This window comes from Arachis ipaensis, chromosome B9 (assembly GCF_059453495.1).
Source record: "Arachis ipaensis isolate K30076 ecotype BB chromosome B9, ASM5945349v1, whole genome shotgun sequence".
Taxonomy (NCBI): Eukaryota; Viridiplantae; Streptophyta; class Magnoliopsida; order Fabales; family Fabaceae; genus Arachis; species Arachis ipaensis.
The window spans coordinates 40,209,411-40,281,499 of record NC_142444.1 but is presented as its reverse complement, the minus strand read 5'-3'; the positions used below and the strand labels follow the sequence as shown (position 1 = coordinate 40,281,499).

The following is a 72,089-nucleotide window of genomic DNA, read 5'->3' as shown; positions in this document are numbered from 1 at the left end:
AAGGGAGATCTTTTTTAAATTAAACAAAAAACTGTTGTACGCTTTTTTTCGTAGATAAAGAGTACTGTACTTTTAAATAAGAATTTAATTTTGAATAATAATTTTATATGTATATTTAATTATGTAGTATTATATTAATAAAAAAAATTATTTTTTATATTAATTACATAAATAATTATCTAAAAAAATAAATGTAATTGCGTAATTTATAAAATATTTTACATTGTCAGTATATTAAATTTAAACTTAAGATATATAATTTATAATTAATAAAAACAAAACAAAAATTAACATACATTTAGAGGCTAATTTTTTTTATATTAATAAAAATTTGGTATGTAACATAGTTATTAAATTTATTGGATTTTAACATAATTTCGGACGTAATTTATCAAATTGTAGGAGTTATAATTTTTTTAATTTTTTTTTATAATATGTAAGGGATGTCTTGTATTTTTTATTATTAAAAAAGTAATATGTAAGGAGAAAAGTAGAATTTTTTTTAAAATAATTAATTTAAATATTTAATTTACTGATATATGTTATTTATAGTGTATTTATTCATTTTCATCTTTTTATAATACGTAGGGATGTCTTGTATTTTTAATTATTAAAAAAGCAATATATAGGGAGAAAAGTAAGATTTTTTTAAAATAATTAATTTAAATATTTAATTTACTGATATATGTTATTTGTAGTGTATTTATCCATTTTCATCTTTTTACTTATCTCATTTATACGGTAAATGAATTGAGATTAAGCATATTTTGTTTACAGTGTAAACAAGATAATATACGTTTTGTCATATATGTATCACGTTTACACACGTGTTATTGATACGTGTCTTATTTTATTTACACTATGCTCAATCTCAATTCATTTATAATGTAAATGAGATAAGAATGACACACGCTTATATAAGGAAGTCGTTTACAGCACCTTAAATGTCCCTTTTACTCTATCTTTCACTTCATTTCTCCCTCTTTTGACAGTTTTTCTTGATATTCTTAGAAATTATGGCGTACGCAGATGCACAAGATGATGATATCAACTGCCTGAATGCAACGTAACACATTGCGGGAGCGATCGACTTTTCAGGTTAGTGATGTTGTTTTCCTCTTTTAAATAAATAAGCACGTAGTTATAGTTAAGGTACTTTTATAGAATTAGTATTGTTATACATGACTAGAGTAGCTTATGTGTTGGTAGCATTGTTAAATTTGAAGAATCAACAACATATTATAGATGATGACTAAATATTACTATTGAGTTAAAAACCCAATTAGGAGTGTGATTAGTTTGGTAATTGTGCAAGTCTGGACTGATTTTAATTTTTTCACTTGATGACAAAAGAGAGAATAGTTAAAATATGCATTAATGAATGTGAATTGCAAGTTGAGATAATCACCAAAACATGCAATTCACATTCACCAATGCACATTTCAACTACTTCCCCTTTTGTCATCAAAGAAGAAAACTAAAATCAGTCCAGACCTGCAAAAGATGGATAAGATAATGATAGAATAGCAAAATAAGTAACATATGTCTAATTAGTTAGGTACAGCCATCCAAAAAGTAATAAAACAGTGTTTAAAATCCAAAAATCACATAAAAGTGGATAGTAACAAAAGTGAAGCTCTAGATTAAGAAAAGTGAATCTGAGCAACATGATCCTGAACCAGCTGCTGTAGACAATTCTGTAGGAGACAATCTCATTTTATATCCTGCAACTGGTGAAATTTTTGGAAGCTCCAATACCATTAAATTAAGCATGCCCGAATCTGTTCTTAAATCACCAAGACCCTATGAATGGAGATTTCTAAAGAACTATCCTCAAGAGTTCATTATTGGAATCCCTCACAAGGTGTCACCACAAGATCCACTTAAAGAAGGGCTTTGGAAGAAAATAATTTGACATTTCTTTCTTAAATAGAGCCTCAAAATGTTAAAGAAGTTCTTAGTGACCCCTCTTGGGTCAAAGCCATGGAAAAAGAGCTACAACGGTTTGAGAAAAACCAAGTTAAGACACTTGTTTCGAGTCCAATTAGAAAGAAAGTGACGGGTACTAAGTAGATTTCTAGGAACAAATTGGGTGAAGATGGAAGTATAGCAAAGAACAAAGTAAGATTGGTGGCTGAAGAACTGAAGATTGACGGTTTAGAATTCAGAATAAATTCTCGTTGCAAGTATAGTTTCTAAACCAAGCAATCAACCTTTCTTACAAAAGTTTTGGTTGTCACAAGTAACAAACCCCTTTAAAATTGATAACCGAAGTATTTAAACCTCGGGTCGTCTTCTCAAGGAACTGCAGGGAGGTGTTCTTATTATTGGTTATGAGTTTTGTAAATTGGGGGTTTTGAAAGTAAGGAACAAGTAATTTAAATGACAAATAAAATAAATAAATAACTGTAAAATAAACTCTTGGCAAGGTATGAAAATTCGGAAGTCCTATCCTAGTTACTCCTATGAGAATGGAAGTTAATCCCACTTAGTTAACCCTTATGAAAGCAAGGAAAAGTCAAGTGAACTAATTAGTTAGATTCCCAAGTCCTAGCCAACTCCTAAGGAAAGACTAGAGTTAGTAGAATACCAGTCAATTTAGCCGACATAACAACCAATCACGGATAGTTGATAACTCAAGAGCCTCCAGTTAATCAATTAAAGCCAAGAATATAAAAAGCTAAATAAGAATCATAAACTGAAATACCTCAAATTATATTAAATAGAATATTCAAATCTAACATGGAAAAATTCATAAATTAAGTTGGAAAAATAAACAAAAGGAACATTGAACCTGGGAACTCAGAAGAAATCGTAAATTGAAATAATAAAGTTGAAATAATAAGAAATCCTAATTCCTTTAAGAGGAATCCTAATCCTAAATTCTAAGAGAGAGGAGAGAACCTCTCTCTCTAAAAACTACATCTAATCCTAAAATTATGAATGTATGAGCTGATTGTCTGATGAATGGATGCATTCTCCCACTTTATAGCCTCTAATATGTGTTTTCCGGGCCAAAAACTGGGTCAAAAATAGCCCAAAAATCGCTCCCAGCATATTCTGGTATGTACAAGTCGCGGAAAAGTAACGCGGAGGCATCGTCCACGCGTTTGCGTGGATTGCGTTTCTGCCAAGTCACGCGTCCGCGTGATCCACGTGTTCGCATCATCTGGCGTCGAGGCAGCTTTGGCAAATTATATATCAAATTAAAACCCCAGACGTTAGCTTTCCAACGCAACTGAAACCGCATCATTTGGACCTCTGTAGCTCAAGTTATGGCTGTTTTAGTACGAAGAGGTCAGGCTGGACAGCTTTGCAGTTCCTTCAACTTCTTGTATTCCTTCTACTTTTGCATACTTCCTTTCCATCCTCCAAGCCATTCCTGCCATGTAATCTCTGAAAACACTTAACACACATATCAAGGCATCTAATGGTAATAAGAGAGGATTAATATTAGCAAATATAAGGCCAAGGAAGCATGTTTTCAATCATAGCACAAAATCATAAGGAAAAAAGTAAAACCATGCAAATAGTATGAATAAGTGGGTAAAGAGTTGATAAAATCCACTCAATTGAGCAGAAGATAAACTATAAAATAGTGGTTTATCAACCTCCCCACACTTAAACATTAGTATGTCCCCATGCTAAGCTCAAGAGAAGCTATAAAGGAGTGAAGAGGAATGGTAGAATGTATGAAATGCAACCTATCTATATGAATGCAACTACATGCAAAATGTTTCTACCTACTTGGTTAAAGGTAAATCAAATTCTCCAAGAATATACATAAATCAGATTTCACTAATTCAAATCATACAATAAAAAGTAAGTAAACTTGTAAGAAGATAGCTCATGAAAGCAGGGAACATAAAATTAAGCACTGAACCCTTACTGGTAGTGTATATCACTCTAACTCTCAAGTGTCTAGGGTTAATCACTCTACTCTTCTCTAGTCATGCTTTTTAAACTTTGTTCTTCATCTAACCAATCAACAAATATTTAGTATACCAATGCAAACATCATGAGGTCTTTTCAGGGTTGTAATGGGGCTGAGTTAAAGGTAAGGATATACATATAAGGCTAAGTGAGCTAACAAAGTGAATCCTTGATTAGTCTAAGATCTCACATAACATATACATACTTTATATAATTTAAAATGCTTTACCTAGCTACCCAAATTTTTCCCACTTTTGTATTACGTGCTCATGTATCAACTTTTTTTTTAATTTATCACATGTGCATTGATCTTTCATTATTAAACTTAGCATTGGGGTAATTTTGTCCCCTTATTTATTTACTTATTTATTTAATATATATATTTTTTTTTTGGATTTTTTTTATAGAAGAATAAACATAACTTATCAATGCACATGGATTTTTTAATTTCTCTAGTCTCACATGAGTAGGTACCCAAATTCCTAATATTTTATCAAAGTAGAAAAATATAACACATTTCCTTATTAACCCATGTTCCCATAGTTTCCCCACACTTAATTGTTACACAATCTCTATCTTAAGCTAACCAAAGATTCAATTGGGGTATTTAATTGTTTTTCTGCTTAAGGCTAGTGATGTGGTTATAGAACAGAATAAATGGGGATAAAAGGCTCAAGGTGGCAAACAAAGGTGATTGAAAGGGTAGGCTTATTTGGGATAAGTGAGTAAAAATTCAAATAATGGCCTCAATCATATGCAAGCATGTAAATATACCAAATAATGGACATACAGACTGGAACAAAATATAGATTACAATCATAGAGAAGGAAACACACAAGAATAAAATATTATAGTTAAATAATGTAACCATATAAATAAGCTCAAAATCTCACGGGTTGTGTGTTCTTTGGCTCAAAAACCATGTTCCAAATACAACTTCAAACAAGTTTTAATAGAAAGTTTTTAATTTAAATTAGTGAAATACTATAAAAATTTCTTGAAAAAGAAAATATTACTTCAACCAAGTTGTAACTAAATACATAAAATCAAACAAACATGCAATTAAATATGCAAATGCAACAATGAACAAATAAAGAAAATAAAACAATGGTGTTGGAAAGAAGAAAATAGCTAACCCATGGAGATCGGTATCGACCTCCCTACACTTAAAGATTGCACCATCCTTGGTGCATGCTGAGATGTGCAGGTGGATGGGTTGTTCCAACTGATGCTTTTCTTCAAGTATTGTGCAGATGGACTTGTTTGTCTCCCCTTTTAGAGGTTTCTCCCTTTTTTCGTCTTCGGTGGCCAGCCTGAAAGAAGAGAAAAAGAAGAACAGTAACCCAGAAATAAAGATAAGAAAATAAATAAAATATGGTTGGGTTAATGCCAAATAATGAGGGCCTCAATTACATGGTAGCTACAACATGCAAGTGAGAAAACAGTAGAAGTACATGGCAAATCAAGAGTGCAAAAATTTGCAACAATGGGGAAGAGAGTGCAAGACAATATAAATTAATGTCAATGCAAAATTAATACAAATATCATAAAAGATTGACTTAAATAATATTACCCAATAGTGTAAAACAAGTCACTGAGCACCAACATAATACCAGAAAAGACACAACAGTTGAATATGAACAAGTGACACCAAAAAAATAATAAATTTAGAAAAGAAAAGAAAAATATGCACAAAATTAAAATGCAATGAATGAAATATGCAAATAAATTAAGTAAAATAGAATGAAGGATAAGAAGAATGAGAAGGGAAAGAAGGGAAGAAGACGTAAGTAAGAAAGGAGGGAGGAAAAATTAGGATTGGGGAAGAAAAGATAAGATTTGTGGCGCTGATTTGGATAAGTCGTGCGGCGCGGGCGACGCGAGCACGTGGGTCACGCGTTCGCGTGGTGTGCAATAATTATCAGGTGATGCGGACGCGTGGGTCATGCGATCGCGTGGCCTGATTTGTGTGATTGGTGCGAGTGCAGCTCTACTCCAGCACAACTTTCGGCCATGCACCCTTTCTTACGTCGATTTTCAGGTCACGCGTCCGCGTGGGTGACGCGGACGCGTGGGAGGCATTATTCCCACATGACGCGAACGCGTCAGTGACGCGGTCGCGTGGATCAATTTGTGCCAAAGGCACGTCTCCAGCCACGCTCTCGCGTGACTCTCTGTTCAATTTTCTTTTCTTCCCAATGCACTGGCGACGTTGTCGCGTCGCGTGCAATTATTATTATTATTATTTATTTATTTTATATATATATATATTTAGTAATGCAGTATGCAGAATGTAATGCTAATATGAATGTTATGCAAAACTCCAGGTTCAATACAATAAAATATAATAAAATTTGAAAACAAATAAAACTAAATAAAAATGAAAAAGGAACGATCATACCATGGTGGGTTGTCTCCCACCTAGCACTTTTAGTTAAAGTCCTTAAGTTGGACATTTGGTGAGCTCCTTGTCATGGTGGCTTGTGCTTGAACTCATCCTGAAACTTCCACCAATGCTTGGACTTCCAATAAGCTTTATCAATACCACGTAGATTCTTTAAGCTTTGATGGAGTTCTTCACAAGCTTTGAGCTCCCAAATTTGATCTTCATGTATGTCTGGATTCCAAATCTTGTTTCTGCACCCGTCTTCAAATTGATTATCATGATTCCATCCGGGTGGTTCAGCCTTAGAATTCTCACTGAAGCGTTCAAACAACTTCCCAGACCCATTCAATTGAGCTTTACACCAACCTTTGCGTTTAAACTTAAAGCTTTGAACCATAATGAACCTTGCAGGACAATTCTTACCACTGACCATCTTCCTCTTACTCTTAATGCAACAAAGAGCTCTAAGTTGACCATCTGTTTCAAGCAAAGCATATTCAAGTGAGCTAATTAAGGTTAGAGATGAGAGATTTACCCACTTGAATGAAGGGATGTATGGTGATGGCTTTGGGGGAGAGGTCTCCAACAACTTTGGTAAGGTGATTTCCAGCTCTATTCCCTTGAGCTCTTTCTTGACAACTTCCACCTCTTTGCAAGCTTCTTCAATATCAACCTCTTCCTCTTGGTAGCTTCCTTCCAATTCAATCTCTTCTTCATTGCTTACCAAGGGCATGGGAGGTTGTGCTTTTTCTTCTTTGATCTCCATGTCTAGTCCAATGGGAGAGGATTCAATGGTAGATAAGAATTCATCAATGATCGAATCCATCTCTTGATCATCCTCTTCAAAGTATTCAACCATGATATGCCTTAGAGGTTGTACACCTTCCTCAACATCTGTTTCAAACGTCTTTGAAGGAGCCTCTTTGACTGGATTTTCCCATGGAGGTTCTGCATCTCCTAAGTCTTCAACCAATTCTTCTTCTTCGATAATTACAGCTTCCTCCACTTGTCCCAATACAAAGTCATGCTCCGTACTGTCCACTGGAGTTTCTAGTATCTCATTCATGCTGCGTTTTTTATTAGATTGCCCACATGAAGCCATGGGGGTTCCTTGAGTGTCCGAACGTCGGGAAGGCAGTTGATTTATCGCTTGATTCAATTGGTGAAGTGTGGTATGAAATTTTTCAAATGTTTCCTTGAGTTGCTCCCTTGATTCTTGGGGTGATGGATATGGACATGGTGCATAGGGAGGTGGTGGTTCTTGGGAGTAATTGGGTTGGAATTGGGGTGGATAAGGGTTAGGGTCATATGGAAGTGAATGGTGGTAGTTGGCTTGTGAGTGTAGTGGTTCAAAGCTATGTTGAGGAGGTGGTTTACAGGCATATGATGGGGTTTGTTGGTAATTACAAGGAGGTCCACCATATCTATTGTCTTGGCATGCATTGTAGGATGGTCGTTGTCCATGGTATCTTGGAAGGTGTTGTTACCAAAAGGGTTGATCAGATCCTCGTGGCTCCTTCCATCTCTGATTGTTTTGACCTTGATGCATGTTCCTGTAATAATTTCCATTCTTTGCAACAGCTTGGGACCAAACTCAAAGCGATGGGGGTGAGAACTCATAATAGCAAATAAAAATTAAAAACAAAAATAAAAACAAATTTAAATTAAAAGGTTATTGAATTTTTAAATTTTAAAAATTAAATTTTGAATTTTAAATTTTGAAATTTGAAATTTGAAATTTGAAAATTTTGAAATTTGAAATTTGAAATTTTGAAATTTGAATTTTAAAAAAAGTCAACAATATAAGATAAAAATTTGAAAAATATTTAAATTTGGATTTTGAATTTCGGAATTTAAATATTAAAATTTGAAATTTGATTTCGAAATAAGATAAGATAGGATTTTGAAATTTAAAACTAAGATAAAAATTTTAAAATAGAAATCTGAAATTTTTTTTTATGCAAATTTCGAAAATTCAATCAAAATAAAGAGAAAAGATATTTTTGAATTAAATGAGGAAAGAGAAAAACAATAAAATGATACCAAACTTAAAATTTTAGATCAAAACGAAGAAAACAACTAAGAACAACTTGAAGGTCAAGATGAACACGTAGAACAAATTTTTGAAAATTTTTTTTTTAATAACTAAATAAAAACCAACAACCTCTTAATTTATGAAAAAGCAAAAATAAAAACAAAAATAAAAACAAATAAACAAGCAAAAAACAAATATTTACAATAACCGGCAATAAGGCACACGTTTGCAATTCCCCGGCAACGGCGTCATTTTGAAGAACTGAAGATTGACGGTTTAGAATTCAGAATAAATTCTCGTTGCAAGTATAGTTTCTAAACCAAGCAATCAACCTTTCTTACAAAAGTTTTGGTTGTCACAAGTAACAAACCCCTTTAAAATTGATAACCGAAGTATTTAAACCTCGGGTCGTCTTCTCAAGGAACTGCAGGGAGGTGTTCTTATTATTGGTTATGAGTTTTGTAAATTGGGGGTTTTGAAAGTAAGGAACAAGTAATTTAAATGACAAATAAAATAAATAAATAACTGTAAAATAAACTCTTGGCAAGGTATGAAAATTCGGAAGTCCTATCCTAGTTACTCCTATGAGAATGGAAGTTAATCCCACTTAGTTAACCCTTATGAAAGCAAGGAAAAGTCAAGTGAACTAATTAGTTAGATTCCCAAGTCCTAGCCAACTCCTAAGGAAAGACTAGAGTTAGTAGAATACCAGTCAATTTAGCCGACATAACAACCAATCACGGATAGTTGATAACTCAAGAGCCTCCAGTTAATCAATTAAAGCCAAGAATATAAAAAGCTAAATAAGAATCATAAACTGAAATACCTCAAATTATATTAAATAGAATATTCAAATCTAACATGGAAAAATTCATAAATTAAGTTGGAAAAATAAACAAAAGGAACATTGAACCTGGGAACTCAGAAGAAATCGTAAATTGAAATAATAAAGTTGAAATAATAAGAAATCCTAATTCCTTTAAGAGGAATCCTAATCCTAAATTCTAAGAGAGAGGAGAGAACCTCTCTGTCTAAAAACTACATCTAATCCTAAAATTATGAATGTATGAGCTGATTGTCTGATGAATGGATGCATTCTCCCACTTTATAGCCTCTAATCTGTGTTTTCTGGGCCGAAAACTGGGTCAAACACAGCCCAGAAATCTCCCCCATCGTATTCTGGTACGTACAGGTCGCAGGAAAGTGACGCGGAGGCGTCGTCCACGCATTTGCGTGGATTGCGTTTCTGTCAGGTCACGTGTCCGCGTGATCCACGCGTTCGCATCACCTGGCGTTGAGGCAGCTATAGCAAATTATATATCAAATCGAAGCCCCAGACATTAGCTTTCCAACGCAACTAAAACCGCATCATTTGGACCTCTGTAGCTCAAGTTATGGCTGTTTTAGTGCGAAGAGGTCAGGTTGGACAGCTTTGCAGTTCCTTCAACTTCTTGTATTCCTTCCACTTTTGCATACTTCCTTTCCATCCTCCAAGCCGTTCCTGCCCTGTAATCTCTGAAAACACTTAACACACATATCAAGGCATCTAATGGTAATAAGAGAGGATTAATATTAGCAAATATAAGGCCAAGGAAGCATGTTTTCAATCATAGCACAAAATCAGAAGGAAAAAAGTAAAACCATGCAAATAGTATGAATAAGTGGGTAAAGAGTTGATAAAATCCACTCAATTGAGCACAAGATAAATCATAAAATAGTGGTTTATCAGTGGCTCAACGATATGACTAAAAAGAAGGAATAGATTTTGATGAATCCTTTGCACTAGTGGTCCGAATGGAAGCAATAAGGCTTCTCCTTGCATATGCTGCCCATTGTGGCTTTAAACTTTTTCAAATGGATGTGAAATGTGCTTTCTTGAATGGTATTATCCATAAAAAAGTGTATGTGGCTCAACCTCCTGGTTTTAAAAATAAAGAATTTTCAAACCATGTCTTCAAGCTTTGAAAATAAGACAATATCCAAGAGTTCGGTATGAAAAACTTGGTTTTTTTCTTTGGAAAAATAATTTTTAAGGAGGCACCACAAACACTACTCTTTTCATTAAAAATTCTAATGATTCATTCATCCTAGTTGAAATTTATGTTGATGACATAACCTTTGGCTCATCCAATGAATCACTTTGTGCTAATTTTGGTAGAGTCATGACTAGTGAATTTGACATAAGTATGATGTGTGAACTTAACTTCTTCCTTGGGCTTCAAATAAAACTAACTCCTAATAAAACTTTTATTCACCAAGAGAAGTATGTCAAGGAACTAGTTAAGAAGTTTGGAATGGAGGATACCAAACCCATGGGCACTCCCATGAACCCAAACTCACAGTTGAAAAAGGGTGAAACTAAAAAAGATGTTGATGAGAATAGGTATAGAGGAATGATAAATTCTCTTATGTATTTAACATCCTCTAGACCTGACATTGTGCAAAATTTTGGAATTTGTTCAAGATTCCAATCACAATCTAAAGAGTCACATCTTTCGACAGTTAAAAAAATCATTAAATATGTTTATGGCACATTCAATTTTGGTTTATAGTATCTTAGGTCTAATAATTTTTCTGTAGTTAGTTACTGTGATGCAGATTTTGCTGGAGATAGAGTAGATAGGAGAAGTACTTCTGGTATTTGCTATTTTCTGGGCAGGTCTCTGAATGTATACTCAAGCAAGAAGCAATCCACAGTGGCTCTCTCCACTACTGAAGCCGAATATATTGCAGCTTCATCTTGTTGTTCCCAAGGTTCAGAAAACCGGACCGGTCATCAAACCGCTCTAGTCACTAATTTACTGGTTTACTGGTCTAACCGGTCCAACCGGTGGTTCAACCGGAATAACCGTTTTAGAATAGAATAATAAATAAATTATAAATACACATCCTAAAATATAATTATAATCTAATATAAATCTTAAAATATCTTCAAAATTTAAAACACTACATAAAATATCATCAACCAAATACATATGATCTTATCAAAATCCAAACTCAAGTTAAATAGTAATAAAAGCATATCTAAATATTAAATCCCAACATCATGGTTTATGAATCATCAAAATCCGCAAGAACTTGTTGCAAATCTGCTTTGGTGGGATGATCTTCACTTTCATTCCCACCCTGTTGAGCAGAAGAATCAAGAGATGCAGCATAAAGACCACTACTACCATCGCCACTTTGATATAAATCAGCATCAATTTCACCTAATAAAATAGATATGTTATCATTATATTATAAGCTAACAACATTCTAAAAAATCAATTTCAGCCGATTGCTACATGCCAATTAGGGAGTTAACAACAATAAAATATAGAATAAGAATGACTATATAGATGAAGATCCAAGGAGAAAAAATGACATGTTCTACTGAACAAAAAATAAGAGACAGTGGGATGCGGGTATACCTGTACCAGAATAAAAGGTAAAGATATACCACTGGGAGGGTTTTCTGAGCTATATAATTGTTCATTTCTTTTTATAAGGTTCTGAATACCTACAAACTTGATTAAACAATACAGGTAGTTAGCACACAGAAATTAAACATAACAGAAATTAAACCATTTGTTCACAAATTGCAAATTGGACTTCAATTGAACAGAGGAAGTTCACAAATTAACAATTTGGAATACAATTGAACAGGAGGAAGTTCACAAATTGAACAACAATTGAACAGATTTCAGATTATTTATTTCTTATACAAACTGAACAGAGGAAGTTCACAAATTGAATACAATGGAATAACAACAGTTTTCAGATTATTTATTTCTTATACTAACCAATGATGAAGGGTTCATCTCTTCAAGCTTGTGGGGGACTAGAATCAATCAACAGAGTAGCTGTTGGGATAATCTTCCTTCTTAATTCTTATATACCTCAAACAATTTCCTACAAAATGAAAACTGAGCACAAAATAGGGCCGTAAAACAAAAACAAAACAACACTCACAGAGCCAGAAATCAGAACATTCACACAGCCAGAAATCAAGAACATTCACCGGTCCGGCCCAACCGTCCGGTTTTTGACCGGTTCGTCAGTTTTTCAGCGGTTTTTTTAATTGCGGTTTTTACAGAAGGACCGGACCGCTTACATTGCCGGTTTGCGGTTAAACCGGTCGAACTGGCCGGTCCGGTCCGGTTTTCAGAACCTTGGTTGTTCCCAATTGTTATGGTTGAAAACTCAGTTAGAAGATTACAAATTGAATGCTGATAATATTCTCTTATTTTGTGAGAACATGAGTACTATTAATATTTCCAAAAATTCTATTTTACATTAAATAACAAAACATATTAAAGTAAGATTTCACTTAATAAGAAAACATGTTCAAAAGAAAAATATAAATATTCATTTTGTTAAATCAGAGGAACAACTGACTGATATATTCACTAAACCCTTGGCTAAAGATAGGTTTTGTAAATTAAGAACTAGTTTAAGCATACTTAGTTTTGAATTCTTGTTTTAACTTTGTTGATGTGCTGTTTGAAGTTTTTGTCTCTCAATTCGGGATGAGACATTTTCGGATAAGTGAAGAGCTTTCATCAATGGAACATTGTATATAGTCTTCCATTTTGAATGGATTTCATGTGGTCCAACCCATTTCTTTAGATATCATTCACTAAACACAACCCCTTGGGCCAAATAAGAGTTAGTTTGTATGTAAGTGGGTCTCATTGGTTTTTTCATACATTGAAAATTTTTGTATCTAATATTTTATTTTAATAAAATATTTTTTCAACCAAAGGCCAAATATTTTCAAATCAAGTACTCATAGGGTTCTGAACTTCCACTTTTCTAGAAAACTTTAACTTGTTACAATTGCATAACCAACTCCCTTTATATACCTTGCATGCCTCTTCATTTTTCATTCTCATCATTTCAATTTTTTTTTGAAAACTGCAACTTTCTTGTGTCATTAAAGTGAGAAAAAAAAATCTGCAACCCGTAGAGACACGTTCTCTCATAAACTTCCCAGAATCTCTGAAGACTCTAATGCTCAACCACATTCTCATGTTTCAACCCATTCTCCTACACCATCTCCATCTCCCTCACCTCCTCGTACAAACCTGATGGCACGCACCAAGACAACGGCAAGGCGTCGCACCTCTTCTTAGCTAGCCGAACCATCAAGTGCTCCTTTAAGACAAAATGCCTCAAAGGGAAAATGTATAGCAACGGAAGAAGAGCATCATGATCCTCCGAGACCCAAACCTAAATCTGTTCCTTAATGCTCTTAAAGAGGTAATCTTCGAATCCCTCTTCGTTCTATAAAAGATCCTCCAAATGTTGACCCATCTACTTTAAAATCTCATTTTGCTACCTCTCATTCTCATTTCAACCCTCACCGTTTCACTTCTGCCATGAACTATGAGTTTTATAGACAAGTTGTTGTTCACTGACCCTTGTGCCCTACGTATCTTACTGATTTACTTGCTTTGGAAAAGAAAAGTCTCATCTTTGTTAAAAATATAACTGGTGCACGAAATTGTGATCATCAATGGCGCCATCAACATGGTACGCTCAATTGTAATCTCAACTTTTTATCACAACTTCGCACAACTAACCAGCAAGTGCACTAGGTCGTCCAAGTAATAAACCTTACATGAGTAAGGGTCGATCCCACGGAGATTGTCGGCTTGAAGCAAGCTATGGTCACCTTGTAAATCTCAATCAGGTGGATATAAAATAGTTATGGAGTTTTTGAATATTAATAATAAATAGACAGAAAATAAAGATAGAAATACTTATGTATATCATTGGTGAGAATTTCAGATGCGTTCATTCCTCTGAACTTCTGCTTTCCTGCTGTCTTCATCCAATTAATCTTACTCCTTTCCATGGCTGGCTTTATGTAAGGGCATCACTGTTGTCAATGGCTACATCCCATCCTCTTGTGAAAATGGTCTAAATGCTCTGTCACAGCACGGCTAATCATCTGAGGTTCTCGATCATACTGGAATAGGATTCACCCTCCTTTTGCGTCTGTCACTACGCCCAGCAATCGCGAGTTTGAAGTTCGTCACAGTCATTCAATCCCAGAGTCTTACTCGGAATACCACAGACAAGGTTTAGACTTTCTGGACTCTCATGAATGCCGCCATCAATCTAGCTTATACCACGAAGATTCTGATTAAGAGATCTAAGAGATACTCATTCAATCTAAGGTAGAACGGAAGTGGTTGTCAGGAACGCGTTCATAGGGAATGATGATGATTGTCACGTTCATCACATTCAAGTTGAAGTTCGAATGAATATCTTAGAAGCGGAATAAGTTGAATTGAATAGAAAAACAGTAGTACTTTGCATTAATCTTTGAGGAACAGCAGAGCTCCACACCTTAATCTATGGAGTGTAGAAACTCTACCGTTTGAAAATATATAAGTGATGAAGGTCCAGACATGGCCGAATAGCCAGCCCCCAAAACGTGATCACAGGATCAAAAATACAATCCAGGATGTCAAATACAATAGTAAAAAATCCTATTTATACTAAACTAGTTACTAGGGTTTACAGAAGTAAGTAATTGATGCATAAATCCACTTCCGGGGCCCACTTAGTGTGTGCTTGGGCTGAGCTTGAATGTTACACGTGCAGAGGCTCTTTCTGGAGTTGAACGCCAGGTTGTAACGTATTTCTGGCGTTCAACTCTGGCTTGTGACTTGTTTCTGGCGTTTAACTCCAGATAGCAGCATAGAACTGGCGTTTAACGCCCTTTTACGTCATCTAAACTCGGCCAAAGTATGGACTATTATACATTGCAGGAAAGCCCTGGATGTCTACTTTTTAACGCAATTGGAAGCGCGCCATTTTGAGTTCTGTAGCTTCAGAAAATCCACTTTGAGTGCAGGGAGGTCAGAATCCAACAGCATCAGCAGTCCTTCTTCAACCTCTGAATCTGATTTTTGCTCAAGTCCCTCAATTTCAGCCAGAAAATACCTGAAATCACAGAAAAACACACAAACTCATAGTAAAGTCCAGAAATGTGAATTTAACATAAAAACTAATGAAAACATCCCTAAAAGTAACTAGATTCTACTAAAAACATACTAAAAACAATGCCAAAAAGCGTATAAATTATCCGCTCATCACAACACCAAACTTAAATTGTTGCTTGTCCCCAAGCAACTGAAAATCAAATAGGATAAAAAGAAGAGAATATACTATAAATTCCAAACTATCAATGAAACATAGCTCCAATTAAATGAGCGGGACTTGTAGCTTTTTGCCTCTTGAATAGTTTTGGCATCTCACTTTATCCATTGAAGTTCAGAATGATTGGCATCTATAGGAACTCAGAGTTCAAATAGTGTTATTGATTCTCCTAGTTCAGTATGATGATTCTTGAACACGGCTTCTTTATGAGTATTGGCCGTGGCCCTAAGCACTTTGTTTTCCAGTATTACCACCGGATACATAAATGCCACAGACACATAATTGGGTGAACCTTTTCAGATTGTGACTCAGCTTTGCTAAAGTCCCCAATTAGAGGTGTCCAGGGTTCTTAAGCACACTCTTCTTTTGCTTTGGACCTTGACTTTAACCGCTCAGTCTCAAGTTTTCACTTGACACCTTCACGCCACAAGCACATGGTTAGGGACAGCTTGGTTTAGCCGCTTAGACCAGGATTTTATTCCTTTAGGCCCTCCTATCCACTGATGCTCAAAGCCTTGGGATCCTTTTTATTGCCCTTGCCTTTTAGTTTTAAGGGTTACTGGCTTTTTGCTCTTGCCTCTTGGTTTTAAGAGCTTTGGCTTTTTCTGCTTGCTTTTTCTTTTTCTATCTATTTTTTTTCGCCTATTTTTTTTTTCTTTTTTTTTTTCTGCAAGCTTTGTTCTTTGCTGCTTTTTCTTGCTTCAAGAATCATTTTTATGATTTTTCAGATTATCAAATAACATGTCTCCTTGTCATCATTCTTTCAAGAGCCAACATATTTAACATTCTTAAACAACAACTTCAAAAGACATATGCACTGTTCAAGCATTCATTCAGAAAACAAAAAGCATTGTCACCACATCAATATAATTAAACTAAGTTCAAGGATAAATTCGAAACTCATGTACTTCTTGTTCTTTTGAATTAAAACATTTTTCATTTAAGAGAGGTGATGGATTCATAGGACATTTATAACTTTAAGGCATAGTTACTAAATACTAATGATCATGTAATGAAGACACAAACATAGATAAGCACTTAACATAGAAAACGAAAAATAGAGAAAGTAAGAACAAGGAGTGAGTCCACCTTAATGATGGTGGCGTTTCCTTCTTGAGGAACCAATGATGTCCTTGAGCTCTTCTATGTCTCTTCCTTGTCTTTGTTGCTCCTCCCTCATTGCTTTTTGATCTTCTCTAATTTCATGAAGGATGATGGAGTGCTCTTGATGTTCCACCCTTCATTATCCCATGTTGGAACTTAATTCTCCTAGGGAGGTGTTAATTTGCTCCCAATAGTTTTGTGGAGGAAAATGCATTTGAGGCATCTCCGGGATCTCATGGTGATGAGCTTCATGCGCCTCTTGAGCTCCATGAATGGGCTCTCTTGCTTGCTCCATCCTTTTCCTAGTGATGGGCTTCTCTTCCTCAATGGGAATGACTCCTTCTATGGAAGCTCCAGCTGAGTAACATAGATGGCAAATAAGATGAGGAAAAGCTAGCCTTGCCCAAGGAGAGGGCTTTTCGGCTATTTTGTAGAGTTCAAGGGAGATGACTTCATGAACTTCTACTTCCTCTCCAATCATGATGCTATAGATCATGATGGCCCGATCCACAATAACTTTAGATCGGTTGCTAGTGGGGATGATGGAGCATTGGATGAACTCTAACCATCCTCTAGCTACAGGCTTGAGGTCCAGTCTTCTTAGTTGAACTGGCTTGCCTTTGGAGTCAATCTTCCATTGAGCTCCTTCCACACATATGTCCATGAGGACTTGGTCCAACCTTTGATTAAAGTTGACCCTTCTAGTGTAGGGGCATGCATCTCCTTGCATCATGGGCAAGGTAAACGCCAACCTCACATTTTCCGGACTAAAATCTAAGTATTTTTCCCGAACAATGGTGAGATAATTCTTTGGGTTCGGGTTCTTACTTTGATCATGGTTCCTAGTGATCCATGCATTGGCATAGAACTCTTGAACCATTAGGATGCCGACTTGTTGGATGGGTTTTGTTAGAACTTCCCAACCTCTTCTTTGGATTTCATGTCGGATCTCCGGATACTCATTCTTCTTGACCACAACATCATAGAAGTGGTCTTGATGAGCTTTGGAGATGAATCTTTCCATCTCCCATGACTCGGAGGTGGAAGCTTTTGTCTTCCCTTTCCCTTTTCTAGAGGATTCTCCGGTCTTAGGTGCCATCTATGGTAATGGAAAAATAAAAAGCTTATGCTTTTACCACACCAAACTTAGAATATTGCTCGCTCTCGAGCAAGAAAAGAAAGAATAGATGAAGAAGAAGAAGAAATGGAGAAGAGGGAGAAAGAGATGTGTTTCGGCCAAGGAGGGGAAGAGAGGGTTGTTTTGTGTGAAAAATGAAGAAGAATGGAGGGGTTTATATAGTGGGGGAGAGGGTGTTAGGTTCGGCCATTTAGGGTGGGGTTGGGTGGGAAATTGATTTTGAATTTTGAAGGTAGGTGGAGTTTATGAGGTAGGTTTATGGGGAAGAGTGGATGGATGTGAGTGGTGAAGTGGTGATAGGGAAGAGAGATTGAGGTGATTGGTGAAGAGTTTTGGGGAAGAGTGTTTATGGGATTGTGTGAAAGAGGGGTGAGAAGAAGTGAGTGGAGGTAGGTGGGGATCCTGTGGGGTCCACAGATCCTGAGGTGATCCCGTGGGGTCCACAGATCCTGAGGTGTTCAAGGATTCACAACCTTGCACCAAATTGGGCATGCAAAATGCCCTTGCACACAACTCTGGGCGTTCAGTGCCAGATTGGTGCTTGTTCTGGGCGTTGAACGCCCATTTGTTGCCCATTTCTGGCATTGAACGCCAGAACCATGCTTGTTCTGGGCGTTCAGCGCCAGCTCTTCTCCAGGGTGCAATTCTGGCGTTCAAACGCCCAGAGCTGCCCATTTTGGGCGTTCAGTGCCAGAACCATGCTCTGTTCTGGCGTTGAACGCCAGCCAGATGCTTCTTACTGGCGTTTAAACGCCAGTAAGGTCTTCCTCCAGGGTGTGATTTTTCTTCTGCTATTTTTTATTCCGTTTTCAATTTTTATATTTATTTTGTGACTCCACATGATCATGAACCTAATAAAACATGAAAGAACAAGAAAAATAAAATTAGATAAATAAAAATTGGGTTGCCTCCTAACAAGTGCTTCTTTAATGTCAATAGCTTGACAGTGGGCTCTCATGGAGCCTCACAGATGTTCAGAGCATTGTTGAGACTTCCCAACACCAAACTTAGAGTTTGGATATGGGAGTTCAACACCAAACTTAGAGTTTGGTTGTGGCCTCCCAACACCAAACTTAGAGTTTGACTGTGGGGGCTCTGGTTGACTCTGTTTTGAGAGAAGCTTACTGTGCCTCTTTTTCATGTTTACAGAAGGATGTCCCTGAGTTTTAAACTCAAGGGAGTCCTCATTCAATTGAAGGACTAGTTCACCTCTGTTAACATCAATCACAGCTCTTGCTGTGGCTAGGAAGGGTCTTCCAAGAATAATGGATTCATCCTCATCCTTCCCAGTATCTAGGACTATGAAATCAGCAGGGATGTAAAGGCCTTCAACCTTTACTAACACGTCCTCTACTTGTCCTTAAGCCTATTTTCTTGAATTGTCTGCCATCTCTAATGAGATTTTAGCAGCTTGCACCCCATAGATTCCCAGTTTCTCTATTACAGAGAGGGGCATGAGGTTTATCCCTGAACCAAGGTCACACAGAGCCTTTTCAAAGATCATGGTGCCTATGGTACAAGGTATTACGAACTTTCCAGGATCCTGTTTCTTCTGAGGCAATGTCAGTTGATCCAGATCACTCAGTTCATTGATGAACAAGGGAGGTTCATCTTCCCAAGTCTCAATACCAAATAATTTGGCATTCAGCTTCATGATTGCACCAAGGTACTTGGTAACTTGCTCTTCAGTAACATCTTCATTCTCTTCAGAAGAGGAATACTCATCAGAGCTCATGAATGGCATAAGGAGGTTTAATGGAATCTCTATGGTCTCTAGATGAGTCTCAGATTCCTTTGGTTCCTCAAAGGGAAGCTCCTTATTGATCACTGGACGTCCTAGGAGGTCTTCCTCCTTGGGATTCACGTCCTCTCCTTCCTTCACAGGTTCGGCCATGGTGATTAATTCAATGGCCTTGCACTCTCCTTTTGGATTTTCTTCTGTATTGCTTGGGAGAGTACTAGGAGGGATTTCAGTGATCCTTTTACTCAGCTGGCCCACTTGTGCTTCCAAATTTCTAATGGAAGACCTTGTTTTATTCATGAAACTTACAGTGGCCTTGGACAGATCAGAGACTAAGTTTGCTAAATTAGAGGTATTTTGTCCAGAGTTCTCTGTCTGTTGCTGAGTGGATGATGGAAAAGGTTTACTACTGTTAAACTTATTTCTTCCACCATTATTAAAGCCTTGTTGAGGCTTTTGATCCTTCCATGAGAAATTTGGATGATTTCTCCATGATGGGTTATAGGTGTTTCCATAAGGTTCACCCATATAATTTACCTCTGCTATTGCAGGGTTTTCAGAATCATAAGCTTCTTCTTCAGAAGATGCCTCTTGAGTACTGTTGGATGCAGCTTGCATTCCATTCAGACTCTGAAAAATCATATTGACCTGCTGAGTCAATATTTTATTCTAAGCCAATATGGCATTCAGAGTATCAATTTCAAGAACTCCCTTCTTCATAGGCGTCCCATTACTTACAGGATTTCTCTCAGAAGTATACATGAACTGGTTATTAGCAACCATGTCAATGAGTTCTTGAGCTTCTGCAGGCGTTTTCTTTAGGTGAATGGATCTACCTGCAGAAGTATTCAATGACATCTTAGCTAATTCAGACAGACCATCATAGAGTATATCCAGGATGGTCCATTCTGAAAGCATGTCAGACAGACACTTTTTGGTCAGTCCTTTGTATCTCTCCCAAGCTTCATAGAGGGATTCACCTTCTTTCTGTCTGAAGGTCTGAACATCCACTCTAAGCTTACTCAGTTTTTGAGGAGGAAAGAACTTGGCTAAGAAATCCTTGACCAGCTTATCCCAAGAGTTCAGGCTATCCTTAGAGTCCAACCATACTCTAACTCTGTCTCTTACAGCAAAAGGGAAAAGCATGAGCCTGTAGACTTCAGGATCTACTCCATTAGTCTTAACAGTATCACATATCTGCAAGAATTCAGTTAAGAACTGAAAAGGATCTTCATATGGAAGTCCATGAAACTTGCAGTTTTGCTGCATCAGAGAAACTAATTGAGGTTGTAGCTCAAAGTTGTTTGCTCCAATGGCAAGAATGGAGATGCTTCTTCCATGTAAATTGGAATTAGGTGCAGTAAAGTCACCAAGTATTCTCCTTGCATTATTTTTGTTGGGTTCGGCTACCATCTCCTTTACTTGTTCGAAATTTTCAATAAGGTTGTCTTTGGATTGTTGTAATTTAGCCTCTCTTAGTTTTCTCTTCAGAGTCCTTTCAGGTTCTGGATCAGCTTCAACAAGAATGCCTTTTTCCTTGTTCCTGCTCATTAGAAAGAGAAGAGAACAAGAAAAGAAGAGGAATCCTCTATGTCACAGTAAAGAGGTTCCTTATTGTTAGTAGAAGAAGAAAAGGAATAGGGGTGAAGAAGAATGAAGAATCCAAACACAAGGGTAAGGATAGGAGCAGTGATGTGAGATGAAGAGAAATGTTAGTAGATGAATAAATAATTAGAAGGAGATGAGAGAGAAGGAGAATTTTCAAAAATAATTTTTGAAAAAGAGTTAGTGATTTTCGAAAATAGTTTTTGAAAAAGGTTAGTAATTTTCGAAAATTAAAATAAAAAATTAAAATAATTAGTTAATTAAAAAGAATTTTTGAAAAAGAGGGAAGATATTTTCGAAAATTAGAGAGAGAGGGAGTTAGTTAGGTAGTTTTGAAAAAGATAAGAAACAAACAAAAAGTTAGTTGAAACAAATTTTGAAAATCAATTTTGAAAAGATAAGAAGATAAGAAGTTAGAAAGGATATTTTAAAATCAAATTTTGAAAAAGATAAGATAAGAAGATATTTTTGAAAAGATATGATTGAAATTAGTTTTGAAAAAGATTTGATTTTTAAAATCATAATTAATGACTTGATTCACAAGAAATCACAAAATATGACTCTAGAACTTAAAGTTTGAATCTTTCTTAACAAGTAAGTAACAAACTTGAATTTTTTGAATCAAAACATTAATTGATGATGTTATTTTCAAAAATTTGATGTAAAATTAAGAAAAAGTTTTTTGAAAAATATTTTTAAAATTTTCGAAAATAAATAAGAAAAATGAAAAAGATTTGATTTTTAAAAAAGATTTTGAAAAAGATAAGATTTTTAAATTGAAAATTTGATTTGACTCATAAAAAAACTAGATTTTAAAATTTTTTGAAAAAGTCAAATCTAATTTTCGAAATTTTAAGGGAGAAAAAGAGGAAGATATTTTTTTTTTATTTTTTAATTTTTAATGATGAGAGGGAAAAACATGAAAAAGACTCAATGCATGAAAATTTTGGATCAAAACAATGAATGCATGCAAGAACACTATGAATGTCAAGATGAACACCAAGAACACTTTGAATGTCATGATGAACATCAAGACTTATTTTTGAAAATTTTTATATGCAAAGAAAACATGCAAGACACCAAACTTAGAAATCTTTCATGTTTAGACACTATGAATGCAAAAATGCACATGAAAAACAAGAAAAGATGCAAAACAAGAAAACATCAAGATCAAACAAGAAGACTTACCAAGAACAACTTGAAGATCATGAAAAACACCATGAATGCATGAATTTTTCGAAAAATGCAAGATGAACATGCAATTGACACCAAACTTGAAATTTGACTCAAGACTCAAATAAGAAATACAAAATATTTTTTTTGATTTTTATGATTTTATGAATTTTTTTGTATTTTCTTTTAATTTTTTTTTCGAAAATTATTTTGAAAAAGAAAAATAAGGATTCCAAAATTTTTAATATGAATTCCAGGAATCTTATGCTCTTTAAACTAAAGCTCCAATCAAAGGGTCAGGCATGGCTTAATAGCCAGCCAAGCTTTAGTATGCTGTTGATACCTTCCATGTATAGAACAACTAAGTGTGTGAGAATCAACAAGCTCTTGTGATGATAAGTTGAAACTCCAGTCCAAAAGATTAGACATGGTTTACAGCCAGCCAGGATTCAACAAATCATCATGAAACACTAGAATTCATTCTTAAAAATTCTGAAGAAAAATATTTTTTTGAAAACATTTATTTTTAAAATTTTTTTCGAAAACAAAGGAGAAATTTTTTTTTGAAAGATTTTTGAAAATTTTTTTGAAAATAAAACAAAAAGAAAATTACCGAATCTGAGCAACAAGATGAACCGTCAGTTGTCCAAACTCAAACAATCCCCGGCAACGGCGCCAAAAACTTGGTGCACGAAATTATGATCATCAATGGCGCCATCAACATGGTACGCTCAATTGTAATCTCAACTTTTTATCACAACTTCGCACAACTAACCAGCAAGTGCACTGGGTCGTCCAAGTAATAAACCTTACGTGAGTAAGGGTCGATCCCACGGAGATTGTCGGCTTGAAGCAAGCTATGGTCACCTTGTAAATCTCAGTCAGGCGGATATAAAATAGTTATGGAGTTTTCGAATATTAATAATAAATAGACAGAAAATAAAGATAGAAATACTTATGTATATCATTGGTGAGAATTTTAGATAAGTGTATGGAGATGCGTTCGTTCCTCTGAACTTCTGCTTTCCTGCTGTCTTCATCCAATTAATCTTACTCCTTTCCATGGCTGGTTTTATGTAAGGGCATCACCGTTGTCAATGGCTACATCCCATCCTCTTGTGAAAATGGTCCAAATGCTCTGTCACAGCACGGCTAATCATCTGAGGTTCTCGATCATACTGGAATAGGATTCACCCTCCTTTTGCGTCTGTCACTACGCCCAGCAATCGCGAGTTTGAAGTTCGTCACTGTCATTCAATCCCAGAGTCCTACTCGGAATACCACAGACAAGGTTTAGACTTTCCGGACTCTCATGAATGCCGCCATCAATCTAGCTTATACCACGAAGATTCTGATTAAGAGATCCAAGAGATACTCATTCAATCTAAGGTAGAACGGAAGTGGTTGTCAGGCACACGTTCATAGGGAATGATGATGATTGTCACGTTCATCACATTCAGGTTGAAGTGCGAATGAATATCTTAGAAGCGGAATAAGTTGAATTGAATAGAAAAATAGTAGTACTTTGCATTAATCTTTGAGGAACAGCAGAGCTCTACACCTTAATCTATGGAGTGTAGAAACTCTACCGTTTGAAAATACATAAGTGATGAAGGTCCAAGCATGGCCGAATGGCCAGCCCCCAAAACGTGATCACAGGATCAAAAATACAATCCAGGATGTCAAATACAATAGTAAAAAGTCCTATTTATACTAAACTAGTTACTAGGGTTTACAGAAGTAAGTAATTGATGTATAAATCAATTTCCGGGACCCACTTGGTGTGTGCTTGGGCTGAGCTTGAATGTTACACGTGCAGAGGCTCTTTCTGGAGTTGAACGCCAGGTTGTAACGTATTTCTGGCGGTCAACTCTGGCTTGTGACTTGTTTCTGGCGTTTAACTCCAGACAGCAGCGTAGAACTGGCATTCAACGCCCTTTTACGTCGTCTAAACTCGGCCAAAGTATGGACTATTATACATTGCTGGAAAGCCCTGGATGTCTACTTTCCAAAGAAATTGGAAGAGCGCCATTTTGAGTTCTGTAGATCCAGAAAATCCACTTTGAGGGTAGGGAGGTCAGAATCCAACAGCATCAGCAGTCCTTCTTCAACCTCTGAATTTGATTTTTGCTCAAGTCCCTCAATTTCAGCCAGAAAATATCTGAAATCACAGAAAAATACACAAACTCATAGTAAAGTCCAAAAATGTGAATTTAACATAAAAACTAATGAAAACATCCCTAAAAGTAACTAGATTCTACTAAAAACATACTAAAAATAATGCCAAAAAGCGTATAAATTATCCGCTCATCAATAACCATTTTGGACTGGAATCATCTTTTCAAAATCAAAAATCCTATTTACCCTGATCTTATTCGTGAATTTTATGTCAACATGACCTATCATAATGAAAATGTCCATTCCTATGTTAAAGGGCGTGAGTTAAATCTGAATAGTAAAATCATTAGTGATGCCCTAGGATATTTGGATGTTGGTGTTAATGCTTATACTTCTGGAAAATGGGATGAAGGTCTAGGTGTTACTTATCAAGATGCCCTTGTCTCTGTCTGTGAAAATATCTCTCTCATTGATGGTCTTACTCCAAACCATAAGGCTTTAGGTCCTGTCCCTGCACAGCTTCATTGCATTGTAAATCACATCATCCTCCCTCAAAGCGGTTCATACCAAAGGGTTTCATTTAGTGACACACTGGTGTTGTATGCTATCATTATGAAAATTAAAAATTCTTTTACTTATTTAATGATAAGACATATGTATGATTGTATAAGGAGTGATAAAAATGTGTCACTTTTTTATGGCATATTTCTAACCTATATTTTTTAATTCTTTGGTGTTGACCTAACAAATGAGACATTTGAAAATAGAAACTCTAACCTAATAGGGGGTGGTACATTGAGACAACAAAAGAAATGACCTACACGATTTGAAAGAGTGATCCTTGATGATGATGAGGAAGAGTTTGATGACATTCCTCCTCCTTCCACCACTAGAACATCTAACTCTACTGGACACAAATCACTTTTGTATAAAGTTGTTAAGGATGTTCTGTAGGAGTTTGTGAATTTGTCCAATCACCTTATCTCCACAAGCCAACAAGAGAGAAAGCTAGCCGTTCAGAATGAAAATATATTGCGCAAGTCAAGAGATAGAGTGGTGGTTCTACTGAAATATGTGGACAATATTCATGAAGATGACATTATGGCCACTGATCAAGAGGAGCCATTAGACACTGAGGATGAAAGCTCAGATACCTAGGGATGTCTCATGATGAAGAATTTCAATTTTGTTACATTTACTTTTGTGTGACTTTTGGTTTTAGACACTATTTCATTACTTTCTGGATGACTGTACCTAACTAATTAGACATATGCTACTTATTTTGCTATTCTATTATTAACTTATCCATCTTTTGTAGGTATGGACTGATTTTAGTTTTCTTCCTTGATGACAAAAGGGGAAGTAGTTGAAATGTGCATTGGTGAATGTGAAAATTGCATGTTTTGGTGATTATCTCAACTTGTCAAATGTGAACTTTGAATGTGAAAAATATTTATGGTTCTGATGATCCCATGCTCTGATGTTTTGTGTAACAGCCTAACTATCAGAATGTCACGCTTTCGGCTGTGCCACTCTTATAGTGAGAATATTACAACAACTTTCATATATATAGTATTAACATAGGGGCCTTTAACTTGAAACCGTATAAAAACTTTTCTTCAAAAAGAAATTCTGGAAATACTTTTTCTTGTAAAATGCACATATATACATACGAATCAATCACAACTACTCAAATATATATATATATAACACATACACCCACAATAACTAAGTTCTTTATACAATAACTTATAAACATAGCCATCACGATTCGTAACCCTCTTTACAAGATACAATATTAATGGTGAGGGATAAATAAATAATAACTAAACTAATGTAACCATATCGTATAAGCAAAATGCAATTAAACTCTTCATAAGCTAATTGTAACAACCCCGTTTTTCGAGTACACGAGACCTTTTCTGAAGGTTCCGGAAGATCAGTAAAGGAAACACCTCTGCTATATCATCGAGCATTTCAATCTTCATTGTTATTATATTATCCTTAACTCAGGACCTTAGTTGAGATAAGCCCGACAACGCAATCGCGAAGAACCTAGTTTTTGAATCGTATTGGTTAGGAGTTTCAATTCTGATTTTCGTAAATAGTCTCTGTTTGACGAACCGGACACAATTTATGAGAGAAGAGAGATAATAGTATAATATTATCATTATATTAGTATTAGAAGATGCTTGAATGATATTATAAGGTTACCTGGTCTATTTTAGTTAAAAACAGAAAATCGGTTTAACCGGGTTCACAGTTTACTGGTGTAGCTTAGCACCAGCACTCTTTGAGGACTTTAGCAATGCTAAGGCCTCATCATACATGTTATACTCTCATATTAAATATGTTACTAGTGTCATTTATGCTAGTAGCTCAAAAAAGTATTTTTAGAGATGCTTTTACGAGTGTTCCGATACATCTAGTTTTAGTAGTTATACACCTGAGATATTTTAATATTATTTTAATCCACCTCCAAGCCAACCAATCACAACTCACCTTACACCCCCCAAGACCTCCAAGGCTGCCTCATTTGCACATTGTGGCCGAAAATCATCAAGAGAAAAAGGAGAAAAAGTTCTTGGTTCATAAATCTTCAAAGCTTGATTTCTTCTGAACTAAAACTCAAATCAAAATTTCAATCTGACCAAAATGATCCTCTCTTCTTTCTCTACATGATCATATGACTTATCAAGGCTGGAATCAAGGTGAGTTAGCTGCACCATCTCCCTTTTGTTTCGGTTTCAAGGAAACATGCTTAAACATGTGTTTTCTTGATGTTCTTCCTTAGGAATCATGCTTAACTTGACTTGAGGGCCAAGAAATATTTATTTCCAGAAAGTTTAAGGTGAGAAATCCCTTCATAACATTCTGAGTGAGATTTGGTTAGTTGAGGGTTTTTTGATTTAAAGTTGTTCTTGATGTGATTTAGGAGAAAAAAGTACTTAAGGACCACCTAAGGATATAACCGAATTTGGAGCAGCAAAACTAGGTAGAGTTTGACAAAATTAATCTTGATTAATTGTGTTTGAGTTGTGTAAATGTTTTATGATTTGTCTGTGCTAAAAATTAGTTGTATATATGATTGATTCTTGGTGAAATTTTGATAAAATTTGATGAAATTCAAGCTATGAGTTTGTGTTCTTGGAGCTGCTGGAAAAATGAAACCCTAGGCCTTAAATTGGGGTTGAATTTGTGTTAAAATCATGTGGAAAAGATGGGATTTTAGTGGCTGGGAATTTATTGTGAATTTTGGTAAAAATCGGTTACTGAAAAGATTGAAAAACGGGTGAAAACAGAGAAAGAATCTGAAGAATTTACGAAGAACATGAAGAACATGAAGAACACTTTGAGTGTGGTGAAGAACAATGAAGAACACCTTTTAGATCTTAAAAAGGGCAAAGAAGTAAATATTTTGGTGTTTGGGAGGTTATTTGGTAATTTCTGAAAGTTATGGTGGTTAAAGTAGAAATATTAAAAGTTACAGGTGGTAAAAAGTGAATTTTAAAGGTTAAAAGTTAAAGTGGGGTAATTTTCAAAAATTTAATAATAAAATAATAAATAATAATAAAATATTAAATAATAATATTTAATTAAAAATAATATTTTAATAAAAAATAATAAAATAATGCGAAAAAGGCAGTTTTCTGTAAAAGCTTTAGAAAGACAACTTTAAGCGCAGAATCTCATAATTACCTTCATAAAACACTTAGGGAGTGGTAATAAAATGATAGTGAGACAAAGATAAAGGAAAGATAAGAAGTTAAAGAAAAGATAAAAACCAAAGAATATTCTGTAAAGTTTTAACGACAGAAAAACAGACAAAGATTTGTAAACGAACTAAGGCAACATAGTTAGTCCTTGAGTTGCGGCTAGGGTCAAGTATTATATGAAAAGTTAAATTGTTTTAGTATAGACTTAATGAACCTATACTTGGGACGCTAACTATTCATACCAAAATTTACATAAGCTTTAAATACATACGTTAAGCAGAGAAAAGAGTAACTAGAGCAAAGTAAAGATATACAGAGAACAGAGTAACCAGAGTAGAGTAAAGAGATCAAGAGAAAAGAGTAATTAGATCAGAGTAAAAAGACAAAGAGAAAAGAGTAATCTGATAAAGAGAAATGGTTTGAGTTAAGATGTTGTAAAAGTAAAAGCTGTAAAGTTTATATAGTATGATTGAACAGAGAAAGAAAGAGGTACTGCATAAGAATGTGAAAGTGATGATGATAATGAGAATGATTATATAAGAATCTGCTGCAAAGAGGCAGTCAGATAGATGGTGGTACGACCACTGAGAGTGCTTCCCTGCGATACTTAGCTATAATGCTATTTTGTAAGTCAGAGGACTCTTACAGAGGTATCGAGAAAACACAACAAGCATATATTCCTGTAAGTCAAAGGATTCTTACAGTGAGTGTGTGTGTGTGTGTGCTCCTGTAAGTCAAACGACTCTTACAGTGAGTGTGTTGGGCAGATATAAGTTAACTAGCTCCGCCATGCAAGTCAAAGGACTCTTGCAATGGTTTGCCTCACAAGTCAAAGGACTCTTGCGAGGGGCATTGCCAACAGGGAAGCCTTACCTGGTCAGAAGACTCCGGGTAACGTCGGGAGCGGGTATGTAACTGATAAATGAGCTCATTACCTGTACTAGGGCTAGACATGCATCATACTTGGTTGTACATTTCTTCTATTATGTTTGTTGTATGAATGTATGCTTTCTTTGTTTGTATTATATTCTTTGTATTTGTGTTTTATTTTCTTGTATTCTTTTGTTTGTGTTCTGCTTTCTGTTTTCTCTATTTTCTCTATTTATCTATATCTTCTGTTTACTGATTCTCGGTATTTTGCTATTCATCTGCTAAACAATACAGAATTAATGAACTTAACTAATAACCCCGGTCCTACTAAGAACTCCCCAGTTCTTACCCCCTCTCTCTCCCTTCCCCCTTCAGATGGAAGTAAGAGTACCCTTCCGTAGTTCGTTGATGATCGTTCCGTAAAGAGGATTTCGCTCTAGGTAGTCTTCTGAGTCTAGAGTGAACTCTATTATCTGTTTATATGTATATACTATGAGACCAGTCAACGTCTGCACCCTGTTTGTATGCAAACTTTAACCTAAATCATGTGTACGAGACTCCTGTTATGTGGCTACTTGATGAGGTACCAGAGAGACGTCATATGTACCATCTTTTGATGACGTTCTACCTGACATGAGTTTTGAAGACTTAGAACATACTTTCCCTCAGTTTAGTAGTTTAGAGGGACTAGGTGAGTATAGAGTCTAGGCTAGCCTGGGTGCCAACTTAGGAACTTTTTGAACAGGTCAGGGCCTGGGATGTTGTATGTATATATATGTATATAGTTATTATCTAGCTATATCTAGGGGTGTTCTAACTAAAAGTCTATACTCTGATAAAGGTTGGACAACTGAATGTTGATAACTGCTTGAAAATGTATTTAAGTGTGGTTGTTTATAACTGTTTTATCTGTTATTATTTGTGAACTGATTACGAATGATTCTATTTATTAATCCAAACATTTTAAAAAAAGTACCTCGAAAAATAACTATGCTTTTAACAACGAATCAGGCTCATATAATAAATAATAGATAATAATTAGGAAGACAAGTTGGTAGCGCTCAGTTTCTAGTATGATCATGACGTACCAGAAATTGGGTTGTTACACTTGTTCATCCAATTCCTAGAAAGATAAAGCTATAGGGAGTGAGAACCTAACCACATGGTCTCACCATGGATTTTTAGAATTATCATAAGTAAAAATTAAAAAAAAGTGTTTTCAAGCACAGTGATCATCGCTCGTCTTATGAATCTTTTTAAAAGAAATCAGTTAATTATCCAAAATCTTTCTTTTCTTATAAGAAAATTTTAAAAGTTTCCTAGATTGTATGAATGACCAACCTGTTTTAAGCATAGGTTTATTAAGTCTATGCTGAACTAACTTGATTTTTCATACTTAACTAAACCTCAATTAGAAACCAATTACGGCCTCCAACCCATAACATAATCAATCAACACTATCATCAACTCATCACCAATATTCAATCTCAAAAATACCACACTAGAAACAACCCTCAGCGCCTCCTCTACCCGTCAGAGGGATCTCTCAAAAATAAACACAGGCAAAACAGACAAGGAAAGCACAGGTATTGATAGCAGTTATAGCAAACAGCTCAAATAGTAGTTAATAACAGTTAAGCAATTAGGCAAACCAAGACAAAATCAAACTCAAACAAAGCATACAAATGCATATGATGTATTCTTGTCCTATGGCTGATGATATCATTTGTCGGTTATATAGCCAAACCCGACATGTGCTGGTAGCTAACCTTGGACAGAAACACCCCATCACGGAGCAAGTAGGTCTGAGCCATAACCCCCTTGCTACTACCCGCTTAACCCAAAGCAAGTGGAATGAACCTTTATTGCTGCTACTACCCAGGCGGGTGTTTAAGAACTCAACCCATAATAAGTGGAATAAACCACTACTGTTGCTACTGCCCAGGCATCACAATCACTGATCCAGAACAAGTGAAACAAACCACAACCCTTGCTACTTCCCAGGTATCTTATTCAAATTAAATTTCATTTTCAAATCCATTCTCAATATCATTCAATTCATTCAAAAAATCATACTTTAAGATCAATTCTCATCATCCTTCATTTAAATTCTATCATCATCATTCCTTATTATCACACTCATCCTCATCACACCTCCCATTCCATTCATCAATAATCCAAACTCAAAACATAATTCATTCTTTTCTAAATACATCAAACTCAAAAAATAATCATTTTCTTAATAAATTGAAATCAACTTATATAACCCTTAAATCCAAATCTTTCTAAATAACAATTTCAAATGAAGCCTCCAATTTTCATAAAATTTTGACAGCATCCTCTCTAAAACTTAGACTTTAGCACCCTCACACGTTCCATCAAAATCACATTTTCCAAACCATTCTCAACCATTTTCAATATCAAACAATTATCAAATATCAAATCCTTTCCAATTTTTAAACCAATTCTGACTTAAATCAGGTTCAATAGCAAATCACTTTCAATTTCAACTATTTTCAGTATAAATTCACTTTTTAATATCAATTCAACTCCAAAACCAAGAAACCACTTTTCATAATACTCAATCAAATCAATTTTCCAACTTTATTTATATCAGCAACCACACACCACTCAAACAACTAATAATTCTATCATACAGACAATCACATCCATTAGATCACATAATCACAGAAATATATTTTTCGTATCAAATCTACTTATAACAATTCCGTAATAGAAAATAAGTTTTAAGAAAAATTCCTACCTCGAATAGTCGGAACCCGACAGGTATAAAACGTGCAAACACCTTTCTACCGCCCACAGCAGCGGCAGAGAGCTCCGGCAGTGACGCAACAGCTTAGTGTCGCATGCAACAACCATTAAACTCAACATGCAAGACCTAAAACTCAACCTTATGTTACCAACATCTTAGAACCCTTAACAACTTATAATAGAATACCGATTTCAACGATTTTGGAAACAAAAAAAATGCTTGCCAAGACAAGGGCTCCAGCGGCAGTTTTTGGCGGCTAGAACAGTGGCGAAGGCAACGGACATCCCGACGGCGGCAAGGAGGCACAGCTGCAAGGTTTCCTCCACCTCCGGCAGTGATCCCCGCAGCAGTACCCCCTCATTTTCTCTCTCTCTCCCATTCAAGGTCCTCTTCCTGGCGACTCCAATAGTGGCAGCGGCGGCTGGGCGACATGAAGTGGCAGCGCTGCTTCCTCTTCTGCCTTGTGAACTCGTCTCTCTCCCTATCCTCTATTCATCGCGTGACAACGATGGTGACGACGAGGCACGACAAAGCTGGCGACGCAAGGCGCGATGGCTGCCATCGAGCTCCTCGAACAATGACTGGCTTCCTCTCGGTGAGCACGAACGACGAGGATGATGGCCTCTCTCCTTCTCGGCACTGCTCTCTGTCTCGGTTCTGGCCTTCCCTCGCCACGGCGTTGGGCGACTAGATGGCGACTGTGTGGTGACAACGTATTCTCCCTTGAGCTCTCTTCTCGTTCTCTGTTTTCTCTGTGGCTGCGTGTGTATTTTGTTTGTGTTGAGGAAGAAAGGGAAAGAGAGTGGCGGCTAGGTTTAGGTTGTGGATGAGTTACGGTTAGGTAAAATTAGGGTTTTGATTTGGAAACTAGGGTTTGGGTCGAGTATTAATTAAAAACCAAATTTAATCCAATATAATTAACTTTAAGAATACTATTTATTTTTTTCAACTTACAAATTATTTTTAGTTAAGTACTTTAATTTAAAATTAGAAATAAATAAATAAATTTTCTTTTAGTTCATAAAATTAAACAAAACTTTCAATTATTCAATTTAAATTGTATAAAACTCTCATTATTTTTAATTATTAAAACTTTAAATCACTAATATGAAAATACTTAATTATTAGAAAATTTTATAAAACCTAATAAATTTTAAATTCAAAGTATAAAAAATTTAATTTAATTATTTTTAGAAAAAATAATTTTCTTTAAATAAAATTATCAACGAATATATTAATAACTTACTATTTAATTTCCAAAAATCCAGAGTCTTACACTTTGATGTTTTGATGATAAATTGTTCTTATATGAGAACATATGCTGCTTTGATGATTAAATAATGCGTAATTGTTCTGACTTATTGCTGAGTTGATCATGCTCAATAATTTCTGAGATATATGCCAATATGACATAAGAGTTGGTTGAAAAGCTCACATTAAGAGGGAGCTACTTTTATGGAAAAAAAAGGGAGAGTTGATCACATCTAAAATGGTATCATCAAAGGGAAGTTTTTAAACTGAACTCTGTAATTCATTCTCTTTATTTCCATAATCAATGATGTTTATCATCAAGGAGGGAGATTATTGTGTTTAGCAAACAAGTAATCACACTTTGATGATGACAAACATAGTGTTATTTGGGTTGATAAACCAAGTGTGTTTTTGATGTGTTATTTAGTAATGCAGGCCCAAGTCAATAATCATTAGTGCAACCCAATATAAAGAGCAAATAGCCCAAACAGAGAAAATCATATATCTAAGCCATAGTTACTTGGAGCAAGGTTGCCAAAAGAAAATTGAATCCATAACCCAGCCACTTTACTATTCAAGTAAAAGGAAAGCAACCCTAAGTTTTTGCTAAGTTCACTTCGGTAAAGCATAGAGAAGAAATGGGATTTCACTTTTTTTTCATTCTAACATCAAAGAGGAAGAAAGGAAAAGTAAATCAAGAAAGTCATGTCAAATCAAGATTAACAAAAGCAAGTTAAGCACAATCAGAAGGTTTAAAGGTAATTTGTTTTCATTTACATGCAAGGCAAATGCTTGCTGTTTTCCCCTTTCCTCTGCACCACTATTTCGAGTAAGTTAAAGAAAGTGGTGGCTATCTTGTTCTGCTGTAAATCAATGGTTGATGATGAAACTTGGAGACAAAGTACAAGATTAAGGGTTTAGATTTTATCAAGCTCTTTGAGAAAGCTAATTGCTACTAATCTTCCCTCTGCTATCATGCTTAACACTAATTTTCAATCCCTGATTTTTTGGACTAATAGAAGGAAAAAAAGGAAAATTTTAGCTAGCTCAGGATTCAATAAGTTGACCTTGTGTACAAGCCCTAGTTGAGGAATAGAGTTCATACAAAAAGAAAAATCATCCTCATTTTTGCTCAAGGAGAGAGAACCTGAAAAAAGAGAAGAGTGAAACCTCACAAATCAAGTTTGAAGTCTTGGGATGCATTGCACCTACACTAAAGGGAGTACTCCGCTAAGATGAAAAACAACATTTAAGAGTTTAGAAGTTAGGTTCAGCATATAGACTTTGAGCTGTAAATCATCATCTCCTTCAGGGTTTATCTTTAAATATTCTGTTTGTATGTTATGTCTTTTTTTATTTCTATGCAGTGGTAAAAGGCATAAAAGAGAGGCATTAAGAAAAATCCATTGAGAGAAAGTTAGAGAGAAAAGTCAAAATTTGTTTTAGATCTCCTTTGATTATTTTTTGTTCTATTTTTTATGTCTGAGTTGTATCCCTTGCTAAGTTGGGTAAGCACTTAGTGTGTTGAGAGTTTAGGGAGTTGCTTAGCTAAGTCAAGTTTAGGTAGAAGCTTGATTTGTCCTAGATAGGATTAGGTTGAATCCTAGGAAATTAGTATATGTAATATTTGATATGATAGTGAAAAGTTTACCGCTGTTGTGGTAGAGACTAGATGTAGGTTGCATTGCACGAAGCAACTGAACTAGGATACATGACTGTGTCATCTTCTTCTTCCCTACACTAATTCTGTTTTTCACAATTTATGAGACAAAATGAAATTGTCTCCTACATAATCTATCTCGCAGACAAAACAGAAGCTAAGTTACATTTTCTGGTTTGAGGAAAAAATTAATCAAGTTTAAAAGAAGACCATAGATTTAACCCCCTTCTCTAGGACAACAAGAACTTTCAAACATAAAATAGGTTAGTTGTCAAAGTAACTTTTATTAGATGGTGAAATATGTTATTATTAAGTTGCGTTACTGAGTATTAGTTGTAATGTTATTAAATAAAATTTTTAAATGTGTAATTTAGAAAATTAATTTCTCAAAAAATATTTATTAATTAATTTAATTTATTTTGAAGAATAATAAGTTAAGAAATGTGAAATAATTTTATTTTTTTATTTCAAATTTTAAATTTTTTATGTTAATTTTGAATATGGTGTATAACTTATTTTATTGAATGTTAGTTGCAATGTTGTTGAAATAATTCTTTATTATAATTTTTATTCTTTTGTTTCGAAATTTAAATTTTTACTTTTGATTTCGAATATGTCATATTTTAAATAGAATTGGTAGATATTCTATCAAAAATAATCATGATAAATAAGAATATACATTATCATATAAAGTAAGGCTTACTAATATTCGAGATTCTGTTGAAAGACAACACAGAGATTCTAAGAACATCCTACTATAAATTGCCTGCAATATACATGGTACTTTGATCAATTTGACTCCACAATTTGGTACTCAGCACTTTTTCAAATGTTGTAATTCTTCACACCTTGCACGACTACCTCTCTACTTTTGAATTTGTGACCAATGCGAAACTTCACACCACCGTCTGTATTGTAATCGTCCCCAATCATATTAGAAAATGGAATTTCTTCGTGCATCGCATCCAGATCCAATGTATGATAGTGGCTGGGTACTGCTAATAACTCCAAAATTGGTTGCGGGGCAAGCAAAAGATACCGAACTGATTCACCGGAGTCTACGGTATAAATTCCTCCTCATCATCATTCGATCCTCAAAAGAACCACTTTTATTACTATCAACAACATACTCTTTATTAGACTCCCCATTGTCCACGTCCATGTGTACCATTGGACTAGCACAGTGCAGAGGTGGTGGTACAAAAAGTGGGTTATCTTGAACAAAATTCGAGTGGCCAGAACCATCATCACTAACATCACTAACCTCCATAGAAAGCTCTATCATTTTTTCCGTCATGATTCTCTCGTGGACATCAAACATGAGGCACACATGCTCATCGCCATCGAGTCAAAATAGAGGAAACTGAAATACTCCATTTTCCATTGGTGTTAGCAATCTATACCCAACTCTTCTAACCTCTTTTGTCTCATTAGCACCTAAGTTCGTCAATATTACACTCGTTAACTCAGATAAAGAATTTACTCTCCAAGTACACAATAGAATAGGATTACCACACTTAAATTCTCCTAGTGTCACTATTTCTCATGTGACAATTAGATACACACTTACAATAATATATCCACTACCACTAGATATTTTTACTAACTTTATTTAAAAAAATAGAGGAGAAGAAGAAGTGAAATATTTGTAGAAAAGACTAATACTTGCAGATCTTTTTATAGCTAATTGAAATTTGTCGTACTTTATCTCGTTTACAGTGTAAAAGAACTAACTTTTCAAGTATCTCGTTTACAATGTAAATGATTTGAGTTTAAGTGTATCTCATTTACAGTGTAAATAAAATATATGCATATCGCTCCTCTCATATATCACGTGTGCAAACGTGATACGTACAACGCGACATGTCTTATCTCATTTATAATGTAAACGAGATACACTTAAACTCAACTCATTTACATTATAAACAAGATATGTAAAATAATACAAAATGGTAATTAAACTATAAATTATCTATATCCGTAAATAAAATAATTAAATTATTCATTTAAAAAATTCAAAAAATTATTAATACCTAGGAGGTATATTAACAGTATGCAGAGACATATTCACAGTACATAGGTAGTGTATTGTACTTCTCTTATTAAAAGTATATAATTGAAATATTATAAAGGCAGAACAGTCAAACTTTTAGGTTGAATGCAAGTATAAGGATGTTCTTCTTTTGGAGAAAAATTATTTAAATGAGTTTAATAAGAATATAAAAATAGGTAAAAATATTAGTTTAAAAATATATTATAGTGATCACTTTTTTTTCAAACATTTGGGGTGTTAATTTTGTATATAAAAATTCATGTGATGTTCATTTTGTGATAACATGCGAATATTTAAGATTGTACTTTATCAATGTGTAGATAATCAAGTATTAAGGAGAATCATAAATATTTTTTATAGCAGCCTGTGTTAGTGTTCAATGATTTCGTTCAATTTTAAATAATATATGTGGCTAACAAAGCAAGCACGCATGAAATATTTTCGATATACCAGTAAACGCAGGCAAAAGTATCAATTATCGAGTTATATATTGAATTTGAAGAACTAGTTATGGTTGATTTACTGGAACCTAACATCGACTGGACATGTTATAACACTGAAAGCGACAAGAAATTTGAAGGTACTTATCATATTTTAGTCCAACTGAAGATGGTGATAAAATTGATATAATAGATTAACCTGATATGGAAAAGCACTAACAAGCCAACATCTATATGGAGAATTTTGTTTCATACATGCTTTAGATTTGGACAAAATTTTATGAGTATGTCAATATAGGTAAGTTTCTGATTGTTTTATTATTATTATTATTGAATCGTACAGTAATAATCGAATTTATTTTTTATTATTGGTGTAAACCCTCCTATTACAAAGGATGGTAAATTTGTCATTGACATAGAGTTAAGTTGTAGAGAGATAGTAACTACGGCAATCGAAGATTATATATTTTAATAATATATTAATAAAATATATTTAAAATATATTTAAATATAAAAATATTTAATTCTATTTTAAATAACATAACATATATTAAATTATTTTTAATAATATATTATATTAAATATGTTTATTTTTCATAAACTGAAAATATATCTAAATATTACCTTCATCTAACACACACTAACTAATTTCAAAAATAATAAACTAAATTATTTTTTTAACTACAAATCACAAATTTAGAAAGAAATTCTACTTACATCATTAAGTAAAAAATTATCATTAAATAAAATATTTATTTGTAAAAAATGAGCTCGTGTTGATGAATGAGTTGAAAATAAAATTCTCAGAGAATGGAAAAGTGTGTGAAAGAAGAGAGAGAAACAAAGCGTGAAAATGACATGAAGAGTGAGAGATGTTTCGTTTAGGGTTGGAGCATATCGCCGTGGAGGAAAGAGTGGGCAAAACAGTACTTATTATGGAATTGATCAATAACATTGCCAAAGCTCATGGCGGTGTATCCGTATTTGGCGGAGTGGGGGAGCGTTTGGTGTTTTGATGATCCCTACTTTATTAACCGCAACTTCTGTATTTATTATCGCTTTCATTGCTGCCCCTCTAGTAGATATTGATGGTATTCGTGAGCCTGTTTCTGGATCTCTACTTTACAGGTCTGTCTAGTATGGAATGCGTGTCGTGCAAATAATGCAATACCTAAGGGAAGTATTATGATGGTGTCAGAACTGTACATCCATCTTCCTGTATGTTTCCAGCCATCGATGTCCAGAGCCTCTTTGGGCTTTTAAATGCTTTATCTCAAGGAAACTCTTGATGGTGGGCTTTCGATCGATAATCTCGGACCAGTTGGTCCAAGTTATTGGGTGATGAAGCACCCCTTGAATTTAGTCGCCTGAGCCCTATCCTTAGACAATCACACCACAGACATATAACTGGGTTCTTTAACCATTGATGCTCTGAGCTTTGCAACCTTTGATCTTTATTTTGATTTTTTTGCTGTTTCTTTCTCTCTTTCTTTTCAATTCATGTTCAATGATTCTTTTCTTTTGGTCAGAAATCTCATATTACTTCTCTAAGCTTCATACTCATATGGAATCATCCTTTCTCTTCACACAAGATCATCAACCTTAATCAATCCATGACTATCACACTTAATGCATCGTCACTTATTGTCAGAGGGTTCTTTATTTATTGAATTCAATCCTTCGTCTATCTGGCAACTATTTCTTATGTGTTTAGAGTGTTTAAGAGGATTTCACAAGTAGTAAGTTCAGCTGGCATGACATGGTGTGAGAAAATATGAAAATAGCAAACCCAAAATAGAAAGTATATGACTAGGAGCTAAAAGGAAACAAAATCACCTTAACTATTGTTGTTGCCTTCATCATCTCTAAGGTTATATAGCACATAGCCTCCAACACCAAATTTAGAATGGTTGCTTATCCTCAAGCAATAAAGAAAAAGAAATAATGGTATTGGAAATAAGAGTAAATAGGATTAGCAAGTGAAAGTAAATCGAGCAATGTAAAAAGGTGAGCCAATGCATGCGCCTCGATCACAACAATAGTGATGATGATGAAGTTTGCAGAGATTTTCTGACTCTTCGAGTAATCATAGCCACTACATCTAAAAACAAGTTCAATCTGACATTAAAGCTGGAAAACAAATTTGAATCGAGGGCAAGGAATAGTATGTATAATGTATATGATAAGAAAAGCCAGGCGTGCATCGATGTTGCATGCATGCGTAGTGGTGAGCGACCATACCAAACTTAGGTTTGGTTATAGTGTATAAGAAATTGAACCAAAATGCTAACGCATGCATCGAGAAGGAACTCGATATGATGTCCCCAGGGTGCACTATGAAGCATGGCGTGGGACTCTGGGGCTTTCACATTGGACGCCAGAAATTATTGACCCTGGGAGTGTAAAAATGGTGCATGGCACGGGACGTGAAAATTTTCACGTCGCACACAAGATCGAGTAACATCCCTGGGATAGCCTTTTGATATATGGTCAGGTACGTCACCACACTAAACTTATCTCGAATCATGTCTCGATGTGTATATTTATTGCACCAAACTCAGATATATATGCATGTTATGAAAGAGGAAATAAAGTAAGAATTAAGGAAAGAAAAACACAAAATCAAAGGATACTAAATATTAGATTACCTCCCAACAAGCTCTTTTTTAACGTCACTAGCTTGATGGTTCACCCCTCTAAGTGAGGAGTTATGTGGTCCTTTGACAATCAGTCTCGTCTCCGAGATAATGCTTGAGTCTCTGACCATTGACAGTGAAAGTTCTTCTTGAATTCCCTTCCATAATCTCAATATGACCATAGAGTGAAACCTTGTTGATAGTGAAAGGTCCTGACCACTTAGACTTTAGCTTTCCAGGAAAAAGTTTCAACTTAGAATTGTAGAGGAGGACTGCTTGTCCAGGCTCGAAAGTCCTGGGGACTATCTACTTGTCATGCCACATCTTGGTCTTCTCTTTATAGAGTTTTGAATTCTCATAGGCTTTCGTCTGAAACTCATCAAGTTCATTGAGTTAGAGGAGCTGTTTCTCTTTAGCTGCCTTTGCATCAAAGTTAAGGAACTTTGTTGCCTAATAAGCTCTGTGCTCTAGTTCTACTGGCAGATAACAGGCCTTGCTATAGACAAGATGATAAGGTGACATCCCATTTGGAGTCTTGAAGGCTGTGCGATAAGCCCAGAGGGGATCATCAATCTTCTTAGCCTAATCCTTCCTTGAGGCTCCCTGGTGCACGAAATCACAATCACACTTTTGTAATTCCGCACAACTAACCAGCAAGTGCACTGGGTCATCCAAGTAATACCTTACGTGAGTAAGGGTCGATCCCACGGAGATTGTCGGCTTGAAGCAAGCTATGGTTATCTTGTAACTCTTAGTCAGAATATCAATAATTCTTAGTTTTAATTGTAAAATGTAAAAGAACATGAAATAAATACTTGTTATGCAGTAATGGAGAACAGGTTGAGGTTTTGGAGATGCTCTGTCCTTTGAATCTCTGCTTTTCTACTGTCTTCTTCTTCACGCACGCAAGGCTCCTTCCATGGCAAGCTGTATGTTGGTGGACCACCATTGTCAATGGCTACCATCCGTCCTCTCAGTGAAAATGGTCCAAGTGCGCTGTCACCGCACGGCTAATCATCTGTCGGTTCTCACTCATGTTGGAGTAGGATCCATTGATCCTTTTGCGTCTGTCACTACACCCAACACTCGTGAGTTTGAAGCTCATCACAGTCATCCCATCCCAGATCCTACTCGGAATACCTCAGACAAGGTTTAGACTTTCTGGATCTTAGGAATGCTGCCAATTGATTCTAGCTTATACCACGAAGACTCTGATCTGAACCATGAGGCTAAGAGATACACACTCAATCGAAGATAGAACGGAAGTGGTTGTCAGGAACATGTTCATAGGTGAGAATAATGATGAGTGTCACGGATCATCACATTCATCAGGTTGAAGTGCGAGTGAATATCTTAGAATAGAAACAAGCGTGATTGAATGGAAAACAGTAGTAATTGCATTAATTCATCGAGACACAGCAGAGCTCCTTACCCCCAACCATGGGGTTTAGAGACTCATGCCGTAGAAAATACAAATTCTGATGTAAAATTTCATGAGGTACAAAATGAATCACTAAAAGTATAAACTAGTGACCTAGGGTTACAGAAAATGAGTAAGCTAGAATAGTTAGTGTAGAAATCTATTTTCGGGGCCCACTTGGTGTGTGCTTGGGCTGAGTATTGAAGCTTTCACATGTAGAGACTTTTCTTGGAGTTAAACGCCAGCTTTTGTGCCAGTTTGGGCATTTAACTCCAGCTTTCATGCTAGTTCTAGCGTTAAACGCCAGAATAGGGTAGAAAGTTCGCGTTAAAACGCCAGTTTACATCATCAAAACTTGGGCAAAGTATGAACCACTATATATTGCTAGAAAGCCCAAGATGTATACTTTCCAACGCAATTGAGAGCACACCAATTGGGCTTCTGTAGCTCGAGAAAATCCATTTCGAGTACAGGAGGGTCAGAATCCAACAGCATCTGCAATCCTTCTTCAGCCTCTAAATCAGATTTTTGCTCAGGTCCCTAAATTTCAGCCAGAAAATACCTGAAATCATAGAAAAACACACAAACTCATAGTGAAGTCCAGGAATGTGATTTTTGAATAAAAACTAGTAAAAACATAATTAAACTAACTAAAATATACTAAAAAACATACTAAAAACAATGCCAAAGCGTATAAATTATCCGCTCATCACAACACCAAACTTAAATTGTTGCTTGTCCCCAAGCAACTGAAAATCAAATAGGATAAAAAGAAGAGAATATACTATAAATTCCAAACTATCAATGAAACATAGCTCCAATCAGATGAGCGGGACTTGTAGCTTTTTGCCTCTTGAATAGTTTTGGCATCTCACTTTATCCATTGAGGTTCAGAATGATTGGCATCTATAGGAACTCAGAGTTCAGATAGTGTTATTGATTCTCCTAGTTCAGTATGTTGATTCTTGAACACAGCTACTTTATGAGTCTTGGCCGCGGCCCTAAGCACTTTGTTTTCCAGTATTACCACCGGATACATAAATGCCACAGAAACATAATTGGGTGAACCTTTTCAGATTGTGACTCAGCTTTGCTAAAGTCCCCAATTAGAGGTGTCCAGGGTTCTTAAGCACACTCTTCTTTTGCTTTGGACCTTGACTTTAACCGCTCAGTCTCAAGTTTTCACTTGACACCTTCACGCCACAAGCACATGGTTAGGGACAGCTTGGTTTAGCCGCTTAGGTCGGGATTTTATTCCTTTAGGCCCTCCTATCCACCGATGCTCAAAGCCTTGGGATCCTTTTTATTTACCCTTGCCTTTTGGTTTTAAGGGTTATTGGCTTTTTGCTCTTGCCTTTTGGTTTTAAGAGCTTTTGGCTTTTTCTGCTTGCTTTTTCTCTCTTTTTTTTTGCTATTTTTTTTCTATTTTTTTCTGCAAGCTTTTGTATTCACTGCTTTTTCTTGCTTCAAGAATCATTTTTATGATTTTTCAGATTATCAAATAACATGTCTCCTTGTCATCATTCTTTCAAGAGCCAACATATTTAACATTCTTAAACAACAACTTCAAAAGACATATGCACTGTTCAAGCATTCATTCAGAAAACAAGAAGCATTGTCACCACATCAATATAATTAAACTAAGTTCAAGGATAAATTCGAAACTCATGTACTTCTCGTTCTTTTGAATTAAAACATTTTTCATTTAAGAGAGGTGATGGATTCATAGGACATTTATAACCTTAAGACAAAGTTACTAAATACTAATGATCATGTAATAAGACACAAACTTAGATAAGCACTTAACATAGAAAATGAAAAACAGAGAATGAAAGAACAAGGAATGAGTCCACCTTAGTGATGGTGGCGTTTTCTCCTTAAGGAACCAATGATGTCCTTGATCTCTTCTATGTCTCTTCTTTGTCTTTGTTGCTCCTCCCTCATTGCTTTTTGATCTTCTCTAATTTCATGAAGGATGATGGAGTGCTCTTGATATTCCACCCTTAATTGTCCCATGTTGGAACTTAATTCTCCTAGGGAGGTGTTGATTTGCTTCCAATAGTTTTGTGGAGGAAAATGCATTTGAGGCATCTCCGGGATCTCATGGTGATGAGCTTCATGCGTCTCTTGAGCTCCATGAATGGGCTCTCTTATTTGCTCCATCCTTTTCGTAGTGATGGGCTTCTCTTCCTCAATGGGAATGTCTCCTTCTATGTCAATCCAGCTGAATTGCATAGATGGCAAATGAGGTGAGGTAAAGCTAATCTTGCCATAGTAGAGGACTTGTCAGCCACCTTGTAGAGTTCTTGAGGTATAATCTCATGAACCTCCACCTCTTCTCCAATCATGATGCTATGGATCATGATGGCCCGGTCTATAGTAACTTCAGACCGGTTGCTAGGGGAATGATTGAGCGTTGAATGAACTCCAACCATCCTCTAGCTACAGGCTTAAGGTCCAGTCTTCTCAGTTGAACCGGTTTGCCTTTTGAGTCAATCTTCCATTGAGCTCCTTCCACACATATGTCCATGAGGACTTAGTCTAACCTTTGATCAAAGTTGACTCTCCTTGTGTAGGGGTGTGCGTTCTCTTCCATCATTGGCAAGTTGAACGCCAACCTTACATTTTCCGGACTACAATCTAAGTAATTCCCCCGAACCATGGTGAGATAATTCTTTGGGTTCGGGTTCTTACTTTGATCATGGTTCCTTGTGATCCATGCATTAGCATAGAACTCTTGAACCATTAGAATTCCAACTTGTTGGATGGGGTTTGTTAGAACTTTCCAACCTCTTCTATGGATCTCATGTCGGATCTCCGGATACTCATTTCTCTTGAGTTTGAAAGGGACCTCGGGGATCACCTTCTTCTTGGCCACAACATCATAGAAGTGGTCTTGATGAGCTTTGGGGATGAATCTTTCCATCTCCCATGACTCGGAGGTGGAAGCTTTTGTCTTCCCTTTCCCTTTTCTAGAGGATTCTCCGGTCTTGGGTGCCATCAATGGTAATGGAAAAACAAAAAGCTTATGCTTTTACCACACCAAACTTAGAATTTTGCTCGCCCTCGAGCAAGAGAAGAAAGAATAGATGAAGAAGAAGAAGAAAATATGGAGGGGAGGAGGGAGAGGTGTATTCGGCCAAGAAGAGAAGAGAGGGTTGTGTTGTGTGAAAATGAGGAAGAATGGAGGGCTATATATAGGGAAGGGAGGGGGGGTAAGGTTTAGCCATAAGGGTGGGTGTTGGGTGGGAAATTGATTTTGAATTTTGAAGTTAGGTGGAGTTTATGAGGTAGGTTTATGGGAAAGAGTGGATGATGTGAGTGGTGAACTGGTGATAGGGAAGAGAGATTGAGGTGATTGGTGAAGAGTTTTGGGGAAGAATGTTTATTGGGAAGAGAGGATGAACATTGAGAAGAGGGAAGAGAGTGAGTGGTGGTAGGTGGGAATCCTGTGGGGTCCATAGATGCTGAGTTGATCCTGTGGGGTCCACAGATCCTGAGGTGTCAAAGATTTGCATCCCTGCACCCATTAGGCATGTAAAATGCCTTTGCATGCAAACGCCGAATTGATGCTTGTTCTGGGCGTTCAACGCCCAGATGCAGCATATTTCTGGCGTTGAATGCCAGCCAGATGCTTGTTTCTGGTGTTCAGCGCCAGCTCTTCTTCACTGTGCATTTCTGGCGTCTGAACGCCAGACAGATGCTCCTCACTGGCGTTTAAATGGCAGTGAGATCCTCCTCCAGGGTGTGATTTTTCTTCTGCTGTTTTTGATTCTGTTTTCAATTTTTATATTTATTTTGTGACTCCACATGATCATGAACCTAATAAAACATAAAAAAACAATAAAAATAAATTAAAATTAGATAAATAAAAATTGGGTTGCCTCCCAACAAGCGCTTCTTTAATGTCAATAGCTTGACAGTGGGCTCTCATGGAGCCTCACAGATGTTCAGAGCATTGTTGAGACTCCCCAACACCAAACTTAGAGTTTGGATATGGGAGTTCAACACCAAACTTAGAGTTTGGTTGTGGCCTCCCAACACCAAACTTAGAGTTTGACTGTGGGGGCTCTGGTTGACTCTGTTTTGAGAGAAGCTTACTGTGCCTCTTTTCCATGTTTACAGAAGGATGTCCTTGAGTTTTAAACTCAAGGGAGTCCTCATTCAATTGAAGAACTAGTTCACCTCTGTTAACATTAATCACAGCTCTTGTTGTGGCTAGGAAGGGTCTTCCAAGGATGATGGATTCATCCTCATCCTTCCCAGTATCTAGGACTATGAAATCAGCAGGGATGTAAAGGCCTTCAACCTTTACTAACACGTCCTCTACTTGTCCATAAGCCTCTTTTCTTGAATTGTCTGCCATCTCTAATGAGATTCTAGCAGCTTGCACCTCAAAGATTCCCAGTTTCTCCATTACAGAGAGTGGCATAAGATTTATTCCTGACCCAAGGTCACATAGAGCCTTCTCAAAGGTCATGGTGCCTATGGTACAAGGTATTAGGAACTTTCCAGGATCCTGTTTCTTCTGAGGCAATCTCAGTTGATCCAACGCATTTAGTTCATTGGTGAACAGGGGAGGTTTATCTCCCCAAGTCTCTTTACCAAATAAATTGGCATTCAGCTTCATGATTGCACCAAGGTACTTGGTAACTTTCTCCTCAGTAACATCTTCATTCTCTTCTGAAGAGGAATACTCATCAGAGCTCATGAAGGGCATAAGGAGGTTTATTGGAATCTCTATGGTCTCTAGATGAGTCTCAGATTCCCTTGGTTCCTCAAAGGGAAACTCCTTATTGATCACTGGACGTCCTAGGAGGTCTTCCTCCTTGGGATTCACGTCCTCCTCCTCTTTTGTGGTTTCGGCCATGATGGTTATTTCAATGGCCTTGCACTCTCCTTTTGGATTTTCTTCTGTATTGCTTGGGAGATTATTAGGAGGGATTTCAGTGATCCTTTTACTCAGCTGGCCCACTTGTGCTTCCAAATTTATAATGGAGGACCTTGTTTCATTCATGAAACTCACAGTGGCCTTAGATAGATCAGAGACTAAGTTTGCTAAATTGGAGGTATTTTGTTCAGAGTTCTCTGTCTGTTGCTGAGTGGATGATGAAAAAGGCTTGCTATTGCTAAACCTGTTTCTTCCACCATTATTAAAGCCTTGTTGAGGCTTTTGATCCTTCCATGAGAGATTTGGATGATTTCTCCATGAGGGGTTATAGGTGTTTCCATAAGGCTCACCTATGTAATTTACCTCTGCAATTGCAGGGTTTTCAGGATCATAAGCTTCTTCTTTAGAAGATGCCTCTTGAGTACTGTTGGATGCAGCTTGCATTCCATTCAGACTCTGAGAAATCATATTGACTTGCTGAGTCAATATTTTATTCTGAGCCAATATGGCATTCAGAGTATCAATTTCAAGAACTCCCTTCTTCTGAGGCGTCCCATTACTCACGGGATTCCTCTCAGAAGTGTACATGAACTGGTTATTAGCAACCATGTCAATGAGTTCTTGAGCTTCTGCAGGCGTTTTCTTTAGGTGAATAGATCCACCTGCAGAAGTATCCAATGACATCTTAGCTAATTCAGACAGACCATCATAGAATATATCCAGGATGGTCCATTCTGAAAGCATGTCAGAAGGACACTTTTTGGTCAGTTTCTTGTATCTCTCCCAAGCTTCATAGAGGGATTCACCTTCTTTCTGTCTGAAGGTTTGAACATCCACTCTAAGCTTACTCAGCTTTTGAGGAGGAAAGAACTTGGCTAAGAAATCCTTGACCAGCTTATCCCAAGAGTTCAGGCTATCCTTAGGTTGAGAGTCCAACCATATTCTAGCTCTGTCTCTCACAGCAAAAGGGAAAAGCATGAGCCTGTAGACTTCAGGATCTACTCCATTAGTCTTAACAGTATCACAGATCTGCAAGAATTCAGTTAAGAACTGAAAAGGATCTTCAGATGGAAGTCCATGAAACTTGCAGTTTTGCTGCATCAGAGAAACTAATTGAGGTTTCTGCTCAAAATAATTTGCTCCAATGGTAGGGATGGAGATGCTTCTTCCATGTAAATTGGAATTAGGTGCAGTAAAGTCACCAAGCATCCTCCTTGCATTATTATTATTTTCGGCTGCCATATCCTCTTCTTGTTCGAAAATTTCTGAAAGGTGCTTGCTGGATTGTTGTAATTTAGCTTCTTTTAGTTTCCTCTTCAGAGTCCTTTCAGGTTCTGGATCTGCTTCAACAAGAATATTCTTGTCCTTGCTCCTGCTCATATGAAAAAGAGAGAACAGAAAAATAATAATAATAGGGATCCTTTTTACCCAGGTATAGAGGTTCCCCTGTGTGAGTAGAAGAAGAAAAGAATGTAATGTAAAGAAAGAAACACAAGGGTGAGGAGAACAGAGATGTGAGATGAAGAGAAGTGTTAGTAGATGAATACATAAATAGAAGGAGATGAGAGAGGAAGAGGATTTTCGAAAATTATTTTTGAAAAATGGTTAGTGATTTTCGAAATTAGTTTTTGAAAAAGGTTAGTAATTTTCGAAAATTAGGAATAAAATTGAAATAAAAAATTAAAATAATTAGTTAATTAAAAAGAATTTTTGAAAAAGAGATATTTTTGAAAATTAAAGAGAGAGAGTTAGTTAGGTAGTTTTGAAAAAGATAAGAAACAAACAAAAAGTTAGTTAGTTAGTTGAAACAAATTTGAAAATCAATTTTGAAAAGATAAGAAGATAAGAAGTTAGAAAAGATATTTTAAAATCAAATTTTTGAAAAAGATATAATTTTGAAAAAGATATTTTTGAAAAGATATGATTGAAATTAGTTTTGAAAAAAAGATTTGATTTTTAAAATCACAATTAATGACTTGATTCACAAGAAATCACAAGATATGATTCTAGAACTTAAAGTTTGAATCTTTCTTAACAAGCAAGTAACAAACTTGAAATTTTTGAATCAAAACATTAATTGTTGATGATATTTTCGAAAATTATGAGATAGAATGAAGAAAAAGATTTTTGAAAAATATTTTTATAATTTTCGAAAATAAATAAGAAAAATGAAAAAGATTTGATTTTTGAAAAAGATTTTGAAAAAGATAAGATTTTTAAATTGAAAATTTGATTTGACTCATAAAAACAACTAGATTTTAAAAAGTTTTGAAAAAGTCAACTCAAATTTTCGAAATTTATGAGAGAAAAAAGGAAAGATATTTTTTTGATTTTTGAATTTTTAAAGATGAGAGAGAAAAACATGAAAAATGATGCAATGCATGAAAGTTATGGATCAAAGCAAGGAATGCATGCAAGAATGCTATGAATGTCAAGATGAACACCAAGAACACTTTGAAGATCATGATGAACATCAAGAACATATTTTTGAAAAATTTTCAATGCAAAGAAAATATGCAAGACACCAAACTTAGAAATCTTTGATGCTTAGACTCTATGGATGCAAAAATGCATATGAAAAACAAGAAAAGACACAAAACAAGAAAACATCAAGATCAAACAAGAAGACTTACTAAGAACAACTTGAAGATAATGAAGAACACTATGAATGCATGAATTTTCGAAAAATGCAAAGAATTTTTTTTTGAAAAAATGCAATTGACACCAAACTTGAAATTGACTCAAGACTAAAACAAGAAACACAAAATATTTTTTTTTATTTTTATGATTTTCTAATTTTTTTGTATTTTTCAAAAATTATTTGTGAAAAAGAAAAATAAGGATTCCAAAATTTTTAATATGAATTCCAGGAATCTTGCATTCTTAGTCTAAAGCTCCAATCTGAGGGTTAGACATGGCTTAATAGCCAGTCAAGCTTTAGCATGTAAATCAAGTGGATCAGGAATAGCAGCAGGTGGATCAGCAACAACTAGCTTGCTCTTGATAATGTTGGGTTGGAAGCCCCAGTCTAAATGAATTTAGACATGGCTTTACAGCCAGTCAGGCTTCAACATGCTTTATGAAATACTAGAATTCATTCTTAAAAAATTTTAGAATAATTTTCGAAAACAGATGAGAAATTTTTGAAAGATTTTTGAAAAATTTTTGAAAATAAAACAAAAAGAAAATTACCTAATCTGAGCAACAAGATGAACCGTCAATTGTCCAAACTCGAACAATCCCCGGCAACGGCGCCAAAAACTTGGTGCACGAAATTGTGATCTCAGGCAACGGTGCCAAAAAAAAACTCTGTACGCACGTCTTAATAAATCGTTTTTCATTCACAACTTCGATACAACTAACCAGCAAGTGCACTGGGTCGTCCAAGTAATAAACCTTACGTGAGTAAGGGTCAATCCCACGGAGATTGTTGGTATGAAGCAAGCTATGGTCATCTTGTAGATCTCAGTCAGGCGGATAATAATTGATTATGGAGTTTTCGAAAATAAATAATAAATAGACAGAAAATAAAGATAGAAATACTTATGTATATCATTGGTGAGAATTTCAGATAAAGGTATAGAGATGCTTTCGTCCCTCTGAACTTCTGCTTTCCTGCTGTCTTCATCCAATCAGTCCTACTCCTTTCTATGGCTGGCTTTATGTAAGGACATCACCATTGTCAATGGCTACTTTTCATCCTCTCTGGAAAATGGTCCGATGCGCTGTCACTGCATGGCTAATCATCTGGAGGCATCACTGTGGTCAATGGCTGCATCCTATCCTCTTGTGAAAATGGTCCAAATGCTCTGTCACAGCACGGCTAATCATCTGAGGTTCTCAATCATACTGGAATAGGATTCACCCTCCTTTTGCGTCTGTCACTACGCCCAGCACTCGCGAGTTTGAAGTTTGTCACAGTCATTCAATCCCAGAGCCCTACTCGGAATACCATAGACAAGGTTTAGACTTTCCGGACTCTCATGAATGCCGCCATCAATCTAGCTTATACCACGAAGATTCTGATTAAGAGATCCAAGAGATAATCATCCAATCTAAGGTGGAACGAAAGTGGTTGTCAGGCACACGTTCGTGGGGGAATGATGATGATTGTCACGTTCATCACATTCATGTTGAAGTGCGAATGAATATCTTAGAAGCGGAATAAGTTGAATTGAATAGAAAAACAGTAGTACTTTGCATTAATTCATGAGGAACAGCAGAGCTCTACACCTTAATCTATGGAGTGCAGAAACTCTACCGTTTGAAAATACATAAGTGAAAGGTTCAGGCATGGCCGAATGGCCAGCCCCCAAAACGTGATCACAGGATCAAAAATACAATCCAGGATGTCAAATACAATAGTAAAATACAATCCAGGATGTCAAGCGCTTCTTTATTATCTTTAGCTGGACCTTGACTGAGCTTTAGTCTAGTCTCAGTTTTGAGCATTCTTGCTCAAAATTGCTTTCAAGATAATGTTTGATTCTCTGTCCATTAACAATGAACTTTTTGTCAGAGTCAATATCCTGAAGCTCAACATATCCATATGGTGACACACTTGTAATCACATATGATCCTCTCCACCGAGATTTTAATTTCCCGGGGAATAATCTGAGCCTAGAGTTAAACAGCAAAACCTTCTGTCCTGACTCAAAGACTTTAGATGACAGTTTCTTGTCATGCCACCTTTTTGCTTTTTCCTTATAAATTTTTGAATTTTCAAAAGCATTGAGTCTGAATTCCTCCAGCTCATTCAGTTGGAGCAATCTTTTCTCTCCAGCTAACTTAGCATCCAGGTTTAGGAATCTGGTTGCCTAGTAGGCTTTATGTTCCAGTTCCACGGGCAGATGACAGGCCTTGCCAAACACAAGCTGGTATGGAGAGGTTCCTATAGGAGTCTTGAATGCTGCTCTGTATGCCCACAGAGCATCATCCAAGCTTTTTGCCCAATCGCTTCTACAGGAAATTACAGTCCATTCCAGGATTCTTTTTAGTTCCCTATTAGAGACTTCAACCTGCCCATTTGTCTGTGGATGATATGGAGTTGCTACTTTGTAGCTAATTCCATATCGGACCATAGCAGAGTAAAGCTGTTTATTGCAGAAATGAGTGCCCCCATCACTGATTAGTACTCTAGGGACACCAAACCTGCTGAAGATATGTTTCTGGAGGAACTTCAGCACTGTCTTAGTATCATTAGTAGGTGTTGCAATGGCTTCTACCCATTTAGATACGTAGTCTACTGCCACCAGAATGTAAGTGTTTGAGTATGATGGTGGAAAAGGACCCATGAAGTCAATACCCATACATCAAACAACTCAATCTCTAAGATCCCTTATTGAGGCATGGCATAACCATGAGGCAAGTTACCAGCTCTCTGGCAACTGTCACAGTTATGCACAAACTCTCGGGAATATCTATAGAGAGTAGGCCAGTAGAAGCCACATTGGAGGACCTTAGTGGCTGTTCGCTCACCTGCAAAATGTCCTCCATATTGTGATTCATGGCAATGCCATAGGATCTTCTGTGTCTCTTCTCTAGGCACGCATCTGTGGATCATTTCGTCTGCACATCTCTTAAAGAGATATGGTTCATCCCACAAGTAGTACTTTGTATCAGAAATTAGTTTTTTCGTTTGCTTCCTGCTGTACTGCTTGGGTATGAATCTCACATCTTTATAATTTACAATATCTGCAAACCATGGTGCTTCCTGAATAGCAAAGAGTTGCTCATCCGGAAAGGTCTCAGAGATCTCAGTAGGAGGGAGGGACGCCCCTGCTACTGGTTCTATCCGGGACAGGTGATCAGCTACCTGGTTCTCTGTCCCTTTGCTGTCTCTTATTTCTATATCAAACTCTTGCAGAAGCAACACCCATCTTATGAGCCTGGGTTTTGAATCCTGCTTTGTGAGTAGATATTTAAGAGCAACATGGTAAGTATACACAATCACTTTTGATCCTACTAAATAGGATCTAAACTTGTCAATGGCATAAACCACTGCAAGCAGCTCTTTCTCTGTGGTTGTGTAATTCTTCTGTGCGTTATTTAGAACGCAGCTTGCATAGTAAATGACGTGCAGAAGCTTGTTGTGCCTCTGTCCTAATACTGCACCAATAGCATGGTCACTGGCATCACACATTAATTCAAATGGTAATGTCCAGTCTAGTGCAGAAATAACTGGTGCTTTGACCAGCTTAGCTTTCAGAGTTTCAAACGCCTACAGACACTCTCTATCAAAGATAAATGGCATTTCAGCAGCTAGCAGATTGCTCAGAGATTTTGCGATTTTCAAAAAATCCTTTATAAACCTCATGTAGAATCCTGCATGCCCCAGAAAGCTTCTGATTGCCTTAACATTGGCAGGTGGTGGTAATTTTTCAATTACCTCTACCTTAGCTTGATCCACCTCTATTCCCTTGTTCGAAATTTTGTGTCCAAGGACAATTCCCTCAGTCACCATGAAGTGACATTTTTCCCAGTTTAAAACCAGGTTAGTCTCTTGGCACCTTTTCAGAACAAGTGCTAGATGGTCAAGACAGGAGCTGAAAGAGTCTCCAAATACTGAGAAGTCATCCATGAAGACTTCCAGAAATTTTTTTACCATATTAGAGAAAATAGAGAGCATGCACCTCTGAAATGTTGCAGATGCGTTGCACAGACTAAAAAGGCATCCTTCTGTAGGCAAATACTCCAGATGGACATGTAAATTCTGTTTTTTCTTGGTCTTGAGGATCTACTGCAATTTGGTTATAACCTGAATAGTCATCCAAAAAGCAGTAGTATTCGTGACCTGCTAGTCTCTCTAGCATCTGGTCTATGAATGGCAAAGGAAAATGATCCTTTCTGGTGGCTGTATTGAGCCTTCTGTAGTCAATACACATACGCCACCCTGTAACTATTCTTGTAGGAACCAGTTCATTTTTGTCATTATGAATCACTGTCATACCTCCCTTCTTTGGGACGAATTGGACATGGCTCATCCAGGGGCTATCAGAGATAGAATAAATGATCCCAACCTCTAGTAACTTAGTGACCTCCTTCTGCACCACCTCCTTCATGGCTAGATTCAGCCGCCTCTGTGGTTAAACCACTGGCTTAGCATCATCCTTCAAAAGGATCTTGTGCATGCATCTGGCTGGGCTAATGCCCTTAAGATCACCTATGGACCACCCAAGAGCTGTCTTGTGTGTCCTTAGCACTTGAATTAGTGCTTTCTCTTCCTGTGGATTTAAAGCAGAGCTTATGATCACTGGAAAAGTGTCACCTTCTCCCAAAAATGCATATTTTAGCAATGGTGGTAGTGGTTTGAGCTCGGGTTTAGGAGGCTTGTCCTCTTCCTGAGGAGTTTTCAGAGGTTCTTTCGTTGTCTCTGGTTCCTCCAGATCAGTTTGAACATCTTTAAAGATGTCCTCTAGCTCTGATTCGAAACTCTCAGTCATATTGATCTCTTCTACCAAAGAGTCAATAATATCAGCGCTCATGCAATCATTTGATGTGTATGGATGCTGCATAGCTTTGACAACATTTAACTTGAACTCATCCTCATTGACTCTCAGGGTCACTTCCCCTTTTTGTACATCAATGAGAGTTCGTTGATAAACCCATATTTCATGAGTTCTTTTGTGCTTAATTTGAGTGATTTATACAATCCTTCACCTACTTATTCACATTAATTGCATGGTTTTACTTTCCCTTCCTTATTATGTCATATTGTGAAAAACATGTTTCCTAAGCTTTAAAAATTAATTATTTTAATTACCTTTATTTCCATTCGATGCTGTGATTAGTGTGTTGAGTAGTTTCAGATTTTCTAAGGTAGAATGACTTAAAGGATGGAAAAGAAAACATACAAAAATGGAAGGAGAAGACAAAACGGAGCTTTGAAGGAAACTGGTATTCACGCAATCGCATGGACGACGCGATCACGTGCCAGAAGCGAAGATGCAGCGACGCGGCCGCATGACTGACGCGACCGCGCGACATAAGCAGAACGCATACGACGCGGACGCGTGACTGACGCGACCGCATGGCAAGGAAAAGCTCCAAATGACGCGACCGCGTGACCCACGCGGACGCGTGACAGAGGCTACGTATCAGAATTTACAAAATGCGCCCCCAGCGATTTCTGAAGCCCTTTTTGGCCCAGATCCAAGTACAGACAGCATAGACCAGAGGTTATAAAGTGTGGGAATGCACCCATTCAAAAGAGAGCTCGCATATATTTTATTTTTCAATGATTTAGATTTAGTTGAGAGGGAGATCTTCTCTCTCTCTCTCTCTTAGGATTTAGGATTTCTTCTTGTTTTAAGAGTGACTCTCAATCCAGGTTTTACGTTCCTTTGTTTTAGCTTCCTTTTACTTTTATTTATTCCAGCACTTGAATTGATCAGTGAATTTATGAATTTCTTCCATGTTATAGATTGTTATCTGAATTAATAATATTTGAGGTATTTTCAGTTTATGATTGTTCTCTTTGATTTAAGTTACCATTGCTTCCCATCTAAGGATATTTTTATTATTCCAGCAATTTTACTTTTTCCCCTTTTGGTTCTGGTTAAGAATTCAACAACTCAACAGTTATTAAACTCAACGTAATTGATAATCGTTATCTTGCTAATTGAGCTGAACTTAAGTAATCCCAACCTTTTCTTAGAAAATAAATAGGATTCAAAGGTCAATTTAATTAGTCCCTTGACTTTCCTTTGCCCTAGTAAAGGTTGACCAAGTGGAATTTAGATTCAACTTTCATTATAGTTGAGAGAGATAACTACATTGGACCTCCAACTTCTCTTACCTTGCCAAAAGTCTGCTTTACAGTATTTATTTATTTTAATTGCCATTTACTTTACTTGTCATTTAAATTACTTACTTCTCATCTTCTAAACCCCGATTATAACCTTTATAGCCAATAATAAGAACATACTTCCTCGCAGTTCCTTGAGAAGACGACCCGAGGTTTGAATACTCGGTTAACAATTTCTAAAGGGGTTTGTTACTTGTGACACCCAAAACGTTTGTACGAAGGGATTTTTGTCGGTTTAGAGACTATATCTACAACGCAACTGTTTCTATGATTCTCTTTACTGGTAAAAACCCCAACGTCAAAATGGCGCCGTTGCCGGGGAACTGCTAACGTGTGCCTTATTATTGGTTATTGTAAATATTTTTATTTTGCTTGTTTATTTATTTTTGTTTTTCCTTTTTATCTTTATTTGCTACTTTGAACTCTCACCCCTCTCGCTTTGAGTTTGGTTCTAATATTGTTAAAGGAAATAGAAGTTACAGCAGGAATATGTACCAAGGTCAGACCAATCAAGGATGGATGAAACCAAGAAGATCTAATCAACCCTTTTGGCAACAACACCCTCCGAGATATCCTGGACAAAGACCATTCTACAGTGCATACCTAGCTGAAAGACATGGTGGACAACCTTGTAACTACCAACAAGCCCCACCCCGTGCATGTAAACCACCCTTTCAACATAACCTCGAACCACCACACTCACAAGCTTCTCTTCACCATTCGCCACCATATGATCCTTCCTTACCCCAATACCAATCCGATCGTTCCCAATCACCACCACTTTCTTTTGTATCATGTCCAAGTCCAGCAACCCGAGAAGCAGAGGATTGCCTAAAGGAAACAGTAATTAAATTTTAAACAACCATTCAACAACTGGAGCAAGCGATAATTCAATGGGCTTCTAGGCGCTCAAATACACAAGAATCAGCCACAGCTCCATGTGGACAGCCCAATGAAGAGCGTAGCATGAAGGAGCTACCAAAAACTCCAGTGGACAAGACAGAGAATGAATTTGTACTAGAACAATTAGAAGAAGCTGTCTTTGTTCAAGAAGAAGAGTTGGTTGAAGACCTAGGAGATGTTGAACCTCCATGGGAATCCAGAATTGAGGAAAACGCCGTCAAGGAGACTACAGTTGATGCTAAGGAGGATATTTCTCCAAGGCAAGTCTTTTATGAAGAATCAGACGGAATAATCCAAGAAACAAATTCCCTCGATAATGATAGTCACAAGTCTAACTCTCTTAGTGATGAACTTGCATCCGGAAGTGAATTCTCTGAGATCGAAGAATCTTCCACAAGTGAATATGAAGATGATGCAGAGGTAGATTTCTCTCAACCTCCAATCTATGACTCAAGTGATGAGGAAGACACAGAAGACTTTGACCAGGACATAGATACAATTGAAGATCTTTGTAAAGAAGTGGAGGAATTCACAGAAGAGCACAAGAAAACGGAACTTGCAGAACCACCAAAAACACCTATCCCAAGGCCATTACCACCTAATACAAGCTTCAAGTGGGTACAATCCTTAACTTATAATTTTACTTATTCACTTGAATATGGTTTGCTTGAAACAGATGGCCAGCTTAGAGCTCTCTGCGGCTTTAAGAGTAAGAGGGAAATGGCTTGTACTCAGAGCTGGTGCACAAGGTTCAATAAGGTTCCACGCTTCACCTCGAAGTACACGGATTGGTATCATGCTCAATTACATGGATCACGGAAAACGTTTGGTCACCAAGGTGAGATTCTACTTTTTAACCCGCCCGAATGGAAACATGTAGATCAAGACGGAGGCGGATTTAAAAGCAAGGCTTGGAATCCTGGACTCTATCCTGACATTCGTCGTCCCGGGAGCCTAAAAATCTGTTTGGAGCTGCTCAGAAGCTTTGCATGCTTGGTTTGGGACCCCGGAGGCTATTGGCATTCCAAGCACTGGTGGAGATTTTTAGACGAATTTAAACATAAGCCACCATAACAGGATACTCCTCCAATGTCCAACTTAAGGACTTTAACTAAAAGTGCTAGATGGGAGACGACCTACCATGGTATGGTCGCTTCTTTTTCAATTTATTTCTTGTTAATTGCTTTCATTTTTCCTTTTTCATTTTAAGTTATTAAACCTGGAATTATGCATAGCATTCATGTTAATCATTGCATTCTGCAATTTTCATGCATATATATATATAAAAGGGGTGCACGACGCGACCGCATGCCCCATGCGATCGCGTCTTATTGCGAAAAACACCACCCGCGCGATCGCGTGACCCACGCGGCCGCGTGATATATATATCGGCGTAAGAATCCAACGAACAGAAAGTTAGGCTGGAATCGTGCGGCCCTTGTGCATTTCGCACAAATTGGCCCACGCGATCGCATGCCCCATCCGATCGCGTAACTTGTACAATACCAATCCCACGCGACCGCGTGAGCGACGCGATCGCGTCGCATGGATTGCACATCACCCCAAAAGGAGACAGAGAGTTGCGCTAAAATGGCGCTGGAGTCGTGCGTTTAGCATGAATTCCAGCGACGCGATCGTGCGACCCATGCGATCGCGTCACCCTTCTTTCCCCCCTCTCATGCGATCGCGCGCCCCACGCGATCGCGTCACTCCCATTTTCACCCCAACCACGTGACCGCGTGCCCCACGCGGCCGCGTGAATTCGAAAATATAACCCCCCCAGCCACGCGAACCCTATCAGTCGCGCAGCCCCCCACCCCAACCCTCTTCTCCCTCTCTGCTTCTTCTTCCTCCAGCCACCACCAGCACCACCCAGCCGCCACCGCGCCACCACCCAGACGCCGCCGCCGTCCAGACACCGCCGCTGCAACCCCCTCCCCTCCCTTCTTCTCCCCTCTTCCTCTCTCCTCCCCTCTCCACCACTGCCCTCCAAACCACCACCCACCACCGCCGGCCTTCCAGCCGCGCCCCCCTCCGCCACCCACCCGCAAACCCCCCCATTCCTCTATCACTATCCCTAAAACCCTATCCCCATTCCCCCTCTTCCACTGCCCCCCCTCAGCCGCCACCGCGCCGCCGTGCCCCGCCACCGCGCCGCCGTGCCCCGCCACCGCGTTGGACGCCGCCGCAGCCACCTTCTTCCCCGTTCCACCCCTCCTGCCTACCAGGTTCCGCAAAATGCAACCCCCTTTTATCCGTTCGTCGTTTTTCTGTAATTTTTTTCCATTTTTGTTCATACTTAGGATAGATAGATATGCATGCTGTAGTGGATTTTTAAGTTGTTAGGTAGCTTAGGCTGTGGTTAGTGGATCTAGGTCTGTTTACTTGCACTGTTCCTGCTTATATTTTATCATAACTGCAATTCTGTTGTTCCTGCGACCTCGTTCATATGCTGTGATTTCTTGTAATTGCTGCTTGTTACTTTAAATTTTCCTGTTTCTATTCATTACTGATAACTGCAGCAAGTTTTTAATTCATATGCACTGCTATGATTGCTGTTTATTTTCTGGGACAATCCAATTTTAGCCAGAGTGCTGCCCAAATTTTTTGTAAATTGTTTTCATTCATGTTTTGGTTTGGCATTTCTGAACTCTGTTTTACTCTGCTTTACCCAAATCGTTTCATGAATGCTATGGCAGACTTTCTTATCCTCTTTGATTTCCTGGTTCATAAACTGCATTTGTGATTCATTGATTCCAATTTTTGCTTTCTTTATTTCTATTCGAATCAACATCACCCTGTTTTCCTTGTTCGATTATGAGTACTTCTATTCTTACCTGTGAATTCTTGTTATATGGAATTTTTCTATGCCACTTACTTTAACCCGCACTTTACTAACTCACTAATTTTAATTTACTAATTTCTTTTTCAAAATTATAACCATACTAACCTTTTTAATCTCTTTTCTAATTATTTTCACTTTCCTCTAACTTTCTCACCATGGCATATTGATTATTTTTCCATTTAACATGAATTCAATCACATTTCATTTACTCATTTTCCTTATTCTATTTCTCCCTTGCCGCTTTGAGTTTCCTTTGTTTAATTGCCTATTTGTTTTCCTATTTTATCCATATCCTGGTTTTCTGTTTTTTAGGATGTCTGCCTCACAAAGGAAAGGAAAAGGCAAGGTTACTGGCAAGCGCAAGAGAGGAGATTCCTCCCAGTCCATCATTGCTCTAATGCACGATTCTTCATGGCAGGAGAAGAACTTCACACAGCAGGAAAAAGCTGACCAGCTGCTCCCTGCGCATGATCCTATAAAATTTGCAAACAAGTACTGTGAGCTGAAGTACCCGGCTTTTGCCAACTCCAGAAATCTATACCTGGAGCGAACTCTGAAGATTCCAGAAGCACTCCAGCAGTACACCACTGAGCAAATCAAGCAAAGGGGCTGGTTCTTTCTGGAAAGAACACTGACAGAGGTCAATTTATCTTGGGTACGGGAATTCTACTGCAACTACTATCTCACTACCCTAAATGCAGTGAACCTGAGAGGAAAACAAATTCTGGTCACTGAGGAGGCCTTAGAGGACATTCTCTGGCTCCCAGCCAAGTCCGATCAGCCTGATGGTTATTCAAAGGCTAAGGAGGACATGCGTCAGATGCAGTTTGATTGGGATGCTGTAAAGGCACGGATAGCTCTCGACCGGACAGTCCCTTGGGAGATGGGTCAGGACACTACCATGCCTAGAGGGATCAAGAGAGCGTACTTAAATGATGAGGCTCGGTTATGGCACCAGATCTTGAGTAATTATGTGATGCCGAGTACTCACGAGACGGAGATCCCGGCTGCTATGATCACCTTCCTTTGGTGTGTGCTGGAGGGTAAGGACCTTTATCTGCCACGCTTCATTCGGCACTATATGGCCAGGGTCCACGTCCGAGGCACCCTCCCTTTTCCATATCTAGTTACACAGCTTGGCCGTCGAGCTGACGTGCCATGGGAGGCTGCCGATGAGAGACCACCAGCGGCAGATTGCAGGAAGATCATTCCGCACAGTCGGAACTTCTTAGCCCCGGGCCACAGACCACCACCATTCACTGCTACTGATGAGACAGTCCCACCGTCTGTTGGACCCTCTTTCTCCACTGCTGTACCACCTACCCCTGCTACCACCGCTGCACCTCCACCTGCCACAGAGCCCGTCTATCATCTGGTGCACCGCTTGTTCCGACGACTTGACCAGATGGAGCGTCGCAACAAGCGACGCTATGAGCACTTAAAGCTGATGATACGATCCGGTGACATTCCCTCCGAGCTTGACACACCATCCGAGGCATCTGAGGAGGAGGCGGATGCGCCCGAGGCAGAGACCCATCCCTAGGGAGAGGCAGCGCCGGCCGCACCACAGGCAGCGGTCCCACATCAGATTGAGGCTGCAGATCTTGAGATCCCGATCCAGTCATCCCCACCTCTACAGCAGCCAGACTCCCAGCCTACCACCACTGAGACTCCAGCTACCATCCCTCCCAGTGATGACACTCCTTCACACCCGGCTTGATTGAGCATCGGGGACGATGCTTCTTTTTAAGTGTGGGGAGGTCGCCATCTCTGGCGTTTATTTTGGTGAACCACTACATCTTTTTTCTTTTATTTTGGATATTTTTCTGTATTTTCTTTTTACTGTTATTTTTTGAGTACTTATACATTGCTCTTATGTATTTTTACTCTATTTTCTGCATTTTGCATCTTTAGTCCATATTTTAGCCATTTAGTTTATTTTAGTTATTTAGTTTAGTTTGCAATTCTGATTTATTAGTGGATTAATTAGTATAGTTTACCCTTTTTAGCATAAGATAGTATAGTTTAAATTGAAAAATATAAAAAGGAAGTAAGCTAGAAAATTGAACATATCAGATTTAAATCCATAAACCTTGTATATAGCATTACATGATGTAGTTAAGCTGACAACATTTCATCAAGGAGGAACATTAAAACTTTAAAAGCTACCCTAAATAATTTTTTTATGAGAATAATGGGAATTTTTAACTAAACCTGCATACAATATATAAATGATATATGATGCTTGAGTTAGAGAACACACAGCCTGTGAGTCTTGAGCTTAATTGTATGGTTGCATTCAAACCATAATTTCATTTCTGTGTGTTTCATTTCTTTTTATTCTGATGTTCTTTCCTTTGCTTTAATCTATATGTCCAATTATAGAATATAGAATAGATACATACCAAAAGAATGATTGAGGCCATCATTTGATTTTAGCTCACTTATCCCAAATTAGCCTACCTTTTACATCACCTTTGTTAGCCCCCTTGAACCTTTTAAAACCCCTTTATTCTATTTAGTCAAATTACTAGCCTTAAGCAGAAAAACAAAAGAAAACCCCAAGTGAATCCTTGGTTAGCTTAAGATAGGAAATTATAAATAGAGTAAAATGTGGGAAACCTTTTGGGAACATGGGTGATAGAAACAAAAGGGTAGAGAAGTTAAAAGAAATAAAATAAATTTGGGAAGCAGGCTCATGATGGAATTTAAAATGATTTAATTGCCATGTGCCTTGAAAAAAAAATTTATTTTTTAGCATTTAATAAAAAGGGGATACAAAAGAAATTCCCCAATGCAAAATAAAAGCAAGGCACATGGAATAAAAAAATAAAATAAAATAAAAAGTGAAACATGAGCATGTAACAATAAGTGGGATAATATGGGAAAATAGGTAAAGAGATTTTGTTTTACTAGATATGTATGTTAGGTGAGATCTTAGTCTAATTAAGGATTCACTTATTAGTTCACTTGACCCTATACATAAATCCTTACCTTTACCTTGACCATATTACAACCTCAATTAAAGACCTCATGACTTTTTGGTATGACTATATTCTATAATTGTTGATTGGTTAGATGAAGAACAAAGCTATAGAAAGTAAGAATAAAAAGAAAAATAGAGTGAATAAACCCAATAAACACTGAGTGACTAGAGAGTAAACACAAAATCCAGTGAGGGTTCAATAACTCATCAACATATATCTGTGCTTAAATTTACTAATTGTTTTGCAAGTTTGTACAACGTTTTCTTTCCCATCTCATTTGCTAAAATGCTTTATTATTTAAGGGTTGGCTATATATATATACATGACTCCTTGAGAATGTGAATTAACTTGGCTACATGTAAGCTTTATATATGAGTGAATAAATTAGAGTTGCATGATGCATCATTCATTTAGGTAGTTGCATTTAAATTAGGTTGCATTTCATGACATTCCATCACTTTAACCTTAATTATTTACCTTGGATTTAGCATGAGGACATGCTAGTGTTTAAGTGTGGGGAGGTTGATAAACCCATATTTCATGAGTTCTTTTGTGCTTAATTTGAGTGATTTATACAATCCTTCACCTACTTATTCACATTAATTGCATGGTTTTACTTTCCCTTCCTTATTATGTCATATTGTGAAAAACATGTTTTCTAAGCTTTAAAAATTAATTATTTTAATTACCTTTATTTCCATTCGATGCCGTGATTAGTGTGTTGAGTAGTTTCAGATTTTCTAAGGCAGAATGACTTAAAGGATGGAAAAGGAAACATACAAAAATGGAAGGAGAAGGCAAAACGGAGCTTTGAAGGAAACTGGTATTCACACGATCGCATGGACGACGCGATCGCGTGCCATAAGCGAAGATGTAGCGACGCGGCCGCATGACTGACGCGACCGTGCGACATAAGCAGAACGCATACGACGCAGACGCGTGACTGACGCGACCGCATGGCAAGAAAAAGCTCCGAATGACGCGACCGCGTGACCCACGCGGACGCGTGACAGAGGCCACGTATCAGAATTTACAGAATGCGCCCCCAGAAATTTCTGAAGCCCTTTTTGGCCCAGATCCAAGTACAGACAGCATAGACCAGAGGTTATAAAGTGTGGGAATGCACCCATTCAAAAGAGAGCTCGCATATATTTTATTTTTCAATGATTTAGATTTAGTTGAGAGGGAGATCTTCTCTCTCTCTCTCTTAGGATTTAGGATTTCTTCTTGTTTTAAGAGTGACTCTCAATCCAGGTTTTACGTTCCTTTGTTTTAGCTTCCTTTTACTTTTATTTATTCCAGCACTTGAATTGATCAGTGAATTTATGAATTTCTTCCATGTTATAGATTGTTATCTGAATTAATAATATTTGAGGTATTTTCAGTTTATGATTGTTCTCTTTGATTTAAGTTACCATTGCTTTCCATCTAAGGATATTTTTATTATTCCAGCAATTTTACTTTTTCCCCTTTTGGTTCTGGTTAAGAATTCAGTAACTCAACAGTTATTAAACTCAACGTAATTGATAATCGTTATCTTGCTAATTGAGCTTAACTTAAGTAATCCCAACCTTTTCTTAGGAAATAAATAGGATTCAAATGTCAATTTAATTAGTTCCTTGACTTTCCTTTGCCCTAGTAAAGGTTGACCAAGTGGAATTTAGATTCAACTTTCATTATAGTTGAGAGAGATAACTATGTTGGACCTCCAACTTCTCTTACCTTGCCAAAAGTCTGCTTTACAGTATTTATTTATTTTAATTGCCATTTACTTTACTTGTCATTTAAATTACTTGCTTCTCATCTTCTAAACCCCGATTACAACTTTTATAGCCAATAATAAGAACATACTTCCTCGCAGTTCCTTGAGAAGACGACCCGAGGTTTGAATACTCGGTTAACAATTTCTAAAGGGGTTTGTTACTTGTGACACCCAAAACATTTGTACGAAGGGATTTTTGTCGGTTTAGAGACTATATCTACAACGCAACTGTTTCTATGATTCTCTTTACTGGTAAAAACCCCAACGTCATTCGTCCAGTTGCTAGGAAAGGTCTTCCTAGAATGAGAGTTGCACTCTTGTGCTCCTCCATTTTCAGCACTACAAAGTCAGTGGGAAAGGCAAATGGCCCAACCTTGATAATCATGTCCTCAATTATGCCTGATGGATATTTAATGGAGCCATCAGCAAGTTGGAGGCATATTCGGGTTGGTTTAACTTCTTCAGTCAAGCCAAGCTTTCTGATAGTGGATGCAGGTATTAGGTTGATACTTGCCCCAAGGTCACATAGAGCAGTCTTGGTACAAGCACCCACTAATGTGCATGGTATCATAAAGCTTCCGGGATCTTTAAACTTCTCTGGTAAGCTTTTCAGAATGACTGCACTGCATTTTTCAGTGAGAAAAACTTTTTCAGTTTCTCTCCAGTCCTTCTTATGACTTAAGATCTCTTTCATGAACTTAGCATAAGAGGGTATTTGCTCAAGTGCCTCTGCAAACAGGATCTTTATTTCAAGAGTCCTAAGATAGTCTGCAAAGTGAGCAAATTGTTTATATTATTTCGCTTGGCGGAGTTTCTGAGGATAAGGCATCTTGGCTTTGTATTCCTCGACCTTAGTTGCTGCAGGTTTATTTCCTATAGAGGTGGTTAGAGAAGCCTTCTTAGGAGGGTTACAATCAGCACTTGCAGGTGTCTGATCCCTCACTGGCGTTTGAACGCTAGGAGTAGAGGTTGGATGGGCATTTAACGCAAATTTTCCACCATTTCCTGGCGTTTGAACGCCAGAAGTGGGCATCCACTGGGCGTTTGAGGCCAATTTTTCACCCTTTTCTGGCGTTTGAACGCCAAAATTATTCCTCTTTGGGCTCTTGCTGTCCTCAGAAGGATTTTGGGCAGTGGTTTGGTCATCCTCTGTCAGTTGTTCCTTTCTTAGCTTTCTGCTACCTTGAGCTGAATTATTCAATGTCTTCCCACTCCTTAATTGAATAGCTTGGCATTCTTCTGTTATCTGTTTAGATAGCTGCTGTCTTACCTGATCCAATTGTGCTTCCATATTGTGGTTAGCATTTCTGGTGTCTTGGAGCATCTCTTTGAATTCTGCGAACTGTTTTGTTATAATAAGCAATTGCTGATTAAGTTCAGCAACTTGTTCTTGAGGACTAAGTTCAGTGGATACTACTTTAGCCTCTTCTTTCGGGGAGGACTCACTGCTTAAGTACAGATGATAATTTCTAGCAACTGTATCAATGAGCTCTTGAGCCTCTTCAATTGTCTTTCTCTTGTGTATAGATCCACCAGCTGAGTGATCTAGAGATATTTGAGCTTTTTCTGTAAGCCCGTAGTAGAAGATGTCTAACTGCACCCATTCTGAAAACATTTCAGAGGGGCATTTCCTTAGGATCCCTCTGTACCTCTCCCAAGCGTTATAAAGGGATTCATCATCCTCCTGTTTAAAGTCTTGGATATCAAGCCTTAGCTGTGTCATCCTTTTTGGAGGGAAATATTGATTCAAGAATTTGTCTGATAACTGTTTCCATGTTTTTATGCTTGCTGTGGGTTGGTTATTTAACCACCTCTTAGCTTGATCTTTTACAGCAAATAGAAATAGTAATAATCTGTAGACATCCTAATCTACTTCTTTGTCACGTACTGTGTCAGCAATTTGCAAGAACTGTGCCAAAAACTCAGTAGGTTCTTCCTGTAGAAAACCGGAATACTGGCAATTTTACTGCACCATGACAATGAGCTGAGGATTTAGCTCAAAACTGCTTACTCTGATGGGAGGTATACAGATGCTACTCCCATATGCAGCAGTAATGGGGTTAGCATATGATCCCAGAGTCCTTCTGGACTGCTCATTTCCACTTAGGTCCATGATGGAGAAAAGAGAATTGATGTTTAGATCAAAACAAAGGAAACAAATAGGAAAACTTTGAATATCACGATGAACGCTAAGAACAACTTTTGAAAAATTTTTTAAGAAAACAGAAACACAAAGGACACCAAACTTAAAAAAGTTTTTATATTCTGAGCACTAATAATTCGAAAAAATTGAAAGAAAAATAAAATCATGCAATTGACACCAAACTTAAAATATGAAACTAAACTCGGACAGAAAAAACTCAATTATTAGTTTATAAAAAAAATTTTCGAAAAAAACTGAAAAAGAAAATAAGGATTTAAAAAAAACCAAAAACAATAATAGAAGACTCTAAACCAAAAAAAAAAAGAAAAATTTTTTCTAATCTAAGCAACAAATAAACCGTTAGTTGTCCAAACTCGAACAATCCCCGGCAACGGCGCCAAAAACTTGGTGCACGAAATCACAATCATACTTTTGCAATTTCGCACAACTAACCAGCAAGTGCACTGGGTCATCCAAGTAATACCTTACGTGAGTAAGGGTCGATCCCACGGAGATTGTCGGCTAGAAGCAAGCTATGGTTATCTTGTAACTCTTAGTCAGGATATCAATAATTCTTAGTTTTAATTGTAAAATGTAAAATAACATGAAATAAATACTTGTTATGCAGTAATAGAGAACATGTTGAGGTTTTGAAGATGCTCTGTCCTCTGAATCTCTGCTTTTGCACTGTCTTCTTCTTCACGTACGCAAGGCTCCTTCCATGGTAAGCTGTATGTTGGTGGATCACCATTGTCAATGGCTACCATCCGTCCTCTCAGTGAAAATGGTCCAAGTGCGCTGTCACCGCACGGCTAATCATCTGTCGGTTCTCACTCATGTTGGAGTAGGATCCATTGATCCTTTTGCGTCTGTCACTACGCCCAACACTCGTGAGTTTGAAGCTCGTCACAGTCATCCCATCCCAGATTCTACTCGGAATACCTCAGACAAGATTTAGACTTTCTGGATCTCAGGAATGCTGCCAATTGATTCTAGCTTATACCACGAAGACTCTGATCTGAACCAAGAGGCTAAGAGATACACACTCAATCGAAGATAGAACGGAAGTGGTTGTCAGGCACGTGTTAATAGGTGAGAATGATGATGAGTGTCACGGATCATCACATTCATCAGGTTGAAGTGCGAGTGAATATCTTAGAATAGAAACAAGCGTGATTGAATGGAAAACAGTAGTAATTGCATTAATTCATCGAGACACAGCAGAGCTCCTCACCCCCAACCATGGGATTTAGAGACTCATGCCGTAGAAAATACAAATTCTGATGTAAAATGTCATGAGGTACAAAATGAATCACTAAAAGTAGTTTTTATAATAAACTAGTGACCTAGGGTTACAGAAAATGAGTAAGCTAGAATAGTTAGTGTAGAAATCCACTACCGGGGCCCACTTGGTGTGTGCTTAGGCTGAGCATTGAAGCTTTCATATGTAGAGACTTTTCTTGGAGTTAAACGCCAGCTTTTGTGCCAGTTTGGGCGTTTAACTCCAGCTTTCATGCCAGTTCTAGCGTTAAATGCCAGAATAGGGTAGAAAGTTGGCGTTAAAACGCCATTTTACATCATCAAAACTCAGTCAAAGTATAGACTATTATATATTGCTGGAAAGCCCAAGATGTATACTTTCCAACGCAATTGAGAGCGTGCCAATTGGGCTTCTGTAGGTTGAGCAAATCCATTTCGAGTGCACGAGGGTCAGAATCCAACAGCATCTGCAGTCCTTCTTCAGCCTCTAAATCAGATTTTTACTCAGGTCTCTCAATTTCAGCCAGAAAATACCTGAAATCACAGGAAAATAGACAAACTCATAGTGAAGTCTAGGAATGTGATTTTTGAATAAAAACTAGTAAAAACATAATTAAACTAACTAAAATATACTAAAAACATACTAAAAATAATGCCAAAAAGCGTATAAATTATCCGCTCATCACAACACTAAACTTAAATTGTTGCTTGTTCCCAAGCAACTGAAAACAAAATAGGATAAAAAGAAGAGAATATACTATAAATCCCATAATATCAATGAAGCTTAGTTCAAATTAGATGAGCGGGCTAGTAGCTTTTTGCTTCTGAATAGTTTTGGCATCTCACTTTTTCCTTTGAAGTTCAGAATGATTGGCATCTATAGGAACTCAGAATTCAGATAGTGTTATTGATTCTCCTAGTACAGTATGTTGATTCTTGAACACAGTTACTTTATGAGTCTTGGCCGTGGCCCTAAGCACTTTGTTTTCCAGTATTACCACCGGATACATGAATGCCACGGACACATAATTGGGTGAACCTTTTCAGATTGTGACTTAGCTTTGCTAAAGTCCCCAATTAGAGGTGTCCAGAGTTCTTAAGCACACTCTTTTCGCTTTGGATCACGACTTTAACCACTCAGTCTCAAGCTTTTCACTTGGACCTTCATGCCACAAGCACATGGTTAGGGATAGCTTGATTTAGCCGCTTAGGCCAGGATTTTATTCCTTTGAGCCCTCCTATCCATTAATGCTCAAAGCCTTGGACCCTTTTTACCCCTTGCCTTTTGGCTTAAAGGGCTATTGGCTTTTTCTGCTTGCTTTTTCTTGTCTCTTTTTTTTTCGCAAGCTTTGTTATTCACTGCTTTTTCTTGCTTCAAGAATCAATTTTTATGATTTTTCAGATCATCAATAACATTTCTCTTTTTCCATCATTCTTTCAAGACCCAACAAATTTAACATTCACAACTTCACTATAAAAAATATGCACTGTTCAAACATTCATTCAGAAGACAAGAAATATTGCCACCACATCAAAATAATTAAACTAATTTCAAGATAAAATCTGAAATTCATGTACTTCTTGTTCTTTTGTAATTAGGCACATTTTTCATTTAAGAGAGGTGAAGGATTTATGGGACATTCATAACTTTAAGGCATAGACTCTAATTTTTATTTATTATTTAATAGAAATAATATAAAATAGACATAGAAGCAGACAAATAATAATAAAAGAAGGGAAATTAAAGACATAAAGACAAATGACTTTAATACTAATACTCATGTACTCTTAAAATAGATAAAAGGTTATCACAGAGTTAGGACTCAACAACCTTTATTTTGGGAGATAGATGCTCCTTCAATTTGTGGGGTGTCTAGTCCCTCAAGGGAGAGCTTCTGACGCTTGTGCCCTTGCTTTTCCTGTTCCTTAAGCAGCTTGCAGAGCATGCTATTTTGATTTTGCTGTTCTTCCTTAAGTTGCTCCATAGCTTCTTGCAGCTTGGTGACAGATGCTTCTAGGCGGGTCCAATAGTCAATTTGAGGGATTTCTGGGAGGAACTCCTGCACCCTCCTTTTAATGGAGTTATGTTGCACTTGTTGTCCTTCCATTGACTTCTTGGTGATTGGGTGTTCGACTGGGATAAATTCATCTACTCCCATCTTCACTCCAGCATCTTTACACAGCAGAGAGATTAAGCTCGGGTAAGCCAATTTGGCTTTAGTGGAGTTCTTATTTACAATTGTGTAAATTTCACAAGAAATCAGATGATGAATCTCCACTTCGTTTTCCAGCACAATACAATGAATCATCATTGCTCTTTTGACAGTGACCTCAGAGCGGTTGCTAGTGGGCAGTATAGAACACTCAATGAAGTCCAACCAGCCCCTTGCGACTGGTTTGAGATCTCCTCTCTTGAGTTGGTTTGGGACACCTTTTGAGTTGGTTATCCACTTAGTTCCAGGGAGGCATATGTCCTCTAGAACTTGGTCCAACCCCTTATCTACTCTCACCATTCTCCTATTAAAGGATTCTGGATCATCTTGTAGTTGAGGCAATTTGAAGACCTCTCTTATTTTGTCCAGGTGGAAGTAAATAATCCTCCCTTTGACCATAGTTCGAAAGGTATAAAATGCGGTTCCAGTTATTCTCTGCTTAGCTGTCAGCAACTGGTGCACGAAATTGTGATGTCCAGGCTCGAACAAATCCTGGTAATGGCTCCAAAGCTTGGTGCTTTGATCTTAATTCATGATTTGTCACAACTTCGATACAACTAACCAGCAAGTGCACTGGGTCGTCCAAGTAATACCTTACGTGAGTAAGGGTCGAATCCCACGGAGATTGTTGGTATGAAGCAAGCTATGGTCACCTTGTAAATCTCAGTCAGGCAGATATAAAGTGATAATGGAGTTTTCGAATAATAAATAATAGAATAGGGATAGAGGTACTTATGTAAATCATTGGTAGGAATTTCAGATAAGTGAATGGAGATGCTTTTCGTTCCTCTAAACCTCTGCTTTCCTGCTATCTTCATCCAATCAGTCTTACTCCTTTCCATGGCTGGCTTTATGTGATACATCACCACTGTCAATGGCTACTTTCGGTCATCTCTCGGGAAAATGATCCAATGCCCTGTCACGGCACGGCTAATCGTCTGGAGGCATCACCCTTGTCAATGGCTTCATCTTATCCTCTCAGTGAATAATATGCTCACGCACCCTGTCACGGCACGGCTATTCATCTGTCGGTTCTCGATCATGCTGGAATAGGATTTACTATCCTTTTGCATCTGTCACTAACGCCCTGCAATCGCGAGTTAGGAGCTCGTCACAGTCATTCAATCATTGAATCCTACTCGGAATACCACAGACAAGGTTTAGACTTTCCGGATTCTCTTGAATGCCGCCATAATTCTAGCTTACGCCATGAAGATTCTGGTTAAGAGATCTAAGAGATACTCATTCTAGCTTATTTCATGTAGAACAGAAGTGTTTGTCAGGCACGCGTTCATAAGGGAGAAGGATGATGAGCATCACACATAATCATCACCTTCATCACGTTCTTTGGTGCGAATGGATATCTTAGAAGCGAAATAAGATGAATTGAATAGAAAACAGAAGTACTTTGCATTAATCTTTGAGGAACAGCAGAGCTCCACACCTTAATCTATGGAGTGCAGAAACTCTACCGTTGAAAATACATAAGTGAAAGGTCCAGGCATGGCCGAGATGGCCAGCCCCCTAAAACGTGATCAATAGTCTCCTAAGATGAACAATAGATTAAAACTGAGACCAAAGATACCTAATACAATAGTAAGAGGTCCTATTTATAATAAACTAGCTACTAGGGTTTACATGAGTAAGTAATTGATGCATAAATCCACTTCCTGGGTCCACTTGGTGTGTGTTTGGGCTGAGCCTGAGTGTTGCACGTGTAGAGGCCATTTGTGGAGTTGAACACCAGTTTCTGTGCCAGTTTGGGCGTTCAACTCTGGTTTTGGATCCTTTTCTGGCGATGGACGCCAGATTTGGGCAGAAGGCTGGCGTTGAACGCCAGTTTACGTCATCTATTCTTGGCCAAAGTATAGACTATTATATATTGCTGAAAGGCCCTGGATGTCTACTTTCCAACGCAATTGGAAGCGCGCCATTTCGAGTTCTGTAGCTCCAGAAAATCCACTTTGAGTGCAGGGAGGTCAGAATCCAACAGCATCAGCAGTCCTTTTTCAACCTCTGAATCTGATTTCTGCTCAAGTCCCTCAATTTCAGCCAGAAAATACCTGAAATCACAGAAAAACACACAAACTCATAGTAAAGTCCAGAAATGTGAATTTAACATAAAAACTTATGAAAACATCCCTAAAAGTAACTAGATCCTACTAAAAACATACTAAAAACAATGCCAAAAAGCGTATAAATTATCCGCTCATCACAACACCAAACTTAAATTGTTGCTTGTCCCCAAGCAACTGAAAATCAAATAGGATAAAAATAAGAGAATATACTATAAATTCCAAACTATCAATGAAACAGAGCTTCAATCATATGAGCGGGACTTATAGCTTTTTGCCTCTTGAATAGTTTTGGCATCTCACTTTATCCATTGAAGTTTAGAATGATTGGCATCTATAGGAACTTCAGATTTCGAATAGTGTTATTGACTCTCCTAGTTCAGTATGATGATTCTTGAACACAACTTCTTTATGAGTCTTGGCCGTGGCCCTAAGCACTTTGTTTTCCAGTATTACCACCGGATACATAAATGCCACAGACACATAATTGGGTGAACCTTTTCAGATTGTGACTCAGCTTTGCTAAAGTCCCCAATTAGAGGTGTCCAGGGTTCTTAAGCACACACTTCTTTTGCTTTGGACCTTGACTTTAACCGCTCAGTTTCAAGTTTTCACTTGACACCTACACGCCACAAGCACATGGTTAGGGACAGCTTGGTTTAGCCGCTTAGACCAGGATTTTATTCCTTTAGGCCCTCCTATCCACTGATGCTCAAAGTCTTGGGATCCTTTTTATTTGCCCTTGCCTTTTGGTTTTAAGGGTTATTGGCTTCTTCTGCTTGCTTTTTTCTTTTTCTTTTTATTTTTTTCTTTTTTTTTATTCTTTTTTTTTTCGCCCCCCTTTTTTTTTCTGCAAGCTTTGTTCTTTGCTGCTTTTTCTTGCTTCAAGAATCATTTTTATGATTTTTCAGATTATCGAATAACATGTCTCCTAGTCATCATTCTTTCAAGGGCCAACATATTTAACATTCTTAAACAACAACTTCAAAAGGCATATGCA

General features: G+C 37.2%; 2 non-coding genes across 2 annotated transcripts; both read left to right on the top strand.

Annotated features, from left to right (window-relative positions):
- Window positions 1–20,401: 20,401 nt before the first annotated feature.
- On the top strand, window positions 20,402–20,509 carry LOC148544402 (small nucleolar RNA R71). The gene has a single exon (XR_015901399.1). It is a non-coding gene; the product is annotated as a small nucleolar RNA R71 (small nucleolar RNA).
- A 26,324-nt stretch (window positions 20,510–46,833) lies between these two features.
- On the top strand, window positions 46,834–46,941 carry LOC148544401 (small nucleolar RNA R71). The gene has a single exon (XR_015900341.1). It is a non-coding gene; the product is annotated as a small nucleolar RNA R71 (small nucleolar RNA).
- Window positions 46,942–72,089: the final 25,148 nt, after the last annotated feature.